The sequence below is a fragment of the Portunus trituberculatus genome, chromosome 41, assembly GCF_017591435.1.
Source record: "Portunus trituberculatus isolate SZX2019 chromosome 41, ASM1759143v1, whole genome shotgun sequence".
Lineage (NCBI taxonomy): Eukaryota > Metazoa > Arthropoda > Malacostraca > Decapoda > Portunidae > Portunus > Portunus trituberculatus.
Window position 1 is genome coordinate 18,444,198 of NC_059295.1, and position 72,089 is coordinate 18,516,286.

The 72,089-nt window shown below is 36.6% G+C and overlaps 7 protein-coding genes across 34 annotated transcripts in view; 4 read left to right on the top strand and 3 right to left on the bottom strand.

Moving 5' to 3' along the window:
* LOC123516568 overlaps nucleotides 1–912 on the bottom strand; it is a 23,141-nt gene extending 22,229 nt beyond the window's left edge. Inside the window, exon 1 of one of the 2 annotated variants that reach the window (XM_045276074.1) lies at nucleotides 518–912. The gene's annotated coding sequence lies outside the window, so the exon portion shown is untranslated. The remainder of the gene's footprint in view (nucleotides 1–517) is intronic. The other variant, XM_045276075.1, reaches the window with a different exon arrangement.
* The window catches only part of LOC123516683 (uncharacterized protein DDB_G0271670-like), a gene marked incomplete at its 5' end in the record, with an annotated part of 8,005 nt that extends 3,776 nt beyond the window's left edge, over nucleotides 1–4,229 (bottom strand). Inside the window, 2 exons of the mRNA XM_045276287.1 lie at nucleotides 3,804–3,889; nucleotides 3,982–4,229. Coding sequence (XP_045132222.1) covers nucleotides 3,804–3,889; nucleotides 3,982–4,229 — 334 coding nt within the window. The remainder of the gene's footprint in view (nucleotides 1–3,803; nucleotides 3,890–3,981) is intronic.
* A 63-nt stretch (nucleotides 4,230–4,292) lies between these two features.
* LOC123516570 (dolichol-phosphate mannosyltransferase subunit 1-like) lies at nucleotides 4,293–10,560 on the top strand. Of its 2 annotated transcripts, none has more exons than XM_045276077.1 (7): nucleotides 4,293–4,395; nucleotides 5,061–5,172; nucleotides 6,079–6,178; nucleotides 6,393–6,503; nucleotides 6,727–6,917; nucleotides 7,535–7,649; nucleotides 8,495–10,560. In XM_045276077.1, exons 2-7 carry the CDS (start codon nucleotides 5,075–5,077, stop codon nucleotides 8,597–8,599), a joined length of 720 nt encoding a protein of 239 aa, XP_045132012.1. In that variant the 5' UTR covers nucleotides 4,293–4,395; nucleotides 5,061–5,074; the 3' UTR covers nucleotides 8,600–10,560. The 2 variants fall into 2 exon arrangements, with proteins under 2 accessions (XP_045132012.1, XP_045132013.1); XM_045276078.1 differs by having other exon boundaries at nucleotides 4,294–4,395; nucleotides 5,070–5,172.
* Nucleotides 10,561–11,005: 445 nt separating this feature from the next.
* On the top strand, nucleotides 11,006–15,002 carry LOC123516569 (cyclin-Q-like). The gene is made up of 2 exons (XM_045276076.1): nucleotides 11,006–11,141; nucleotides 13,017–15,002. Exon 2 carries the CDS (start codon nucleotides 13,132–13,134, stop codon nucleotides 13,909–13,911), a length of 780 nt encoding a protein of 259 aa, XP_045132011.1. The 5' UTR covers nucleotides 11,006–11,141; nucleotides 13,017–13,131; the 3' UTR covers nucleotides 13,912–15,002.
* Nucleotides 11,075–23,403, top strand: LOC123516562 (B-cell lymphoma 6 protein homolog). Of its 2 annotated transcripts, none has more exons than XM_045276045.1 (2): nucleotides 11,075–11,146; nucleotides 16,403–23,403. In XM_045276045.1, the coding sequence occupies exon 2, from the start codon at nucleotides 16,415–16,417 to the stop codon at nucleotides 19,274–19,276; it is 2,862 nt and encodes a 953-aa protein (XP_045131980.1). In that variant the 5' UTR covers nucleotides 11,075–11,146; nucleotides 16,403–16,414; the 3' UTR covers nucleotides 19,277–23,403. The 2 variants fall into 2 exon arrangements, with proteins under 2 accessions (XP_045131980.1, XP_045131979.1); XM_045276044.1 differs by lacking the exon at nucleotides 11,075–11,146 and adding an exon at nucleotides 13,794–13,930.
* A 755-nt stretch (nucleotides 23,404–24,158) lies between these two features.
* LOC123516564 (cathepsin L-like) lies at nucleotides 24,159–58,414 on the bottom strand. Of its 24 annotated transcripts, none has more exons than XM_045276048.1 (23): nucleotides 58,217–58,414; nucleotides 55,124–55,165; nucleotides 44,959–45,003; nucleotides 44,702–44,746; nucleotides 44,558–44,602; nucleotides 44,398–44,442; nucleotides 44,241–44,285; nucleotides 44,073–44,117; nucleotides 43,858–43,902; nucleotides 43,698–43,742; nucleotides 43,553–43,597; nucleotides 38,700–38,741; nucleotides 37,594–37,629; nucleotides 32,497–32,538; nucleotides 32,215–32,256; nucleotides 31,714–31,918; nucleotides 30,131–30,279; nucleotides 29,733–29,829; nucleotides 29,252–29,403; nucleotides 28,488–28,601; nucleotides 27,881–27,974; nucleotides 26,705–26,778; nucleotides 24,159–26,048 (listed from the first exon to the last, which is right to left on the bottom strand). In XM_045276048.1, exons 1-23 carry the CDS (start codon nucleotides 58,289–58,291, stop codon nucleotides 25,974–25,976), a joined length of 1,644 nt encoding a protein of 547 aa, XP_045131983.1. In that variant the 5' UTR covers nucleotides 58,292–58,414; the 3' UTR covers nucleotides 24,159–25,973. The 24 variants fall into 24 exon arrangements, with proteins under 24 accessions (XP_045131983.1, XP_045131984.1, XP_045131982.1 ...); XM_045276049.1 differs by lacking the exon at nucleotides 26,705–26,778 and adding an exon at nucleotides 26,971–27,044 and having other exon boundaries at nucleotides 44,959–45,000; nucleotides 58,217–58,413; XM_045276047.1 differs by lacking the exon at nucleotides 26,705–26,778 and adding an exon at nucleotides 26,971–27,044 and having other exon boundaries at nucleotides 58,217–58,413.
* A 3,142-nt stretch (nucleotides 58,415–61,556) lies between these two features.
* Nucleotides 61,557–66,476, top strand: LOC123516571 (pleckstrin homology domain-containing family A member 3-like). Of its 2 annotated transcripts, XR_006678230.1 has the most exons (7): nucleotides 61,557–61,669; nucleotides 62,236–62,352; nucleotides 62,564–62,725; nucleotides 63,175–63,296; nucleotides 63,990–64,132; nucleotides 65,074–65,132; nucleotides 65,644–66,476. XR_006678230.1 is itself a non-coding variant. In XM_045276079.1 (5 exons), exons 1-5 carry the CDS (start codon nucleotides 61,630–61,632, stop codon nucleotides 64,128–64,130), a joined length of 582 nt encoding a protein of 193 aa, XP_045132014.1. In that variant the 5' UTR covers nucleotides 61,557–61,629; the 3' UTR covers nucleotides 64,131–64,137. The 2 variants fall into 2 exon arrangements, 1 of the variants encoding a protein (XP_045132014.1); XM_045276079.1 differs by lacking the exons at nucleotides 65,074–65,132; nucleotides 65,644–66,476 and having other exon boundaries at nucleotides 63,990–64,137.
* The last annotated feature ends 5,613 nt before the right edge of the window (nucleotides 66,477–72,089 follow it).

Here is a 72,089-nt window from a genome sequence, read left to right on the forward strand (position 1 = left end):
ATAATAATAATAATAATAATAATAATAATAATGATAGTAATAATAACAATGATAATAGTAATAATAATAATAATAATAATAATAATAATAATAATAATAATAATAATAATATTAATAAATGCGCTGCTATTGTACTAATAATAATAATAATAATAATAATAATAATAATAATAATAATAATAATAATAATAATAATAATAATAATAATAATAATAATAATAATAATAATAATAATAATAATAATAATAAAACTAATAATAATAATAATAATAATAATAATAATAATAATAATAATAATAATAATAATAATAATAATAATAATAATGATACTACTACTACTACTACTACTAATAATAATAATAATAATAATAAAGGCGCTGCTATTGTACTAGTTCTTACAAAATAAACAGTAGTGACAATGGCGAAAAAGATTACAAAGACAAGGACAATAACGACAGCAACAATAGCAATAATGATAATGATAACAACAACAATGATAACCACTATAATTCCTCACCATGCACTACTGCCAGTGAAGAGCAAGCACCAGGTGTGTCGAGGGCTGGGCAGGTGTCGCGGCGCCACCAGAGGAGGTGTCCCTCGAGCCCCAGCCAGGAGCTCCTTTCCCCGAACACGCCTCCTCCTCTCCTGCCCGCACCGCACGCCGCCGCTCCTCCAGAATACTAACACCACACGCACTCACTTTCACTCTCTGCCCAAACGCGACTCCTCTTGGGTCTATTCCTTGCAACGCTCGATCCCGTCAGTTGTGCATGATAAAAGAGACGCCTTTAGTCACTTGTCTAAATGGATCGACTAGTATACGACGCCCAATTACGTCATGCACACCCTCACCGCCTCACTCCCCAACAGACACTGAGCAGTGAACACTGAGCAAGGTGACTGTGGCATTGAAGTTACTATGTTTGGGTCTTTCGAAGGACCTCGCCGCCACTCCTACAGCCTTTTCTTCTTAGCCAATGAAAAGCACGGAGTAAGGAGAGGTGTGTTCTTACTGGTTTCTCGAGGTCTCCCTTCCGCTGCAACATGGAAGAGACGTGTAGTATTACCGAGTCTAGCGTCACTCTAGAAGCTTGAGCAGAAAATAGGGGTGGTTTGGATGACGGCGAAGTAGGAATGGGCATGTGTGCGAGCGGTGAAGTATTAAAAGCTAGTTGTAGTATGAAGGAGCAGATGGCGAGAGGTGGTAGCTACGGAGGGCGGGGTTAAGAATGCCAAAGGGCGTAATCCACGATGATGGTGATGGTGATGGTGACGTAGGTGGTAGTGATGATGGTGGATGATGGTTTGAAAGTGACGTAGTAGCTGTTGGTGGTAATGGTGAAGATGGTAATGGTGGTGTAGGTAGAGGTAGAGAAGAAAGAAGGATGGTCATGGTGATGATGGTGATAATGAACAGGGATGGTTGAGTGATGTAGTAGGAATGAGTAGTAGTGATGATAATGGCAGTGGTGAAATGGTATAAAAGGAGAGAAGGGTGATAATGCTGATGATAATGATAATAAGCGGTGAGGGTGGTGAATGCTGGTCATCGTGAATGCTACAGTGATGAGCTTGGTGATGGTGAGTGAGTGGTGATGGTGGTGGTAGTGTTCCCGTTCCCACGTTAATTCACACCTGTACTCATGATATGCATTAACCTGTTAACCTTTCTTGCCTCACTCACACGTCTACCATTAACGTACATCATCATTATACGTAATGTTCAGTGACTCAGTAATCACCGATTTTGCATAATAATGTGAAAAAAACTATAATTTGAATATGTTTACAAAATGAGCATTCAGTAATGTGCGAAAAATTACCACTTCGTCCTTTTGTTAATTATTGTTCTTAAACCTTTGTCTGCGCTGACTGCTTTCTCTCTCTCTCTCTCTCTCTCTCTCTCTCTCTCTCTCTCTCTCTCTCTCTCTCTCTCTCTCTCTCTGTTGTCCATCGCTGGCTCGTGTGAGAGGAGAATCCCCGCCATCCCTCCTCACTCACACCAACATGAGGAAGGTCAAATTCTCGCCTCACCTTTCTCCCATCCTTCCCTTCTCTCCTACATACCTGTTACTGCGCTTCGTGTCTCTCTCTCTCTCTCTCTCTCTCTCTCTCTCTCTCTGGAGGAGGACGGTGCTATGTAACGATTCTCTTTATGCCCAAGGACCTCCTCCACCACCCACCATCGCGCTGCGGTGATACATTTAAACAAGCTATGGAATGTCTTCATATCTGTTGCGGACATCAGGAAAATGTCCACTCAACAGACAAATATTGCTGTCCAAAGGTGGCTGTAGCAGCATCCACCTTGACGTCGTGGTTTATAATATAGCGAGAATTGTATATGCCTACTACGAATCAATTATATATCATCCTCTGTCACTCGATAGTGCAAAGTTTAGCTAAAGAAAAAAAAAGATGGCTTCTTTACAGTGTGTATACATTCTGTATACACACTGTAAAGAGAGAGAGAGAGAGAGAGAGAGAGAGAGAGAGAGAGAGAGAGAGAGAGAATATCAAGTGTAATTTGTTAACTACAGGAATTTATCTGCATTTTACTTTTTAATTATAATCGTTCAAATAAAGCGGCGTAAGAACTAAGAGGAGTATTGCCTCAAGAACTCAATTCCTCCATCTATCAACTCGACATATCCTTCTAGACAACTGTAGCCTCTTCTTCATTGACATTCAATTAACTATATCCCTCTCTTCTTCACTGAATATGCTCGGCCTATCCTTTACTTGTAATCTAAACTGGAAACTTCACATTTCTTGTATAGCTAAAACAGCTTTATGAATTAGGCGTTCTGAGTCGTCTCCACCAGTTTTTCTCATTCGGCTTACTGCTGACTCTGCACAATAACCTTATCCGTCCTTGCACTGAGTACTCTCTTGACATGGGGGATTCCACTCACACAATTTTATTAGAAATGGTGGGATAAAAACTTTTCGTCTCATCTATGTTCCTCTCCTCTGACTGACTGCATGTCTTCAGCCTCTTTCAGGAACTGGCGTAGTGGATAAGGTGGAAAGCGTGGGAACTGGCAGACATCCATGCTTATGGTTCGAATCCCACCACGTACCGCCTTGAAACTTTGCCATTTTGTCGAGTGGTTTAAAGTTACCTACATGCCACCAGGATACCCAGGTTCTAGGTGTATGGTTACACTAAAGATGCGCTTGGGTGATGATATGGGCCCTAATATGGCTACCACTATGAATAAAATTGCCTGCGCCTCTAATGGGTGGAAGCTGAACGGCGCTTCCCATACTCCTCAAGTATACCTACAGGCGATATAGGCCATAACATAAACAAAAGAAAAAAGAAATGCCCTGATGCCCCGCTCTCACACTGAGAATTAAGAACTAAAACATGTTTGCTCAATGTATAGGGGATGCCGGCATGACCCGACCTCCTCCTTTGTTGTATACATTTTACAACAATAAAGTCAACAACCAGTCAATCACCAACCCAATTTTGCATCTCTTGCTATTTTCTACAGCTGTTTTCATGCCAACTGCTCTTCTAATCTTGCTAACTCATGCCTCCTCTTCCTCCTGCCGCCTCGCTGCACATGATTTACTTATTTATCTCCGGCTTCATCTACCTCTCTAGTAGAAGAGTTATCGGTATTCTCATTCATCCCTTTCTCTGATAAACTCTAAAAGTCCCTGTCTGTTTGCTGAGAGGAAGATGTGAAGACAAGACACCATTACTACCACCATCATTATCAACTAGCACCACCAACAACTAAAATAGCAACAACAACAACAACAACAACAACAACAACAACTACTACTACTACTACTACTACTACTACTACTACTACTACTACTACTACTACTACTACTACTACTACTACTACTACTACTACTACTACTACTACTATTACTAACAACAACAACAACAACAACAACAACAACAACTACTACTACTACTACTACTACTACTACTACTACTACTACTACTACTACTACTAGCAACAACAACAACAACAACTACTACTACTACTACTACTACTACTACTACTACTACTACTACTACTACTACTACTACTACTACTACTACTACTACTACTACTACTACTACTACTACTACTACTACTACTACTACTACTACTACAACAACAACAACAACAACAACAACAACAACAACAACAACAACAACTACTACTACTACTACTACTACTACTACTACTACTACTACTACTACTACTACTACTACTACTACTACTACTAAAACAATAGAATAAGCAAGAAGAAAATATTAGGCCCGTAGCCTCTATGATCGTGACGTCACTTGACAACACGACAAACTCAGGCTCACGTCGCCCCAAGCTCTGACAGAAAGACACCACGGCTCTAATATCTGTTAGCTACTCGTACTGCAAGGTAAGGTCACCACATATGCATTGTTCTTGTGTAATCTATGTATATTTTGAGGCTAATATTTCAGTCATAAGCAAAGATAGTTAGTAATAAACGCCCATATTGTTGGAAGTCTAGGAGGATCGTCTGTGGTCAAGTGTTTGTGTTTACTCTTGGTGATGTTTCTTTTTCTGGTTAGAATAGAAAGGGAGTTATTTGCAGCCAGTAGAGGTGTGATCTATGTGGTTGTGTGTAGCAAATCAGGGTCATTATTTAGCTATAGTATTATTCTTTTATTTCATTATTACCGGCATGTTCTGTCAGTACGTGGCGTTCAGCAATGCGTCCATTTAGTGTTTATTTGAAAGTTATTACATTCAAAACTGAAAATTTTTGTGATGAATAGTATATATGATAATGTCAGTAAGTGGCCAGTTTACAATGTAGTATAATGTTGTATTATACACTTTTTTTTTCTTATCGTAGCAATTATCATACTTGAATAACATGTTATTCTTTTTTAAATCATTACATTATGACTAAGTTTCACATATATCAGCAGTCAGTCTCATTGACACCATAAAGGAGTGCTCCATTGGAAAATACGCCAATATAAACATTTACCCCAATCAGAAATAAATGACACATGGTATCGGTAATAACTTTCTACCTGTCATGATGGTTGACAGATTTGACAGTGAGGATGGCTGGCGACAAGTACACAGTGCTGCTGCCCACCTACAACGAGAAGGACAACCTGCCGATCATTGTCTGGCTGCTCTGCAAATACTTTGATGAGAGGTGTGGCTAATGATGTGTTCTTGTGCAACGATATTTGTACTTCTTCAAAAAATAACTAGGATGAATTGAATATATATACTGATTGTTCCTTGGCCAGACTTCAGATATGAGGTTGTTATTTTATAGTTAATCTTAAAGCTTTTGTTTTATCCTTAGTAGTAATTACTTATCAGTGCAAGATTCAGTTTTCAATGATATTCTGTGTCAGCCACAAAAACATACTAGTTATTTCGGATAAATTTTTAGTAGATTTTTTTTTGGATACTTGTATTATACAAAATTTATTCCACTGCACTCACTTATCCTTAATTTCACAGCATCACACTCATTCAGGGACTTACAGACAATGGAACAATAGTTGGAGCTAATCTATTTGGCATAATCTTTCAGAGAAACACTCCTGATTTGAGGCATTAGTCAGTGTAATGAATTATTCATTATTCGTACTATGAAATATAAACTTTTATATCAAACTCCTCTTGAATATTTAGAATTGATTTGTACCTTTATTGTTAATCTTTAGATCCTTTGAATTATTGTATTTGTCAGCTATTTTCATATATTGGATAACCTTAATATTACTGCAACTATATATGTAATATCCTTAACAATTATTTAATGTAGTCTTTTGCAGCCTGTGAAGTTATTGTTCATCATCTTTTAAGAGTAAATCTATCACATGCCTATTCATTTTGAAATACTTCCGCTGTCTTTGTTATTTTAATTTCACTTAATTTCTAGCATGGAGTTTATATGTGCTAATGACTAAAATGATGTGCAATCAGTACTAATTATCTTTAAAAAAATTAAAAGAAGTTTAACAAAATAATAAATAAATAAGCAATATTTTGAAATAGTTTTAAAAGTGCAGTACAAAGATGTCTTATTCTTGGCATTATTTTGCAGTGGCTATGTATATGAGATTATTGTCATAGATGATGGTTCACCTGATGGGACCCTGGAAGTGGCTAAGAAACTGCAAGACATATATGGAGAGGAGAAAATAGTAAGAATCAAACTATTATTACTCATGGCTATATTGTCTGAAGTGAGAGTCTCTGTGAATATTTAAACAAGAAATATTTAAGTCTACTCTTTTTATTAAGATCTTTTCTATTTACCTTGATACTCTGGGGTTGTTTCTTTATGAGTTTATATACATTATCAAAGTTTTTGAAAGGGCTTGGCTTCCCTTCTCTTAATTGATATATTCTCTTTAGGTTCTGCGACCAAGAGCAAAGAAGCTGGGCCTTGGCACAGCTTACATCCATGGCATCAAGCATGCAACGGGCAACTTTGTTTTCATTATGGATGCAGACTTGTCCCACCATGTAAGTATTGCCAACTATGTAGGTCTTTCCTTCACACATCTTTATTTTTTCTAGTTTTCCCCTGTTATGTGTTCATTTAGGTATTTTTTTTTCACTCTTTCCCACTTCCATTATATGATAGTTTTTATTGATCTATTTCTTTGGTGCTTAATATCTTGAGACAGAGAGAAAAATTATGTCTGAAGCACTATTTTTACATACTACTCAAGAATCTTATTTTCAGCCCAAATTCATCCCAGATTTCATTAAGAAGCAGAAAGAAGGTGACTTTGATGTTGTGAGTGGGACACGCTATCGAGGTGATGGAGGGGTTTATGGCTGGGATCTGAAGCGCAAAATCATTAGCCGAGGAGCCAACTATGTTACACAGATCTTGCTCAGACCTGGTGCCTCAGACCTCACTGGATCCTTCAGGTAATTGAGGCTAAGCAGTTATGGATACACAGTGGATTGCAAGATCGTGGTTATGGAAAGATTAGGCAGTACATCTTCATATATGTGTGTGTGTGTGTGTGTGTAGTCTTTATGAAAATTATCCATATCCTTATAAAGTATAACTAATGGAATATTTGTAAGTGTTTGGAGAAAGAAAAAATAAAATTTTACATTTACACATAAATGGGCTGGCCTATTTAGTTTTAAATGCCACATACTTATTGTTTGAACTGCTATGCAGGCTAGAGGTGCTTCTTTTACCTCCATGTTCACTATTTTTCTTATTATACATCCTAAGGAGCATACTGCCTTCATTTCATGTAGATGTTTATGAAAGGTAGATTATACAGTGTTATCTCAAGGAGTCATATGCACATCAGACCAAAACTAGCATCAACTGTCTGATGCCTTGCAGTGATCGCAAGGAGTTATCTCTACCTGTTGTTTTCACCTTCAAACTAGTAGAATCACCATGCATTTGATACTTTCATGTAAATGGTTAGATATTCTTTTTAAAATTTTGTTAAAAACCTTATCCAATCCTTTTTCATTTTAAAAGATTTACATTGAATGTTTCCTTTTTTTTTTTTTTCTAGGCTGTACCGCAAAGAGGTGCTCCAAAAGCTGGTAGAGTCGTGTGTCAGCAAGGGATATGTCTTCCAGATGGAGATGATCATCCGAGCTCGCCAGTTCAATTACACCATTGGCGAGGTTAGTCGCTGTATAATCAGATATATGTACATACATATGTTGTAAAGTATTGTTGGATTCTGCAATCAGCTAAGAAGGTCAATTGTTGAATAGAAGAAAGATGTACATACAGTATTATACTAATGTAGCACTGATAAACCAGTTTTGTTGAGGAGCCCTGATATTAAAAGACACAGGCAAGCTGCACAACTACCACAGTATGCTTAGTGGGGATTAATTCTTTCCACATAGAAGCCTATGGATCACTATGGATCTTAATCAGTCACAGACATTGTTCATATGTAGCTTCCCTGCCTTTAGGAATTTCCGCTTGGTATGTCTGTAACCTGACATTTTTCCTTGTGAGTTTTGGTTAGAAATAAAAACTGTCAAGCCATCTTTTATAAGTTAGGAATGTTGATATCTGGTGTAGATAAAGCATAAGTTAGAAAATTATCAGTTTTGCATGTTGATAGGGGTTAGATTAGGATACGTATTTTTCTGTGGCTGCCCATCCAGGATAAGTTGTTGTTATAATAAGGAAAATTTGGAATTACAGTTCCTTTGTTTTGGTGTCTTTGTTGAGACAGAAAGGAGGTTCCCAGCCATTGCCCAGCTTCTTCATCATTTTCCACTTTATACTATTGATGATATTATTTGTGTGTTTGTATTTCAATATTCACAAATTGTGGGCAGTATTCAGAGAAAAAATACATTCAAACTTATGTGAACTTTAACAAACCATAACTCATTTTGTAAAAGATATAACAAAATGAGGTAGTGAATATCATGATTTCAAACATGTTTTGAGGCTATCATGATCCTGATTGTTTACTAGTCATTTTAAGATAAATTCATTATTGCAGGTTCCCATCAGCTTTGTAGATCGAGTATATGGAGAGAGCAAGCTTGGTGGTGCTGAGATTGTGGGCTTTGTGAAGGGCCTTCTCTACCTCTTTGCCACAACTTAGGGAAGGCAAGACAAATACTGCAGTCTTCCTTTTCACTTGAATGAACAATAGTGTGTTTGTCATTATTTATTGGTCAAGCTGTTGAGTCTCTTATACGTTATCTTATACAGCTTGTGGGCCAGTGCTAGGGGTGATTAATCTGGTGACTTATTGAGAGGAGAATGTATTGTTATTGCCATTATTTGCTTTGTAGCTTTGTATTTGTTTATCATTAGTGTAAGTGGAAGTACCAAGGGCAGTACAGGCTCAACATTCATTTGAACATCCAACCAAGTGTTAATATGTATATATTGATTAACTTTTGTCTTTATATACCTTCAAATGAGCAGGCAGTGTGAAAACAATATACCTGCTTCATGAGAGTGAGTAATGTTCTTTGTATGTGCTATTTATTCACTTACAGTATGAGGAAGAAGGGTTGTTATTGTCTTTTCTGTTGTAGTTGTGTGGATTTTATATTTATTGGTTGTTGGTTGCTTTGTGTTGTGAATGATTGGAATGGGTGATTTCTTCTGTATGGTGAGACTTGCTTGCATCATCTACTTAATGCAAATCTTGGGTATCAATTTCTTTTAATCTTCACCTTCACCCTGAGAAACCAAACCCTTTATATATGACCATTAAAGTGCCTTTGTGTGTGTGTATGTATGTGTGTGTGTGTGTGTGTGTGTGTGTGTGTGTGTGTGTGTGTGTGTACTGTCAATAGCTATTCAAGTGTTGAATACCATGTAAACCTGTCTGTATTCACTTCCTCTTGGCCATTGGAAGAAAGTGTTGGTTCTTTTTATTGACTTTAACATTGACCTTCATGTTATATGTCATTTTGTAGTAAAGTTCCATGTAAAACTAGTGATTTCTACCATCTCGACAAACACATATCATTGTGTTTACTGCTAAGTAGATTTTCTTCAGTGTACTCTTATGATGTGTCAGGGAATAGCAGATTATATTAGAATTGCATAGAAATGCATACGTGACTGTGATGCTGCAGGATGTTGTGTAGGTCTGCAGTGCTGGTGTATAAAGTGTTATGTGCAGTTGTTATATAGTTGATATTCCTCATTGTGATACTGACAACACAAATCTAATAATGTGCACATTGAACACATCAATATCAACTGTACATTGAACATACTGTTATCTCTTTGTTGCCTGTATTTGAAATTTAGAATTATAGAACTTACTTTTTGTTAAGCATGGGACAACACAATATAATTGATATTGAACATGCTTAGTGAACAAAGAAATGAATGTGAGAATTTGCAAAGATCTGAAATGCATCTGGAGCTGTGGGACAGACAAAGTGCTCTGTTCTCCATTTTGACCATGGCTATCATTTTGGGCTGATAAGTGAGATGAAGAGTGTCCTATTTGTAGGTGCTCTGTCATATGACCCAAGCAAGTAAAATTTTCCTTCTTCAAAAAATATTATGTATCATTATCAATGTCATTTAAGAAAGATCAATGAAAGTATGACTTATGTGGCATCCTTGTGTGTAACAACTGTATCCTTTCTCTTGGCTTTTGGTGATGTGTGTATGTGCTGGTTTAAGGTTCATTACCACAAACTATTGAGTGTCAGTAAAGTAAGGGAGTATGTTGAAACATTGATATATCAAACTAAAGATGCAAATGTCAGATATCATAAATGATAAACATTTTGAACACTTCTTATATTTTATGAACTCTTACGAGTTATAAGAGGCAACCTGAGTTCACTAAAAGATTAAAATTGTCACTCTAATGACCATTGAATAAAGGAAGTTTCCAGTTATAACAAGTTAGCATTCCCCAAACTTGATATGATGTGAAGGGTTTTCATCAAGAATCTTATTGCAGTCTGCCTTAGCAGCTGTAGGAAGGATTTGTATTCCACATAAAATCTGTTAAGTTTTATATGATATTTTTTGTACCAGTTTTGTAGCCAGAAAATTGGAGAATAAATTATTCTTAATCATGAACAGTATATATTACTATGCCTGAAGGGAAATCTAGTCTCTCTCTCTCTCTCTCTCTCTCTCTCTCTCATACTAGAACCAATATCAAATTACTATTGGGATGGATTATCAAATATGGTGGAATCTACATGTACAATACTTAAGACCTCGAAGTTTATTATATGGTTGATAAGGTTTATGTGAGATAGAATAAGATATACTTTGAACCGATATTCTGACATGTTATTGTTTCATGTATTGATGGTGTAAATGTGCCTTATTGCATATCTCCATCAAAGACTGGTCTCCATCCCCTCCTCTCTTCTTAAAAATAAGAGCGGCAAACCTTTGTATAAAAATGATTTCAGTAGCTAAAATTAAAATCTCTATCTTACAGCATAAAGAATGGAATTAATACTAGATAGCTATTTGGAATTACCCTCACAGATAAAAGAAGGATTTTAAGGCAGCAATCTATAATCTAGACACGGTGGCTGTACAATATACTCATGGTCCCTTCTCTTTACTTGGCTCAGGCTGTGGATTGTATACACACGACACAGCAACAAACGCAGCTGATTCCTTTAACTTGTCAGCCGTGCAAGGTGTGGTAAGGCAGATAACTATCAATTCATATTAATTAGCTTCACCTAATCAAGCTGTAAAGGTCTAGGACACGTTTGGGATAGGTTTATACGGTGAAGACACGTTAGGACACATCACTTATCAGTTATTTGTTGGCCGTACCTGTGTGGCCTTCATTTGACAGTCTTCTTGTTACAGCCGCCTCTTGAAACGTTGACAGCATTTATGTGGATGTTCACTTGACAGCTTTAATGTGCCAGCTTTAAAGAATGTGGCTTTGCAGCTTTGTATTTCTGACTTACACTCCAAGATGTGTCCAGAGAGTAGGAAAATCTCCATAGAGACGGTGTTGCAGCATTACAGAACTGACTGGTTCGTCTTGTTTTAGCCTAATGAAGCGTTTTGTTTAGTGTGGTAGTATAGTATGACAGATCGTGTTGGGGTGGTAAGTTTTGTGTACTTTTCCTGGCTGTTAAAGTAACGTGTGTAATATTTGGCACTGTCCTAATATAGTGGTCCCTCCAGTTCTCCTCATTTCCCGGCTCCCCCTTCGTAGCTCTTTCACTCGGCAGACATAACATGGGAATGAAAATATGATTACCCAAACTAACCAATCCTAACTTTAACTTACCGTAACAGTAAACTAAACTAGTTAGCATAGCCGAAGCACGCTATTGGTCGAAAGGGTTCTGAGGAAGACATATCAGCGGTGTGTGTTGCTTTAACTAGATTATGTTAGTTAAGTTTGGGTTGTGATAGGTTAGTTTTGGTTATCATATTTTCATTCCCACGTCATGTCAACCAAGTGAAAGAGCTGCGAAGGGGGAGCCAGGAAACGAGGCAAGCTGGAGGGACTACTATATTAGGACAGTGCCTAATATTCATCTTAACATTTTTTGTATACATTGTATATACTCATCTTTCAGGTATTATTAATGTAAATATTGTCTTGTAGACACTAATGACTTTGATACCTGTTTGACTGTGAAGAACATATATATTCTGAATATTTGATTGTAGATAATTGAACTTGGTTGCCAAATTAAAAAATAACTGAACCCTGGCTAGGAAGTTTGTTAAGTTAGACATTTTGATATTGGTCATAGATATATTTGGAGCTTTTAATTATTAAATGGTGAAATTGCAGTTCAACACAATGCATGCTATCTTTTCTCTTTTTCTATCTCCAACAAGCTTGGGAACCTGGTGGGAAACCAGGGTTAAGGATGGGGGAAGCCAATTTAGGGGAAATTGGATATTTGCTTGAAGTTGAAGGATGCTATACCATACTTTGAACCCATGTAGGATACTTACATTACCTAACCTAACCTAACATTATGAGGAGCACTTGAGAACACTAGCACAACTTAACCTTAATAGAAAGTAGAAGGTCCAAGGTGTGGTTGGTCAGCCACCTCTTCTTCATCCTCAAAGGATGCTCTGAGAATAAGGATTTATGTGGCTATCATATGTTCACTAGATGTGGCCGTGGTATTAACCTGCCTTACAGTAATCCATAAAGACCAGTATCAGTCTCATAAAGTTAATCTCAAAGGACAGACCAAGAGATTGATGATAGAGCTTGCAATTGAAAGTTGTTGATTTTGTACCTAGCTATGTGAAGGTGTTGTCTAGGATGGAAGGATGTCTGCAATTGAAAGTGTTTATTTTGTATCTATGTGAAGAGTTGTCTAGGATGGAAGAATGCCTGCCTTTAGCCTTTCCTGGAAATGCCCTTGGGAATGGGATCAGTGGGTAGGTAAGGACAATTGTCTCCCAGCATATAGCCTTCTGATATATGTACTGTATTTCAGTGGAAGGGAGAATGAAGTTGATTATTAGAAGTAAGTGGAAATCATTGTAGAGATCAGAGTGATTCTTATTTCTTGTTACAGATCAGAAGAGAGAGAGAGAGAGAGAGAGAGATAGAGAGAAAAAAAAAAAAAGAAAGAAAGAAAAAAAAAAAAAGAAAACCACTCACCACAAAGTGCTCAAATAGATATATGAAATATGAATGCCCAAGGTACCCAGCTGCTGCAAATTAAACTCCTTCAAAAGGAAAGAGTCAACCCTCCCGTAGATTACACAAAGAATTACAATCACTTTGCAGGTGCTCGATATATTATTGAATGTGGCATGAAGCTGAAAGCCAATGTGTTGACCATTGCCACAGCTGCAACATATTACCACAAGTTTTTCTCTGTCACTACATTGGAGGAGTATGATCCATACCTCATTGGATCCACATGCATCTATTTGGCCTCAAAGGTGGAAGATGATGACATCAAGATTCGCGACATTATCAATGTAGGGATCAGCTGTGTGCGACGCGGTGAACCTCCACTGGCCCTGGACCCTTACTTTTCCATGAGAGACTCATTGATTCAGGCAGAGCTGCTGCTGATGCGAGTGCTGGGTTTCAAAATGAAGGTGGATCTCCCTCATAAGTATTTACTACATTACCTGCTGTCTCTAAAGGAGTGGCTTGGCCCAGACACCTTTGATTCCTTTCCAGTGGTCCACTTGGTTTGGACGCTGCTGCAGGATATCTATCACTCCTCCCTCGTCCTCACCTACTCCCCACAGCTGATAGCAGCCACCATCATCAACATAGCGCTTCAGGTGTATGGCGTGGTGGTGCCTGGAGATGATGAGATCAATGACAGGTCATGGTTCACTGTGCTACACCCAGACTGTACCGTTAGAAGTGTGTGGGACCTCACCACCAAGATCCTGCAAGTGTATAAAGAGGAGCAGGACCTTGTGATGGTGACAGTCCCTGGCCAGTGAGATCGTTTTTTGTGTCTTGGTGAGTGATGGGATAGGTGCAAATAAAGTATGCCAGCCAATATTAGATAGAATCTTTTTCACTATGAGTGGAATAACTTTTTATAGAATCTTTTTATCATGGGTAGAATCACTTTTTCACAACTAAACTACTAATTTACTTGTCTCTTACGTGTAACAATTGATTAAAAGACTCATCTTATGAGATGGCTGCCACATGCTCAAATTAGAATCTGAAATTGATTCACATTTATTGTTTGTAGCTATGGTAATCATATCATTTATTATAGTTTTGTCTTTACCATCTATGATACAGGCAATTACCAGTGAGGTATGAGATGAGAGTGTGCTACAACACATTCCCTGTATCAGAGGATGTTATAATGGACTTAGCAGTTATTAAAGTTCATCTCCATAATGAACATACCTGTTCCAATGAACAGACAAGGTATTGAAGGAGTGAAAAGCAAAATTTCCTTTCCATACCTTGATGAATTATATCAGAACTGTTTCTCTTTAAGAAGGATGTTAGCTAGAGAGAGAGAGAGAGAGATTCTGCTACTAGTTACCATGTATCATCACTATATTGGACTCAGTGTAGAAGTTTATATTAGATCAATGGGGTGAATGTGATCATTGTATCTTCTGATCCACCATCTTATTTTTCTTTTGATGGTTTTCTCCTAGAACTTGGCTATGGTAGAACAGTCTCTCCAGTTACATTAATTTACCATGTCTTTGATTTTCCTAACTTTCTATTTAGTATTTGTACAATTTAAACAGACACCATGCTTGTGTCAAGCATTTATTTTTTTGTATATTTTTAGAGCAATGTTCACTAAGAGCAACACCAGCTCTGGTTATGGCTTTTTATGCTCCTTCACACTTTGTTCCTAGCTGGCTCATCCTTTACTTCAGCTACTTCCTAAGTGTTTGATGTTTCTCATAAACACTTTTTCCGATGTTATCCAGTAGTGAGATGGTTTCTTTCTACCACTTCCATATTTGGACACTAGTATGTCAGTTACTTTGGGCACACTGGCATTTACTTTGTGTAATGTGTCTGTTATGAATAAAAAAGCAGTATATGTTCATTTGTTGATTTTTTTTATCAAACTATTTCTTTTATACAGTCTCTGTTTAGGGCAAAACATGAGATGTAGATGAAAGTTAGATATAGATGTGAAGTGTGGAAATAAGAGAGATATGGAAATGAATAATGTAGTTTTTTTTTACACAGGTTGGCTGAAATGCACATAAAAGGATTGTATGGAGTGATGGAAATAACTTATTTGAGCCTATACCACACGAAAACACGTACCCTACAGACATAGATGATTGGCAAGGCCTGTGGTTAAGGAGATGGGATATTTTTATTGTTGCTTGTAGAGGTTAATGCCATTGTGTTTCTCGATGTACTTGCAATGGATCATGCTTGATAGGAGTGTGTGAATTAAATTTAGTGATTCAATGAGGAGCTAGCAGGATGTGGACTCACCCCTTGAGCTCACTACTTAAGAGTGTTGGTTGTCTCACCTACCTTGGCTTGAAACAGAACATAACAGTAGTAAAAGAGAAGAGGATACCCTATATAATGTAGACAAGTTTGATTGGAAGCAAATATGGAATAACACTGTTAATGGAGTTAGAAATAGTGGAGTCCAAAGACCTTATGATTTATGCACATGAAACAGAGGATATTGTCATGATAGCTTGTGCTTGTAGAGAAAGTACTGAAACAAGATTAGTAAAGATAATACAATTTGGTGTTGAATGTGTAAAGCTAATGGAAAGAAAGCAAATCGAATGAATAGATAATGTTGAGAGGTTAATTTAGCCAGCTTCCCTATGAACCAGCTGATAGTGAAGCTGTGCCTCTATGTTGGCCTTCATGGTGTGGAAGCTGATTGCTGTTTGTCATGCTTTTGCTTCTCTCAATATATATATATATATATATATATATATATATATATATATATATATATATATATATATATATATATATATATATATATATATATATTGATATGAAAACTATGGTTGCAGCAAAAATATTGATCTTTTAGGAAAAATGTGAAAATGAAAAATTGTTATTTGCTCAGTCATCACTATAACCATTATCATGTACCAATGGAGGTGTGATGCATATCACCAGTAATATAGATCTTTTCATTTCCCCAAGAATCAAGGGTTGCATCATGTATGAGTTTCCTCCTATTGTTTCTGTCACTTGCATTGTCCTTTGTGACTTCCATACTTTACTGTTCTACTGCAATTCCATCCCTCTCTCAGGGAATGGAAACTTTGTTCTTTCTAGGTTCGTCATTTAGTATGGAAGTGTTTACTTGCTTAAGTTGATTAGAATATTATATATTGTTAAGATTTTAGTCAGATATAGTTTTCAGGGTAGTATAAAGACTGCAGTATGGACACACACATTATCAAGTGCTTAGAATGATACATGTTATTAGTATTGATTTAGTTTTATTCACAGGTAGGAGGCTCAATGGGGTCACTTGGATGCCCACTGTGCTGCCGGCAACATTTTGAGTCTGTGGGGACCCTGCGAGATCATCTTATTTACTACATCTACCGACCACTACAATGTGGAGTGTGCTGCCTTCACTTGGCAGGTGTGCAAGAGTTCACGCACCACCTGACATGTCACATGGGCGATGAACTGCCAGCTGCTGCCAAACTGTCTTCCTCTAAGCCATCATTGCCTGTAGGTGAGTCTAATTGCCAGGACTCCCCATTATCTGCAGCTACAGGTGGTCAGGATGGTGTTGGGACTGACTATGATGCTGGGATTGGCACAACTCATCTCTCAGATGACTATAATTACATGAAGGGAAGTGATGCTGCAAACCAACTGCTGAAGCTACGGGAATGGAGGCTAGAAAAATTAGGGAAAACCTTCAGTAGACATCGAGCCTCCTTTGGCAAATCGCCTGGACTTTTGGAGCTAAGCCCATCCAGTGGAAGACTACACAGAAGCAGCCCACCAGCATCTGTGAGGGACTTAAACCATGATAGAAGACCATCCAGTCAGAACAGCTCTTATGTGGCACGATCTGATGTTCTCTTACTCAACAAAGATATTGACTCTGTGGAGAGGTGTGACTCATCTGCCACACCATTGTCTATTTATGGTAATGTTGGCTCTGCAGAAATTTCTGATCATAGTGTGTGTCCTGAATCTGTGGGGAAGGAAATGACAGAGGAAGCTGGGTTCTGCTCACCAGCACAACCAGTCAGTGCCTCCCATGAAGTGCATTCCCATCCACTGGAAAACACAACCCATTGCACAATGAAACAAATGGACTTTGCAGCCTCTCTTATAGAGGAAATGCCAAATCCTTCTATTATATCAGAAGGTGATAATTTACCAAGTAACAAGAATATTCAGGGTTATGGTCTATCAGAATCCAACATGTTTTGTGATGTAGATGTGAGCCACCAAAGTAGAAGTGCTTTATCCCCTTCACTTTATGTTCCCACGTCTCAAGAAATTACCTCCAGTAACCTTCAATCTTCAGGAAATGAATTTGAAACAATTCAGGGTTATGATATATGTGGGACTAATTTTACTGAGCCACTTGATCAAGCCAATGATATTGATAATGATATGGCAAATGCTGACCAGTATGAGGGCAATAGATTCCCAGTGCTTGAAACTATGAATTCTCCTGATTTAAGGGGAGGTGCTTGTCCTCAGTATCATGAGCTCCAACCTGTTTCTCATAGTAGGCAACAGAAGTATTCAGAGACTGCTTCTGGCTTGTCTGACATATGGACACCTTGTCCCGATAGTGGCAATTCTGCAGTCTGTAATCCTTCAGAAACTTTGAACATATCTCAGTTAAAAACAAAAGATAGCTGCTCATTAACTAATTCCCAATTAAGCAGCCTTGAAGACAATTTTAACAATAAAACTACTATTTGTAGTTACTTGCCCACAAGCATTGATGAAGGGCATATTCATCCAGAAGTAATGAACACAGGAAAGGAAATGACAAAAACTATTAACTCAGATGATACAAAGTTATCTCAGAGTGATTCAATGAAAGGAGCAAGCAGCCATTTTTCTGGTGTTGAATGTAACACTGCACTTAGTAGTTCAGCCTATGAGGCTCAGGGCATCTTAGAAAGTGAATGTGAAGAACCTTACTCTTCATTGGTTAACACAAAACCTTACCTCCACAAGAAGTTTCACCATGATCAGGAGAGAAAGGTGTTGCCAAGTGCAGGTGTTGATCCAGTTGCTGATGTAAGCCAATACATTAACAGTCTTCAGTCAGTGCTAGTGAGGAAGCTCAATGGCACACTAAGTACTAGTATTCCTATGACTTCAAGTATCTGCTCAACATCTGTGATTAAACCTGAGAAAGAACTTAATCAAGTAAATCTAGAAGAACATTCACCACAGGCCAAGGAACACATATGTGAGGTGTGTCATAAGGTGTTAAAAAACCAATCATCACTCCAGCTACACTCTAAAGAACATGAAAAGGAAGAAGACCAATGTGGTAAAGGTCTTTATAGGAAATGTCCCAAAGATCCATGTGAGAGCAAACAGGGAAAGAAAGAGAAGTTTCAGTGTGATATTTGTTCCAAAGTCTTCCCAAAGGCATTCAGTATATCAAGGCACATGAAGGAAGTGCATGCTGTCAAGAAATCTTTCTCATGTGTCCAGTGCAGTAAAGCATTCAGTAGCAAAAGACATCTGGAAGAGCACAGTAGAATTCACAAAGGTGAAAAAACACACAAGTGCTCCCAGTGTGACCATCAATGTCACACTGCCAGTGGTCTGCGAACACACATTCAAGAGATTCACTCATCAGCTTCAGAACAGCGTTCTCATTGCTGTAAAGTCTGTGGAGAAAAATTTGCCAAAATATATGGACTTAAACGTCACACACAGAGGAAACACGCCGAGCAGCAGTTGGCATGTAATGTTTGCTCAAAAATGTTTGCATGCAAGGAGGATTTGAACAAACATACCAAGTCTCATTTAAGTGCTGGTACACTGAAATGTGATAGCTGTCAGAAAACCTTTACCACATCTTGGGCACTACAGAGGCACTCAACAAAACACCAGTCTCTACATTTCAAGTGCAATTTATGTAATTTTAAATTCACCAGAAAAGATTCTCTGGTCTCTCACCTAAAAGTACATTCACAAAAAAAGTCTTTTGTGTGCTATTGTGGGAAACGTTTTGTCAAAAAGAGTCAACTGAAGGCACACCAAGTTAAACATAGTGATATTTCAAGGTACACATGTACTGTTTGCAAACACTCATTTAAGTTCAAAGTATCACTTAAGAATCATAGTTGTAAGACAAAAACTGTACAGACAAATAAATGAACTTTGGCCGCTAATCTAGCCTAGATCTCAAAGTGGAGTAAATGCTACCTTTGGTTATACTGGTCAACATTCCACATTTATACTAACATCAGCAGCCGTGTTTGTGCCTGTTATTGTGCTGCCTTGTCTTTTAATAGTTAAATTATCGTTTTCTTCAATGATGCTTAATGTTATATAACAATGATTTTGATTTGTCTCCTTTGTTCAATTTAGCATTTTAATTTTGGTTTTCTTTTTGTTGAACATTTATAACCCCTGATAGTTTTCTTTCACTGCTTTCATTTCTGCTTTTTTTTTCGAATTCTGTTTATTGGTTTTTAAAAGCACTGGACTGTCTTGCAAAAATTGTATTTTTTCAATTCTATGTTTCATTTTGACTATATCAACATCATTTGATCATCTTGACTTAGTAAAAACTATTAAAATGACCTGTTGTATCAAATATTATTCCTGATAAGTCTAGCAAAAAGATGTAACTTTTATCATGGTAATAGACTAACATATACGAGTATGTTGTCTAATAGATTTTGTTAATACCAATCTTGAATTAATGATTTGCATTTACTTCATTTGATTCCTAAAACTGTGTCCACATCATCAGGCAGTGCATGATGGGCAAACACTGTTACCATATCCCATTCTGATACACAAGCTGAGAATGGTAAGTAGCAACTTAGCAAGAATGGAGGTGAAATCAGAAATTAGGAAAAGACAGGCAAACATGATTGCAGATGAGTGGAACACCAGAAACTGTCATATTTCGTAGGTGGTACAAAGCACTAAAAGTTTCCTCTGATCTATGTAGTTGTCAGTCTCTCATTTAAAATGTTTTGTGTATACCATCATCATGTACAGCAGGAAACATGCTTCTGCTGTCATAAGGATCCACACTGCCTGTGCCTTTGGCCACCTTAAAGGCCCTTCCACACGACTGGGAAATGATTGGTGGGCACTCTGATTTGCCTGTAATTCTCTCGTTTTGAAACAAAGTGTACCAGATCAAACAGTCCAAATAAGGCAGGCAGTAGGCACAGGCAGGTGAACATATGACTTGGGCCAGACACCGGACAGAGGGCAGTCAGAGCTGTGGCAGGCAACGTTGGCCAGTTGGGTGTTCAGTACGACATCATGGGACGTAAGAATCATCGCCAGACAGTTAAAGCTAAATGTATAGCTTTGTGTACAATGATTATTGCCAGGTTGCTTCCCTTGTCCACTTATCCAGTCTGGATAGATATGATTTCACTTCATCTAGTCTACAATTGATACACATATCCACGATGTTGAACTGTAACATCGATGTCTGGCAACGTGGTTCCTAGTCAAGCGCCCATCCAGTGCTTCAACAATGGGCACGGGCACTTTGATGGTTTGCCCATGGTTTCCTCATCTATACTTGTGATCACCACCTATACCACAGACAATTGGTAACAGCATCTGCCTGCCGTGCATTTGCCCGTTATGTGGAAGGGTCTATATAGTGACACTGTGTGATGCCTGTCTGTATTCTGTGTACAGGTGTGCCTGGCAGATCATAGTTATCTTGGTGTGTGGTTAAATGGTGGCTTCGTCTGCCATGGCAGAGTCACCAACCTTGTCTGGGAGCAATGCTTATCCAATTTGGACTTGAAGATTGATGAGTTTCCTCCCCTCACAGCTGCCAAATGTGGGCCTCCATTACCAATCCAGGAACCCACAACGACAATCTGCCCTTGTCCCAAGGATCAGTTTGCCACCTGAGAGCCATCAAAGGAAGATGAAAGTGTTGTGGTGTCCTTTCTTATTAGCTCCAGTACCAATACCAGATTCTTTTTGAACACGTTAGGTCACCCAGGCCCTTAATGCCTCCCTTCTGTGGAAGTATGTTCTGGTGGGCCATACCTGCATCCTAAGCAGTGGGACTTCTTGTCATTGCAGTTTGGGAATACAATATTTGAAAAGTAGCCCCACTTTCTCTATATACCCAATTCAGAGAGGAGTACCATAGGGTTCCACCCTAAGCTTTACCTTGTTCAATGTCCTTCTGTTGGACCTCCACATCCCTCTGCACTCTTACCTAATTTATGCAGAGGACATCAATTAACAGAGGATCATAGAGTCTAAGAACAACTGTACCTCCAAGAAGCAGCAATAGAATTGACAGAGTGAATTAGAACATGAAGTTTCTCAATAAGTACAGCAAAGAGATCCCTAATTTACCTCATGATGAAACATTCCTGTTCCTCCAGCTGTTCACATCTGTGGTTCTCCTGTCCCTTACCCTTACACACTTTTTGAGTGCAGCTCAATGCAGCCTGCCTCACCTGGTCTGCCATGTAACAAGTGAATAGACAGCATAAAGAGAACAGCCAGTATCCAGTAGAGGCTGCTAACAGACATCTACTACTGCTGTGCTACTGGGGAGCCATCATGACTGATGCCCTCACTACCATTCATAAGTTTGACATCCCTCAAAAATGCAGCGCAGCAAATCTCCATAGGAGCACAATGAAATTCTCACCTGTTGTGGCCCTCCATGGAAAAAGTGGTAATATTCCACTTACATGCCCACAGAAAAGAAGTCCTATGCTGTCAATTCCATGCCATACAATCAAAATCACCATCCCACCTTTCCAAACTGTAATCCATCTCTGACATCAACCCACACACTCTAATCTGGCTCTTAGTATATATGCCACGAAGTCTGGGAGTTGTAAGACCTGTCTATGTTGCAGCTACCACTATAACTGTTCCATCCAGTCAGGTACATTTCAGACAGGATAGCCCTCAACATTCAAAACCTTCCTCCAAAGCAGTCTGCAAGCATATTGGCCCCACATATTTTCAAACACCTAGATCTGATCACATAACAGGACCACATCAAGATCTACTCTGATATCTCCCATTTTTTTTTGTCATTTACTACTCCTGGGATGTTTCTTTCCACAACTACTCTATAATCATGGGTTCGACAGTCATCCCATATCACAAACATTGCCAGTTTGTGACTCGATCACACCACACCACTGTCCACCTGCATCACCTACATTTTTTCCTTCCTTCCCATCCTGCCCCTGGTTCCAGAATATGGAAGAGATCATGGAATAGTTTCTCCTTCACTGCTCATATTTCTATTCCCACCACCAAACCCTTTGCACTTAGCTACTTGCCATAGACCACTATTTTTCATCTACCACTTACTGTCTACTGTCTACTTAACTGCCTGACTGAACCACTTAGGTGTGTGGAATAGATATTACAGGCAGACACTTCCCAGAGGTTGACTGGCTTTGTCCAAAAGTGAAAGGTTTTACATCATCTGGTAAGACTACTTTGGAAGCAAGAGTAACCCACTCAGCAACCAGTGCTTGTCAGAGTAGGTGGTGAGCATGGGATCGGGCAGACGTCCACGTGTAGGGCCGAATCCCACATGTACCGTCTTGAAATTATGCCATCTGTCAAGTAGTTTAAAGTTACCTCCATGTCACCATGACACCCAGGTTCTAGGTGGTTAAGATGTGCTTGGGTTGTGATATGGGCTCTAATATGGGAACCATTATAAATAAAATTGCCTGCACCACTAATGGATGGAAGCTTAACAGCACTTCCTATACATATTCTTCAAGTATACCTACAGATGCTATAGGCCATAGCGTGGGGGGGAAAAAAAAAGAAACAATAATATGGAAGTGGCATATTGAATTGCAGGAAGAAAATGTAAAAATCAAACACCATTTGGAATTTTTTTTACTGGTAATAAACATAAGATTATGATCCAAACTATTGAAATATTATACCTGCTTTTACAAATAGTGCAATACACTAACCATTATAGAATGCATACATCTAGATATTTAAGAAAATCTAGTACACAAACCATTATAGAATGCATACATCTAAATGTTTGAGAACAATTTATTTAAAATAAATCATATTAAACTTGCAATTAGTAACATTCTCATTCAAGTGGTTAGTGTAAACCTAAAGTCCTAAATAACAATTTTCCATGATATTTGTCTGCTGACTGGTTAATCACTGTTTGTTAATACTGTGGGTCTGAGAGAGAGAGAGAGAGAGAGAGAGAGAGAGAGAGAGAGAGAGAGAGAGAGAGAGAGAGAGAGAGAGAGAGAGAGAGAGAGAGAGAGAAATGTGTATGTGATGAGAATGGTCAGAAGTATATCAATCATACTAATCAAACCCACAAGAGATCTAAAGGCAGAGCAAAATTTAAAGTGTGTGAGAGAGAGTTGTAAGTGTTACAGCCACTCATTAGTTCCAACACATCATGAACATCTGAAGCACAAAGAAAAAAACATCACATTCCATCATGGTAAGTGTGCCTTACATTACAGAACATACAAGACTATAGCAGTATTGGGAAGCAATAATTTTGCATAATTATATATATATATATATATATATATATATATATATATATATATATATATATATATATATATATATATATATATATATATATATATATATATATATATATATATATATATATATATATATATATATATATATATATATATATATATATATATATATATAATATATATATATATATATATATATATATATATATATATATATATATATATATATATATATATATATATATATATATATACACACAAGTAAATGAGTATAAATCTTCAACTGGCATAATTAGAAAGTAATTGGATCTGTTTATATATTAGGCTTAAAAGACAAACAAACCTTTTCTGATGTCCATCTTGAAAATAAGTTGTAATCAACACTAAACCTCTCAATCTAACTCCTGTATAAAAATTTGTTTCATAAAGTGCTGCCCTTACATTATAAAAGCTTAGAGTAAATTGCTGCCCTCCATCCCAGGATTTGATATGTTTCATGTAACAAAGACCTTTGTTCTTCCTTGTGTGTCATGCTTAAAAGAGCCACACCTGTTAATACATTTCATTTATAGTTCAATTCACTTATGCATACTGCTCAATCACAAATTATACAAAACATCATATTTTAAGGGTTGTCCAGAAGAGTGGACCTGATCACTAGACATGCACATTTCATGGACAAACTGTCAAATTGTCAAAATGCCTAATTAGCAAATTACCTCGTCATACCCAGTAGCTCAAGTTTCGCCCTTGCCAGACGCAAGTTAATGTAGTGTACCCATGGTATGGTTTTTCCCACTTCCCATGTCACTGCAACACTATTCAGATCAATAGCTTGTGATGGCTACTGGAGACTTTCATTTAGCTCTACCAACTTTTTATAGGTCAAAACCACTAACAAAGCACACTGATCCAACTTGATCATATTGCACTTCACACACTAGTGACATTGTTGGGCAAGCCTGCCTATTCATCAAATTGACAGCACGGGCAACATTTATTGGCAGGCCCAGCAGTATTTGCCAGCCAACTGTGCTGCCTGGTACATACGCCCACCAGTCTGGACAGGCCTTTACAATTCCTGCTTTGAGGCAAATTCACATATAAATATTCATAAATAATGTGACAGCAGCAACACAACTATGTGTCCAGGTTATTAAACTTAGGGACTGGTAACTGTGTGAACAGCTTCCACTTTATAGGATTTCACATTCTTCAAACACTGCAACTTACATTGGCCATATAAAAAACATTTACTATAAATACTGTATATTACGGATTCTGAATTTTTTTCATGATTCAATTCGTTGTCTAGAAATTATCTTCTAAATAAAAATGTTTCCAGGTACTTTATCAAACAATAAACTGTAAAAGCATCAAAATATGAATAAATAAGTTCAGCCCTGAGTAAATAAAAGTGCTGTAACTTACCATATGACTCAGTTACATTCAAGCCTTGCTGAGCCCACCAGTAGTACCATGCAGTTCCATGTCATTTCAAATGAGGAAATATTTTTTTATAAAATCTAATAATCATAAATTATGTATCAAATGACAGCAAAGAGAAAAACAGTAATTGAGGGTCAGCGAATATTTATGAAAATTTAATTAAAAAGCACACCAAGTATATGAAGTTTTCCATGTTAACACAAGTATTATAGAAGCCTACCACAATATTTAATATCTTTATAAACACTTACAAGATGTTTATACCTTGACATCCATTTGTTACAATTGAGATCTGTGAAGTTTTCATATTAAGTAGTTTTGGGACTACAAGCAAAGCACCAGTGAAGAACCTTGAACCTCTTATGCTAAACACTGACAATTCATATTTCATGGTTCAGGGTGCCACAAAAGTAAGATAGGCTGAGTATTATTTTAAGTGAAGTATATTCTCATCATAATATGGAGAGTTAAACTGCATTTTATACTTAATACTGCCATCAGAGCAGGATGTGAGCCTTCTTCCACTCACATAATAAAAAAATGTGAAATGGAAAGTTCATGACATGTATATTCTAATCAGTTTTTAATAATCCACCATTAAGTGAAACACTAAAAGGTAACACAACCAAATAATACCCATAAATGTGACACACAATAAGAACACCTATATACTACATACTTAAAATAAAAGTTAACATATTACTTCCTGGACTACAAAATTAATACTTTCTCTATAAATTTAATAGTTGTTGTATATAACAAAATTTTAAGTATGAATATGTGACCAGATGTTATACAGAATAAACTAGTCGGGTTTTAAACTTTCTAAAATCAAAACTTTTTTGACAATGTTCCCCTTATGTGAATGGCAAGTGTTGGCTGATGACTTAGGGCACAATGGCACTGGTGGCCATCTGGTCCACACCACAAGTCCCATCGCCACGATACACGCGGTAGTAACCCTGTGGAAAAGTAGTACACATGAAATGATTAATTGATGTGTACATATAAAAGGTTAAAATGAACTGTGTGTGTGTGTGTGTGTGTGTGTGTTAGAAGTAAGTTTTTGATTTAAAATCTTTATTTCCTCAATGTGAGAACTTTTATCCTCTTTTAGGAGAAAAGAATGTTACTGACAGTACAATTATCAGTGGAAAAAGTAAGTAAATAAATAGAAAAAACACTTACCTTGTAACATCACAATCAAAGAATAATGTTTTATGAGTATGAATATACAGACAAAATTATGTGGTGGCTGGGAATACTGCTGACTCTTACAAGGTGCATATTCACTCATCACAGAATCTCACTGCATAAAAAAAAAATAAATAAATAAATAAAAAAAAGAAACAAACAATTGTAAGATATGTTGTTACTGGATCCTCACTATTCAAAATCACTCCTCTCTAGAACACACATGACGGCATATCAGTTCAAAGCCCATCAACAGGGAAGTCACTGGAAAAAATCATAGTGCAAAATTTAAGCTAAAGTGGAAAAGCAGATGAGTACACACATCATTTGTTATTTCTGGAATGTGTAACAAGGCACATGGACATATTTTATACTTCCTCCACAGTATACGGGTTGGAAGCTCAGTTCAAGACTTAGTACTTGCCTGTTCACCCCAGTCCTGTCCCCATGAGTTCTTAATGATCCAAAAAGGCAGTGTCTTCTTGAATACTGGATATGCTGAAAGGAAGCCCAATGTTAGACCTACAGTGATATGATAGGCCTGCCAGGAAAACTGCTTTGACTACCACCCTCAAGAACCCCGTAGATGAGAACTGTTTGTTTACTGCCGTCTGAAGGTGATAAATTAAAGACAATATTAGTCAAAGCACTTTTCTCTGGCAGACCTCACAGAAAAATATTTGTACATACCTGCTCCCCCCAGTCATCCCCCCATGAGTTCTTCACAATCCAGAAGGGTTGTTTTCTGTGCAGGTATTTGGTGGCTGAGGAAAAGGGAGGCAGTTTTGTATGAGAATCTTTACAGCATATTATTGGTTTCTCTTACATGATCCAATTTTAGGACATCTTAACATATTATTTACATAAACGGATACAGTGATGCAGCACATCTCCAGTAACGAAAGTTTATGTGATCATATGCCTGTGTTTGTGTAAATGATATTCTTTATTTCTACAATTTCTTCAAAGGGTTAATGATCTAATGTTGTTGTTTTTGTATTGATTTTTTTTTTGTGAGTATCAATTTAGGATATCATTAATAGATAACATGATTGAAAATATCTAGCATTATAGAAAAAAAAAAAAAAAAGCCATTTGTATATAAAAATAATAGATAAGAATGGAAAGAGCATTACAAGTACAACAGTTTGCCTCCACACTCTGAGGTGACACAAGGCAGAAAGTGTGGTTTGTAGGGCTTAGCGTGCAGTATCATAAATTGGTCTACATATCAGATCATTCTAAAATTCCCTCTAAAATCAAGTAATTTTTTTAATTAATCATTTGCATTTCCTCATTTCTCACTCTATCCACAGGTTTTTACATTTTGCACTTAAGGAAAAAAAATTATGTTCAATGCCTTCCTCTGCCCTGCTTCCAGATTTCAGCACTATACAATGCAGTCACATTTATGATATACCATTATTAAATCTCTACAAAGTACAAAATGGACACTTGTTATATCCTCTGACAAAATTCTTGCTTCACTAATTGTAAACTTTCCCTAAACATTCCTTCCTTCCAACTCTCTCTCTCTCTCTCTTTCTGATCATATTAATGCTATACAGAACAAAACCCCAGAGAGGGCAGAACTACTTACTGTGGACTCCATAGCCTACAATAAGCATACCATGGTCCAGACTCTCGGGGTTACACAGGAATTTCAATGGATGAGACACTCCTCCCACATAGAACTGTAAAACATATGTTCATGAGTTAAACTGGAAAGAATTGTTGCATCAGTTTCTCAATACAGTAATCATGATCATGCCAATAGGATAGTTTTGTTTTCTTTTGTTTGACAATGTAAAAATTTCAAAAGAAACCAACACACTCATACACACATACTAGATATTTGCCTTTAATCCATGAAAAAAAAAAAAAAAACAGATAAAATGTGATGTTATGATTGTTTTTATTCAACTGTATATGAGGCTTACACATCCACACAGAATGTGGAAAACACACACACACACACACACACACACGTGCATCTATTAATCCTCATACATTAATGTAATCATAAACCTCTGGACCTGTATGGATGAAATGTACAAACTGTTATGCACAACTTGATTCTACAAACAATACAAATTAAATCAATGATATGCTTAATTCTGCTTTTTGAGTTGTTATATACCCATTCCTGAATGTCACTTGAATGAGATGAGAAGGCAATACTTGGCCACCAGAAATGACAGTCTTACCTGGAGGGCATTAGCATTGATTCCAATAGAAATGGGTCCATTTTGGGTGAGCCATTTGGCCATAGCCACTTCATCAGCTGGCAGCTCCACAGATCCATTGACTGTCACCTTGGCCTGAAAATTATTTAATCATAATAAGTAATAGACAGAGTAAAAATCAATAATGAATAGAACCTATCCATAAAATGATCTACTTTTTCTTTTTCTCACTTTGCATATGACATTAACTATCTTTTAAATTCATTCAAACACAGCTTCTCCACAGTGCAGTGGCTAATATGCCTGGCTATCAAAGTCCCACTTCAAATCTACACAGGGCTTGTCAGCACACAGGTCATCAAGCGGCTCATCTTAACTTTAGATAGTTCAATATTTGGATAACTAGGAAAACTAGAAAAGGCAAACAACGGAAATCATGTGACAGTGGCTACATCTCAGAAAATCATCCACCAGTTTCAAAGTCCATGAACAAGTAGCAATGCAACAAGAAATCTGAAATATAAGTAACCATTAGGAATTGAATTAAGAATAGCCACAAAGGAATAATTAGATAACCAAACACAGTGCAGGAGGGAGAAGTGCCTAGAGACTAATGCAGATTGCAATTTTTCTAATAATAAAAAAAAAAAAAAAAAAAAAAAACAGAAGTCAATGTGATCCCTCCACATTATCCTCCTAAAATTGTCACATTACCCATGAGTAAGATGTTTTAGATGACACAGATGACATGATGTTCACAAGAAACTTTACAACTTGGTACTCACAAGAGACCTGTTAAAGTGGCATTGTTCATCCTCCCCATCATATGGATAGTCATCTTCCAACTCTAGGCCGCCCAACTTGGCTATGGCCTCATAAGCATTCTCAGGCAAACCTCCATTACAACCATCATCTGTTGCATCACAGTCAACCAGTTCTGAAATCAACAGAATTAGTCAGCTATTCATATTCATTCACAGCACAAGACCATAATGAAGCACTCTGGCATGGCTGCAGTACACCACTAACACTGGGGCACATTTATGAATGAGTATTGTGACATCACATTTCAACTGAAAAATGTTTTAATTGTTTCAGATAAACCCCATTGTATAAACATCATACTTTTCATAGAAAAGAAATAATTACCTATCCAAGAACTTTACATTTTTTGAGTAAGCTGTGTGTCAGGTATCGATCACATTATAAAGAAACATAGACAAAAAGAGGGAGTGGTAGAAAAAAAGTAGCTATGCTCCATCTCACCTTGTTCAGAAAGGGAATACAGTTGCTTGTGCTTGATGGCCCATTGACCTTCAACATTGCCAGTAGTAGAGAAAGCCCAACATGAGCCACACATGCCCTACAAATGAAAATTGTTATGCATTAGTTCCAGACCTAATGCTTGCTATCTATCAATCACAATGACCTGACTCCTATTTGATGTCTTCATAGCTCTCAAATAATGTTGCATGGCCTATCACCACAAAAAAGGGTAGAAATTTTAAGAATGATAATGTCTAAATTAATCAAATAAATGTTCTGAAACCACCATTCTAAGAACAGTCATGAACTAATTAAAGTAGTGCAACCCAGAGTTCTGCTCAATTTATAATAGAAGCACAGTAGTACCGTAGGTGTTTGGAAGAAAAATATTGTCTTACTTGGTTCTTAACGGGTGTGACAACACCATGCTTCCTCCAGTCAAAACTGACTGGTGCCTCCAAGTCTTCTGGGATAACAGCAGGTTCCATGGAGGATGTGGCAGGCTTCATATGAGGTTGAAAGCCCAGCATCTTTCGGAATTCACGCTCTGAAAATGTGAGTTACTAGTGGGAACTTTGAAGGATGAAAATTCATGAAACTAAGTTTCTTGCTTTATGTAAGTCAAATCATACAAATAAAATAAAATTTATACAATTACTATACAAATAGACATCATGTGCAATACTACACAATATACAATGAACAACACCAATCAAGTACAGGTAACTCGATTTATGCAATAGATGCGTTCCAATACGCATCATGTACACTTAACCCTGGGCTATCGCGCCCAATTGGGGCCGAAATAGTCGCGCCATAGCCGAATTGTACAACTCAGAGACTGTGTTTCATCTTGGCAGGAAGGTGGTTTTGGCCAATGAGCGCTCAGATATCCCATGACGTCATGGCTGGGTGCGCGATAGCAGGCATCTGAGGTCGCGATAATGAAATTTTAGTAGCTTTTCATGGGTGTGTGATAGCAATAAAGTCGCGATAGCTGAAGTCGCGATAGCCGAGGGTTGACTGTATATCAAAATTCGTGTAAAACAAACTTGTAATTCTCATAAGAAACAAAAGATAATAGGAGGGATGCAGGATGTGGTCCAAAAAAATTTGTACAAAATACTCTATTTATTTGGCTAAATTAACATGTTTTTATATTTACCATTCTAAATACTAGAAGTGTATCTAGAGTAAAGGGAAAAGCAAGAAATAATAAGAGAAAGCAAAAAATAATAAGAGAAAACAACAAAACAAAGAATACGTAAACACAACACTCACTGCGTCACTGCCTTCACCACTCACACCACAGTCAGTCACCATCTCCCTCTGAGCTTTTCCACTTTATCAAAAATAACCCCACAGTATAAAAGTAAACACAAGTAAAAAAAAAAAAAAAAAAAAAATGCAGGACGCCAATGTCTTAATTCACCCCTCACAAGCACATGCCATTGCTGTCCACCTCCAAGTCAAGGATATCATCATCCACCTGCACTTCCTCCGTTTCCTCCGCTTCCACGGGATCATCCACATCCTCTTTTGGTACTACATCTTCCATTGGTATTTTCTTGAAAAACTGCAGCATGGTGGTCTGGCATTTTTTCTTGGAAAATTCTTTTTGCATCACTGTGTAGCAGAAGAGTGCATGCATGGTAGAAGAGCTCCCACCTATCGGCCAGCTACAGAACTCTAGCACACAGTTTGAAATTGTGTCTGGCGCTCAGTTTGAAAATGCAGTTGGGCCAAATTGCGTATAAGCAAGCCGATCGCGTAAATTTAATTAATTATAATATTTTTTTTCGGTCGCGTATTAATAAAAACGTATAAATTAAACACGCGTAAATCAAGAGTTACCTGTACTATATATTACTGCAATATTCAGTAATTGGATTAACTGCCAAACTTTTCCTTCATATAGTCTCCCATCCTGTTCACTTTTACAGATGAAAAATTACAAGGACAAACTAATGAACTAGCTCACCTGTAAGATCAGCAAATTTCGTTGGTCCATACTTGGCAGTGCCTCGTTCATTCTGCTGCAAGATGTGCACTTTCTTCATGTTCTGGTGAAAAATCTTGAACCTCTTCTTGAATTCTGCTTTGTTCTTGTAGGATTTGTTGTGCTGCTTCATGAAGGACTTAAACATTCCCATGTGTCCCATATCATGGTCATCCCCACCAAAAACCTTATAATAGTAGAAAATAATAATAACTATCCAATACTTTTACAATTCATATATGTATATCCTATACACATCATAGTATAACTGAAATAATTATTCAAGAATTTTACGTTTTGCATCTTCAAAATTTAATTCACAGAAAAAAATATACATAGATGAATGATCTTATTAGATTGAAACTTAAAGAAAAAGCTACACAACCAAAGCATATTGTAGCACAGCTTTATTCAATGAGCTGATTGTTTAGATACATGACATGAAACAAATCAATTTCTATCATCTCAAGTTCATTAACTCACCTTAACATGTTTCTTGTAGTCATGGTTCCCTTGCCCAAAAAGCTATGAGAAGAAAAAGTGTGAGATTACAGTAATGTACCAGGCAGCTTCACCTTTTTGTTCAAGAATTTGATCAATTAGGCAATTCATTCTAAGACGACAAATCTTAACTATTTGCACTGCACTTATATAACATTCAATATCTGAATAGCAATATTGTTAATTTTTTGTTGTTGACTAGCTGCTTTACACAATATTAAAAGATTTTGTCTCTTTATTGACATGGAAGTTAGCAACAATTACCTTCTTGTGAGCTCTGCGATCATGGTTGTCACCTCCCAGCACCTGGGAAAGAGAAGATACTATCAATCTTGACCGACACAAGCACTTCAATCTACAATAACAAGGGAGGAATTGTTCACTCAATGCAGTGTGTGTGTGTGTGTGTGTGTATTTACCTAGTTGTAGTTTTACAGGGGCTGGGCTTTATGCTCGTGTGGCCCCGTCTCCATATCTACACTTATCCAATTTTTCTTTAAAGCTATGCACACCTTTGCTGACACCACTTCTTCACTCAAACCATTCCAAGTCTCAACACATCTTTGCAGGAAACTATATTTTTTAACATCTCTCAGACATCTTCCCTTCCTGTTTTTTACTATGCGATCTTGTGCTTCTAATGTCATATTCTTCTCTCAGGATCAGTTTCTCATTATCCACTTGATCCATTCCGTTAATCAATTTATAAACTTGTATCAGATCCCCTCTCTCCCTTCTCCTGTTCCAGGGTTGGTAGATCAATAGCCTTTAGTCTCTCCTCATATGTCATCCCTTCAAATTCTGGAACCATTCTTGTAGCCATTTTTTGTAGTCTGTTTCTCCAACTTCCTTATGTGTTTCTTTTTATGGGGGGTCCACACAACTCCTGCATATTCCAATCTGGGTCTTATTATAGTACTTATCAATTTCTTCATCATTTCTTTGTCCATGTAGTGAAATGCTAATCCAATATTTCTTAGCAAATTATATGTCACTCTGAAAATTCTAAAAATATGGCTTACCGGTTGATTGTTTTCTTCCATTGTCACTCCTAAGTCCTTTTTCTTTTTTACTATTTCTAGTTCTACTCCATCTCCCATCTTATAGATTCCCATGGGTCATCTTTCACTTTTTCCCATTTCCATGACATGGCTTTTGGCCACATTGAATGCCATCTCCCATTATTTACTCCATTTCCAGATCTTATTTAAGTCTTCCTGCAGTATTTCAGAATTCTTTTTTTGCTTTATAACTCTGCATAGTTTTGCATCATCCGCAAACAGATTTATGTAGCTGTTCACTCCCTCTGGCATGTTGTTTATATACATATATGAGAAAAAGTATTGGTGCCATACTGACCCCTGTGGCACTCCGCTTTCTACTGTTCTCCACTTGGACTTCATATCTTTAACTACCATCCTTATTTCTCTCCCCTTCACATAATTTTTCATCCATCTCAATGTGCTTCCTTTTAAGCCACCCTTCTCCTCTAACTTCCACACTAATCTTTCATGTGACACTTTATCAAACGCTTTTTTAAATCCAAATAAACACAGTCGATCCATCCCTCTCTCTCTTGTACTCTATCAACTATTCTAGAGTAGAAACTCGATAAATTTGTTACACACGACCGGTCTTTTCTAAAACCAAATTGGCTATTTGATAATAATTTGTTGTCTTAAAGAAACTCGATCCATTGTTTCTTTATTACTCTTTCACACATCTTGCATATTACACTAGTTAGTGATACCAGTCTGTAATTTAAAGGTTCTTCCTTCCTTCCTTTCTTATATATGGGAACCACCTCAGCTCTTTTCCATTCTACTGGTACTGTTCCATTTTCTATTGAGCATTTTATTATGTTGTATATAGGACTTGCTAGTTCTTCCCTACATTCTTTTAATATTCTGCCTGAGACTTCATCTGGTCCCATTGCCTTCTCTTCATCTAATTCCGTCATCAACTCTTTTATTTCAAGCTTGGTTACTTTAATCTCTTTCATATAGACAGTCTCTATTACCCTGTGGTCTTTTAAATTTCAATTCCTTAGTAAAGACCTCCTGAAATTTACTATTTAACATATCTGCCATACTTTTTGGGTCTTCCACCATCCCGTTCTCTCCTCTTGTGTGTGTGTGTGTGTGTGTGTATTTACCTAGTTGTAGTTTTACAGGGCCTGGGCTTTATGCTCGTGTGGCCCCGTCTCCATATCTACACTTATCCAATCTTACTTTAAAAGTGTGCACACTCGTTGCAGACACTACTTCTTCATCTAAACTGTTCCACGTCTCAATACATCTCTGCGGGAAACTATATTTTTTAATATCTCTCAGACACCTTCCTTTTCTCAGCTTTTTACTATGCGATCTTGTGCTTCGGATGTCATATTCTTCTCTCAGGATCAGTTTCTCATTATCCACTTGGTCCATTCCGTTGATCAATTTATAAACTTGTATCAGGTCTCTTCTCTCCCTTCTTTGTTCCAGGGTTGTTAGATCCATAGCCTTTAGTCTCTCCTTATATGTCATCCCTTCAAATTCTGGAACCATTCTTGTAGCTATTTTTGTAGCCTCTCCAATTTCCTTATGTGTTTCTTTTTATGAGGGGTCCACACTACTCCTGCATATTCCAATCTGGGTCTTATTATAGTACTTATCAATTTCTTCATCATTTCTTTGTCCATGTAGTGAAATGCTACTCCAATATTTCTTAGCAAATTATGTTTCTCTAAAAATTCTATCAATATGGCTTACTGGTTGATTGTTTTCTTCCATCGTCACTCCTAAGTCCTTTTCCTTTTTAACTTTCTCCAGTTCTACTCCATCCCCCATCTTATAGATTCCCACAGGTCGTCTTTCACTCTTTCCCATTTCCATGACATGGCTTTTGTTCACATTGAATTCCATTTCCCACTTCTTACACCATTCCCAGATCTTATTTAGGTCTCGTGTGTGTGTGTGTGTGTGTGTGTGTGTGTGTGTGTGTGTGTGTGTGTGTGTGTGTGTGTGTGTGTGTGTGTGTGTGTGTGTGTGTGTGTGTGTGTGTGTGTGTGTGTGTGTGTGTGTGTGTGTGTGTGTGTGTTGGGGAGGGGAATGCACAAGGATGCAGATGCACACTGAGACTTTAGATATTTAAAAGAGTTTTACTCAAGAAAGTTTGTAAAAAATTAGGCTACTATTTGCCTGATCCATTTCATTTCTTTATGTTGAATAGATTTACATCAAATGGGACTGGCAAGATTAAAAAGGATGGAAAAGGAAGTTTACAAGAAAAAACATCAGAGGGTGTTAGTAAAAGCAGGCAGCTTTCACAAGCAAAGAAATGTTTTGAAAAGGTAGTAAATACTGATTACCTCTTTCATCATATACTAAGGCAGACAATGCCTTGTTATGAATTCCTATTTTTTGTTCATTTTGGTCTGCCTTATATCTGGTGAATTCTTACAGTAGGCATTTATTCGTTGACCCCCAATAATGGCTATGAGGAGTAATTTACAAAAGGTTTATTGGGATTACTTATTTCAAGTCTGTCCAAATCATATTCCTTAGGCTTAAAGGCACTATTCAAAGGTGAATCATAGTTATAAGAATTACTTTCACAATTGAAAATTTATCAAAGTTTAGTTTAAAAAGGAAATAATGTAGCAATACAAATTTATTATAATGACTGTGATTCATCACACTTCGATGTGAAATTTAAATTTGTTTAATTTCAACTTGTCAACAAATTGGGGAATTAGGTACAGGTTGAACCTCCTTCATCCAGTATTCTTTCATCCGGCAACAGCTGTAATCTGGCAAAGTTTTGATTTGCCGGAATTTTTTAATTGGCCGGAGTAATTTGCTGGACCGCTGCTGTACTGTGTTTTGGAGCCTGGGCATTCTGGGTCAAATTTGGATCAGTACCATGCTGCTGCTCATTGCAAGCACCATCCCCCAGGTGCATAAACATTTTTTTCTGTAATATTTGCCCCTAAACATGGCTTCCAAGCGACCAGGAAGTGATAGTGTTGTGTGTGAACCAAAGAAAAAGTGCAAACACATGACAATATCAGTGCAACAGAAAGTGGACCTATTGAGGAAGCTAGATAAACTGCGGACCCTATGCCAACAGTACAACATTAGCTCATCAAGTAGTTTTCAATGCCTCAAAAACTCAATTCCTCCATCTATCAACTCGACACAACCTTACAGACAACTATCCCTTCTTCTTCAATGACACTCAACTGTCTCCCTCTTCTACAATGAATATCCTCGGTCTGTCCTTTGCTCATAATCTTAACTGGAAACTTCACATCTCATCTCTTAGATGTTCTGAGGCATCTCCGACAGTTTTTCTTGTCCCTCCAACTGCTTACTCTGTATAAGGGCATTATCCGTCCCTGTATGAGTACTCTTCACATGTTTGGGGGGATTCCAGTCACACAGCTTTGCTTGATAGAGTGGAATCGAAAGCTCTTCGTCTCAACTCCCCTCCTCTCACTAACTGTCTTCAGTCTCTTTCTCACCGCCAAAATGTTGCATCCCTTTCTATCTTTTATTGCTATTTTCATGGTAACTGTTCTACTGATCTTGCTAACTGCATGCCTCCCCTTCTCCTGCGGCCTTGCTGCACAAGGCTTTCTTCTTCCTCTCCTCCCTATTCTGTCCAACTCTCTAATGCAAGAGTTAACCAGTACTCTCAATCATTCATCCCTTTCACTGGTAAACTCTGGAACTCCCTCCCTGCTTTTGTATTTCCAAATTCCTACAACTTGTCTTCTTTTAAGAGGGAGGTATCAAGGCATTTGCTCCCACAATTCTGGTTGACAGTTTTGGCACTTTTTGCACTTTTTAGAGGGCCTGCACTCAAGTGGGGCTTTTTTAACTTTCTTCTTGTTGCCCTTGACTGGCCCTCTTCCCTACGTAAAAAAAAGTCTATTATATAAAAGAGCAGAAGAATCAACTTCTCAAGTTTTACAGTGAGTGTGAGAGCAAGAAGAACATTTAGGTTCGTAGAACACTTACGGAGGGTAAAAGCAGTGATTTAGACAGTGCTCTCATACAGTGGTTTAAGCTTCAGTGCACTGGTAAGTGTCCGGCGAGATGATAATGGCGCAGGCAAAAATTTTCCATGCTGAACTTAATTTACGTGTTTTTCTATATACTTCTGCATGTATATTTTCATGTACAACTATCATATATCAAAACAATGTTACAGCTACACTTGTATAATGCAGGGTAAGTAGTAAATAGAGGGTGTTTTGGGGACCACCTATAGTTCAGAATTTTCCATGGTCTGGCAAGTCTAAGGTCCGGTGGTTGCCGGATTTGGGAGGTTCAACCTGTAATACATTACCATCTACAAGAAAAAGCAACATACCTTTCTAGCTTTGTGCTTGTTATGCTTGTGGGACTTCTGAAAACAAAACACTGTGCTGGTGGGTGAGTGGTTGGGTAAGGTCTATACTATATGTGCCAGCACACAAGTGGACATTTCTAACAAATGTGTGAATACATGAACATTGTATTTCCAGCATCCATACTGACTCAACTAATTTGAAGTCTATTAAAATACAAAATTTACTGATAATTCATATTGTTTGTCTTATGTGTATAATTTGTGTTCACTTGTGTGATAGCACTTCAATGGTACAGTACAACAGTAATGTGAGTGATATATAAACAAGGGTGAACATAAGTTGGTAGTGTTAAAAGGGTACAAAAAGGTCAAATGGCACATTCTAGCTTAGGCAAAAGCATGCTGGTCCAGAAAAGATAACAATGAGTAGAGTTGTTAGCCATTTGAATATGAATGTAATAGCAGCAGCAAAAAGATAAATAAATAAAAAATAATAATTACTATTAATAAATAAATAAATAAATAAATAGATAAAAAATAAAATAAAATAAATAAAATATATAAATAAATAAATAAAATGTAAACAATCTTAACTGTTGTATGAGGGAGAAAAAATCATAGCCATCTCTTACATGGAGAAGGCATTATGTATGATCAAAACTGAATAAGCATATTGTAATTGAAGTGATGCTCTAAGTCAGTCTGTCTGTTGCAGCACCTCTGAACTGATGCATACACAAATGTACATCCAGTTTCTTATATTAACAGAGACCATATAATGAAAATCCTGCAATTTGCCTCCCTATAAACAGGAAATACCCATGCAAATTTACTCCACACTATGAGAACTAAGGAGATGTATAAATCATGAATAAAAAACATTTCTGCAAAAGCTATATTTGTAGCTTATGATATGACAGGTAACTTCTTTAATATATGCACCTGGATGTTCAAGTACAGCTACTCACTGCAATAATATTTCCTAAGTTAAAAAGGCTAATGCACCAAAACTAATCATGGGAATAATAGTAAGCATGTGCTAGAATAATGAAGAGTTGTCATTCCTACTTAACATAAGAAGAGAATTATGGGAAAAGGAAAAATCAATCCAAACTAAGGCTTAATACCTGCTTATGTGGCTGCTGGTCATGTCCATCTTGGCCAAGGATCTGTTGGTGAAAAAATAAATTAGTATGAACACACACAGACACACACACACACACACACACACACACACACACACACACTCGACTCACAATCGAGAGGGCCGGGTTCGAGTCCAGGTAAGCGGTAAGGCAAATGGGCAAGCCTTTTAATGTGTAGCCCCTGTTCACCTAGCAGTAAATAGGTACGGGATGTAACTCAAGGGGTTGTGGCCTTGCTGGCCCGGTGTGTGTTGTAAGTTGATGTGGTCTCAGTCCTACCTGAAGATCGGTCTATGAGCTCTGAGCTCGCTCCGTAATGGGGAAGACTGGCTGGGTGACCAGCAGGCGACCAAGGTGAATTACACACAAACACACACACACACACACACAAAGAAGACCTGGTGCTGTTGACGAAAGAAGATGGAAGGACAAGAGGACATGAAAAGATCAGGATAAGGCAGAGTGTGAAGGATATTGGAAAATAGTTTTCCACACAGAACGGTGGAAAAATGGAATGCATTGGATAATGGAATTGTTACAGCACATAGTGTGCATAACTTTCAAGAAAAACTAGATAAATGGAGATATGGAGACCGGACATTATGAGCCCAGCTCGAACCCTGTACAATACAACTAGGTAAATACAACTAGGTAAATACACACACACACACACACATCTCAGTAACAATTTCTAATAATAAACTGTTGTTTGAGAAGTATATAAACAAGATTATTAAAAAAACATACAAGCTGCTAAGAAACATCAAGATGGCATTCACTTTCATTAATGACGATATGATTAATGAAAAAAACAACAACAACAATGATACATCCAAGATTAGAGAGTGCAGCCTTTTTTTTTTTTTTCCCCATTTTATGGGATAAATGAAAATATATGAAAAAATACTACCTGGCCAGATCCTATCTCTGAGTACACACAACACTGAGCATGTTGAGAAAAGAAGTGGAATGTGGGACTTGATTACAACCATCATCCACCACCTAGTGTTTGTTGCTTCACTCAGGTAACAAACATGAGGTGTACCTTAAATAGTTTATAGTATATCTGTAAGCTATTTTCACGCTGGGTGGTAACCTTACAACCAACCCCACCCTGTGGGTGGTTGGCCCCTCCCAGGGTGTGAGGTCATAAAACTTTGCCCGAGCTATTCTCTACATTCCTCCTTCTTTTCTCTCTTTTCTATTTCATAGGAGTGGGTTTGCAGAGATTCCACAGTCGTGCATCCGACCTTCAGTCTCTGTGCCACTTCTCCTCCCTCTGGTTGATGCGACCCAGAACTTTTTTTTTTTTTTTTTTTTTTTTTCTTCTTCTTTCCCTTTCTTTCTCGCAATCCCACGTTGTGTAGGCAGGACAAAGGGATGAATGGTGGCAGCGATTTTTTCCTTCTTTTCTTTTGCCACTGCTACTGTCAGGTCCCCCATGTAATTGGCGACCTGGGGTATACCATAATAATTGCCTTGCCTGGTGTTGCGGCTCCTCCAGGTGGACCTTTTATTCCGCTGTGTTTTCTCTTTTTTATGGAGTTTCATTTTATTTAATTTTCCTCATTACCCTTAGTGGTGATGTTCACCCTAATCCCGGTCCTCGTAATAACTGTTGTAAGGCCTTATACATTAATATTCGGGGCCTAAAGGCCAACTTGCAAGACGTTGCAGTTGCGTCCTCCAAATATGATATAATTTTTGTTCAGAGACTCTTGTTTCGAGCTTCAGGCATGTTTCTGAGATTCTGATTCCTAATTTCAAGAGGCCTCTTCTTCTGAGGCGTGATTCTATCCCTAGAGCTCGGGGGATGTGTATATACTTACGTCCAGCATGCAGCGCTTCACGCATTACCAAATTTGAGTGTGGCTGTCATGAAATGATGCTGGTTAAAATTTGCAGTCGTTTTAATAACTACTATATCTTCTCTGTATATAGAAATCCCGATCTTGATGATTCTATTTATGACTGTTTGCTAAATTCTATGGCATCTATTCAAGAATCAGACCCTAAAGCTTCCTTTGTTTTTGTTGGTGATGTTAATGCACATCATCAGGATTGGTTGAACTCCGTTTCTCAAACAAATCAACATGGTCGGGCTGCTCTAGATTTTAGTAACCTCACCGGTTGTGAGCAGATCGTTCATAGCCCAACTCACGTCTCGGGTAATTGCCTTGATCTTCTTTTACAGACGCCCCTCTGCAGTAACTTTGCAGGTCGTCCCTCCCCTTGGTAGCACAGACCACTCTGGCTTGTCTTTCAATATTCAAACTTCATTTCCTATTCCGGACGAGCCAATATCGCGGAAAGTATTTCTAAAGTCACGAGCCAATTGGACTGGTGTCATTGCCGATTTTAACAACATTGTATGGCGGGAAATTTTACATTCTGATAGTCCAATTGATTCCCTTAACAGTGTTTTACTTAACATTAGTGAAAGAAGAATTCCTTCTAAAATAATTCGAAGTCGTCGCAAGGACAGTGCCTGGTTTAATGATGACTGCAGGCGTGCTCAGCGTGGAAAACAGGTTGCTTATTGTGAATGGTCCCGACTGCGTTCACCTGAATCATGGGAAAATTACGTTCGTCTGCGTTTATTTGCCCAACGTACATATTCTAGCGCACAGGATGAGTACAATGAACACCTTAAAAATGTTCTGATTGGCACCTCCCAACCACACTCATGGTGGTCAGCTTTAAAGCAATCACTCTTTGGTGTGGACTCAAGTTTACCTCCTCTGTCATGTACTGACGGTTCAATCTGCCATAATTCTAAGGACAAAGCCAATCTTTTAGCTTCCGTTTTAACTCGAAACAAAGTGATGAAGAGTTTGATCTGCCGTCTTGTCCCCAGGACATTAAATTACACTCCATTGCCTTTAAGTCCTCCGAAATCTTAAGATATCTTAATGAGTTAGACTCATTCGGGGGTTGTGATCCTTTGGGTTTTCTGCCTCTTTTTTACAAAAAGATTGCTTCTCCTCTCGCTCCAAAATTGGCAGTTATTTTTAGAGCTCTTTTTCGTAAGGGTTCTTTTCCGGTATGCTGGCGTACTGCAAATGTTACCCCTATTCCAAAGGGATCTTCATCCTCCATTCACCCCGGTGACTATAGACCCATTTCCATAACCCCGGTGTTATCTAAGATTTTTGAGCGCCTGCTGGCCAAGCGTCTCAATCGTTTTTTAGATATTAATAATTTGTTGCCATCTAGTCAGTTTGGTTTTAGAAAAGGTCTCAGTACTTCTGATGCTCTCGTTTGCATAACGCACGACATGCAAGCTGCCCTTGATGCTGGTCATGAATCTAGAGTAATTTCACTTGATTTTAGTTCTGCATTTGATCGTGTTAATCATAGAGCCCTTTTATCGAAAGTTAGATCTATTGGTATTGGTGGCCGCGTCCATCAAGTTCTGTCAGAGTTCCTAACGAGTCGAAGGCAGCGTGTGACTGTTGATGGCTGCCTTAGTTCTTTTAGTCCAGTTGTATCCGGTGTTCCGCAGGGAAGTGTTCTGGGACCTCTTCTTTTATTATTTATACATCTGACATGTGGTGTGGGATTGAATCTAATATGGTTGCTTATGCTGATGACACCACTATATATGCGACAATTCCTTCCCCACAGGATAGGCAGAGAGTCGCTAATGTACTCACTCAAGATGTTTCAAGGATTCTGTCATGGTGTGATCGGTGGGGTATGAAACTGAACCCGAGTAAATCCCATAGTATGGTTATTAGCAGATCAAGGACACCTTTCCCAGTTCACCCTGATATTGTTGTCAACGAAGTACCTATTCCTAATTGTTCGTCTCTGAAGTTACTCGGAGTCACCCTTGATCCCAAACTTACTTTTGAGTTGCACTTGCGTTCACTTGCATCATCAGTCTCATGTAAAGTTGGTTTGTTACGCAAATGTAGGCGGATATATTCCTCTGATGATATTGTAAGAAATTGCTTTTACTCTTTCATACTGCCTCATTTTGAATATTGTCACTCTGTGTGGATCTCTGCAGCAGAGTCTCACTTAAAGCTTTTAGATAGAGCATTCAACCAGATTAAATTTCTTCTTCCTAATCTTGAGATTAATCTTCGGCATCGTCGTTTGGTTGGATCATTGTCCTATTTCTTCAAAATCATGTCTAATTCCAACCACCCGTTGCATTGTCATTTGCCTGCCCCTTCACTACCAGCACGTGCTACAAGACAATCCTTGATCATGAATGACCGTTCCTTGTCTGTGAATCGATGTAATACTTCACAATTTTCCCGGTGTTTTATCCCAGTATCTGCTAGACTCTGGAATACAATTCCCAACGAGATTGTTAATTCTAGTAACATTGAAGCATTTAAAAACGTGTGAATACCTTTCTTCTCTCTGAACTCACTACCTCTTAGATCTCTACCAATCTTCCTATTCTGTTGTTCATTCCTGTTACTTCCTTTCACTTATCGGTGAGGTGCCGCCCACTGGGCCTTTGGGTTTATGCAGTTATGCTTTCCAGTGGGTCGCCTTCATTGACCTCATAATAATAAAAAAGTCTCTTCTGTTCAACTTGCTGTTTCTCCATAACTACTGAACATAGAGACATGTGAATAACATTTGCTAGAAAGAGAAAAGCTTGATGCTGACTAACTAGCCTAAGTTTACATTTTGCTCTTCTATTGCAGTTTAAGTTTAAATTTTGTGTGAATACTGACCATTTTCAATGTCTAGCGTGGGTCATATCAGGACAAAATTCACCACTACCACTGGTCCTTAAGGGATTAAACATTAAAAGGGCACCAGAGATGTAGAATAACAAGAATACCCAATGATACACAGTATGTACACACCTTTCCATGAGGCCTCTGGTCATGTCCATCCTGCCCTAGCAGAGCCTGCAAAGTAACAATCATTAGGAAGGTTTTCAACTTGATTTGCATCTATGTACAAAAGTCATACTACAGATAAAAATATCAAATGGCTCACAACACACACCTTTCCATGAGGTCTCTGGTCATGTCCATCCTGCCCAAGCAAAGGCTGCAGAGGAAAAATCATTATCAAGGTTTTCAATTTCACTTACAGGTATATACAAAACAGACAGGCACAACAGACAGAATATATACAAGAACACCATATGGCTCACAGTACCCACCTTTCCATGAGGTCTCTGGTCATGTCCATCTTGACCCAGCAAAGGCTACATCAAGAGAAACTGTATCAATAATGACTCCAAATTAAGGTAATGCATGAACAACACAATACACAAACATCATAAAAAAGAGGAGAGAGAGAGAGAGAGAGAGAGAGAGAGAGAGAGAGAGAGAGAGAGAGAGAGAGAGAGAGAGAGAGAGAGAGATGCACATTTACCTGTCCATGAGGTCTTAGGTCATGTTCATCCCCACCTAACAGTGCCTGCAACAAGATAATAACTGGCAAGTGCTCTACATTCAACTATCGCATGACTGTAGCATAAATAATCATCACATAACAATGAACAAATGAATAGAGACAAATACAATGACATAGTACAATTACCTGTCCATGTGGCCTCAGATCATGCCCATCCCCACCAAGCAATGTCTGCAACATGACAGTAATAAGGTCAGGGTTTAGATTCAAGCAGTGCATGTCATAATAAATATCAATCACATATCTATCTAAAAAAGTAATAAAACAAAAATATTATAATTACCTGTCCATGTGGCCTCAGGTCATGGTTATCCCCACCAAGCAGTGCCTAGAGTGCAACAATGATTGGCAATTGCTCTAGATTCAAACAATGCATGAATATCACTATAAATAAGTATAATATAACTTTGAAAATAAAGAGAGAAAAATACTATTGCAGTTACCTGTTCATGTGGCCTCTGGTCATGTCCATCCCCACCAAGCAGTGCCTGCAACAAGACAGTAATTCAGCCAATGTACAGATACTGAAAAAATGTCACTCACTGGGATGCGGCATAAAGCCTAACATGAAAAGATGCTACCCTCACCTGTTCATGTGGCTGCTGGTCATGTCCATCCTGGCCCAACAGTGCCTGAAACAAAATAGTAATTAATAAAGTACTAACAAACATGTGCTAGCTATATTTGTGATAGTCAATCCATGCACATATACAAAAGCATATCGATTGGTAGATCAAACAAATAACCTGTATTTAATGTATACAGGCATGAATATGCTATCTACAGACTAATACATATGTATATATAAAAGAACTCTAAAATGCAGGTTTGAAAAAAGGCTTACAGGTCTATGTGGCTGCTGATCATGTCCATCTTGGCCCAGAGTCTGCTGTGAAAGAACAACAAATTCAAGTTACTAACAATGATAATGTTAAACTATAAATTGTGATAAGTAAAGTTCAAAAATATTAATATGAATCCACAAAAGCATCTGCTTCAGTAGCAAGGGACATCATATGTCTACTACCAAAAATCAACAAGAGGTCTACAAATATTTGTTCTTTTCATCATGTAGTGGTGTCTTACATCTACACTACATACATATTCATTTGTGTCATAGGACTTAAAAGCTTAGTTTTAGAAAATTTTTCAGTAGAAATATTCACACTAGAACATAAAATTTTAAGAATAAATGGATAAATGAATAAATGAAATCAAAGTGGTAGAGTGTATGTGTGTATGTGTATAGGCTCATATCTTATTTAGGGCTACTTAAAAAGAACTTTCACCTATGTCCCAGTGATTAACTCAACAATGGTCTGTTGTTAGAACACTCTGAAAACCATCTATATTATTATTATTATTATGAGGTCAATGAAGGCGACCCACTGGAAAGCATAACTGCATAAACCCAAAGGCCCAGTGGGCGGCACCTCACCGATAAGTGAAAGGAAGTAACAGGAATGAACAACAGAATAGGAAGATTGGTAGAGATCTAAGAGGTAGTGAGTTCAGAGAGAAGAAAGGTATTCACACGTTTTTAAATGCTTCAATGTTACTAGAATTAACAATCTCGTTGGGAATTGTATTCCAGAGTCTAGCAGATACTGGGATAAAACACCGGGAAAATTGTGAAGTATTACATCGATTCACAGACAAGGAACGGTCATTCATGATCAAGGATTGTCTTGTAGCACGTGCTGGTAGTGAAGGGGCAGGCAAATGACAATGCAACGGGTGGTTGGAATTAGACATGATTTTGAAGAAATAGGACAATGATCCAACCAAACGACGATGCCGAAGATTAATCTCAAGATTAGGAAGAAGAAATTTAATCTGGTTGAATGCTCTATCTAAAAGCTTTAAGTGAGACTCTGCTGCAGAGATCCACACAGAGTGACAATATTCAAAATGAGGCAGTATGAAAGAGTAAAAGCAATTTCTTACAATATCATCAGAGGAATATATCCGCCTACATTTGCGTAACAAACCAACTTTACATGAGACTGATGATGCAAGTGAACGCAAGTGCAACTCAAAAGTAAGTTTGGGATCAAGGGTGACTCCGAGTAACTTCAGAGACGAACAATTAGGAATAGGTACTTCGTTGACAACAATATCAGGGTGAACTGGGAAAGGTGTCCTTGATCTGCTAATAACCATACTATGGGATTTACTCGGGTTCAGTTTCATACCCCACCGATCACACCATGACAGAATCCTTGAAACATCTTGAGTGAGTACATTAGCGACTCTCTGCCTATCCTGTGGGGAAGGAATTGTCGCATATATAGTGGTGTCATCAGCATAAGCAACCATATTAGATTCAATCCCACACCACATGTCAGATGTATAAATAATAAAAGAAGAGGTCCCAGAACACTTCCCTGCGGAACACCGGATACAACTGGACTAAAAGAACTAAGGCAGCCATCAACAGTCACACGCTGCCTTCGACTCGTTAGGAACTCTGACAGAACTTGATGGACGCGGCCACCAATACCAATAGATCTAACTTTCGATAAAAGGGCTCTATGATTAACACGATCAAATGCAGAACTAAAATCAAGTGAAATTACTCTAGATTCATGACCAGCATCAAGGGCAGCTTGCATGTCGTGCGTTATGCAAACGAGAGCATCAGAAGTACTGAGACCTTTTCTAAAACCAAACTGACTAGATGGCAACAAATTATTAATATCTAAAAAACGATTGAGACGCTTGGCCAGCAGGCGCTCAAAAATCTTAGATAACACCGGGGTTATGGAAATGGGTCTATAGTCACCGGGGTGAATGGAGGATGAAGATCCCTTTGGAATAGGGGTAACATTTGCAGTACGCCAGCATACCGGAAAAGAACCCTTACGAAAAAGAGCTCTAAAAATAACTGCCAATTTTGGAGCGAGAGGAGAAGCAATCTTTTTGTAAAAAAGAGGCAGAAAACCCAAAGGATCACAACCCCCGAATGAGTCTAACTCATTAAGATATCTTAAGATTTCGGAGGACTTAAAGGCAATGGAGTGTAATTTAATGTCCTGGGGACAAGACGGCGGCAGATCAAACTCTTCATCACTTTGTTTCGAGTTAAAACGGAAGCTAAAAGATTGGCTTTGTCCTTAGAATTATGGCAGATTGAACCGTCAGTACATGACAGAGGAGGTAAACTTGAGTCCACACCAAAGAGTGATTGCTTTAAAGCTGACCACCATGAGTGTGGTTGGGAGGTGCCAATCAGAACATTTTAAGGTGTTCATTGTACTCATCCTGTGCGCTAGAATATGTACGTTGGGCAAATAAACGCAGACGAACGTAATTTTCCCATGATTCAGGTGAACGCAGTCGGGACCATTCACAATAAGCAACCTGTTTTCCACGCTGAGCACGCCTGCAGTCATCATTAAACCAGGCACTGTCCTTGCGACGACTTCGAATTATTTTAGAAGGAATTCTTCTTTCACTAATGTTAAGTAAAACACTGTTAAGGGAATCAATTGGACTATCAGAATGTAAAATTTCCCGCCATACAATGTTGTTAAAATCGGCAATGACACCAGTCCAATTGGCTCGTGACTTTAGAAATACTTTCCGCGATATTGGCTCGTCCGGAATAGGAAATGAAGTTTGAATATTGAAAGACAAGCCAGAGTGGTCTGTGCTACCAAGGGGAGGGACGACCTGCAAAGTTACTGCAGAGGGGGCGTCTGTAAAAGAAGATCAAGGCAATTACCCGAGACGTGAGTTGGGCTATGAACGATCTGCTCACAACCGGTGAGGTTACTAAAATCTAGAGCAGCCCGACCATGTTGATTTGTTTGAGAAACGGAGTTCAACCAATCCTGATGATGTGCATTAACATCACCAACAAAAACAAAGGAAGCTTTAGGGTCTGATTCTTGAATAGATGCCATAGAATTTAGCAAACAGTCATAAATAGAATCATCAAGATCGGGATTTCTATATACAGAGAAGATATAGTAGTTATTAAAACGACTGCAAATTTTAACCAGCATCATTTCATGACAGCCACACTCAAATTTGGTAATGCGTGAAGCGCTGCATGCTGGACGTAAGTATATACACATCCCCCGAGCTCTAGGGATAGAATCACGCCTCAGAAGAAGAGGCCTCTTGAAATTAGGAATCAGAATCTCAGAAACATGCCTGAAGCTCGAAACAAGAGTCTCTGAACAAAAATTATATCATATTTGGAGGACGCAACTGCAACGTCTTGCAAGTTGGCCTTTAGGCCCCGAATATTAATGTATAAGGCCTTACAACAGTTATTACGAGGACCGGGATTAGGGTGAACATCACCACTAAGGGTAATGAGGAAAATTAAATAAAATGAAACTCCATAAAAAAGAAAACACAGCGGAATAAAAGGTCCACCTGGAGGAGCCGCAACACCAGGCAAGGCAATTATTATGGTATACCCCAGGTCGCCAATTACATGGGGACCTGACAGTAGCAGTGGCAAAAGAAAAGAAGGAAAAAATCGCTGCCACCATTCATCCCTTTGTCCTGCCTACACAACGTGGGATTGCGAGAAAGAAAGGGAAAGAAGAAAAAAAAAAAAAAAAGTTCTGGGTCGCATCAACCAGAGGGAGGAGAAGTGGCACAGAGACTGAAGGTCGGATGCACGACTGTGGAATCTCTGCAAACCCACTCCTATGAAATAGAAAATAGAGAAAAGAAGGAGGAATGTAGAGAATAGCTCGGGCAAAGTTTTATGACCTCACACCCTGGGAGAGGCCAACCACCCACAGGGTGCATATTCCAATCTGGGTCTTATTATAGTACTTATCAGTTTCTTCATCATTCTTTGTCCATGTAGTGAAATGCTATTCCAATATTCCTTAGCATATTATGTCTCTGAAAATTCTATCAATATGGTTTACCGGTTGATTGTTTTCTTCCATCGTCACTCCTAAGTCCTTTTACTTTTTTACTTTCTCCAGTTCTACTCCATCTCCCATCTTATAGATTCCCACGGGTCGTCTTTCACTCTTTCCTATTTCCATGACATGGCTTTTGTCCACATTGAATTCCATTTCCCACTTTTTACTCCATTCCCACATCTTATTTAGGTCTTCCTGCAGTATTTCACAATCCTCTTTTTGCTTTATAACTCTGCACAGTTTCGTATCGTGCGCAAATAGATTTATGTATTCAATACCCATTATAAGGCAGCACCTTCAAGTAAAACAGGGGGCATGATATGCTTTATGGAACAATTTTGAAAAGTATGCAACTTGTTTTAGTGGCATTAAGCTTGAATTTGTTTGACTTCATTCATTGAATTACTAGATTTAATTGAATAAATAAATTTGATTGTAGACTGTTTATACTGTCATCACACAAGAGCAGGCTTGTGTCATCAGCATATATAGTGAATTTAAGTTTAGAACTTGAATTAATGGTATCATTAATATAGATAAGAAAAAGTAAGGTCCCTAAATAGATCCCTATGAAACTCCCTTAGAAACTACTTTAAAGGAAGATTACAATGTGTTACAATATCTGGTTACATCTGTTAAAAATACAGATTTTCAACAGTTGAAGTTGGATTCCTCTAGCTTCAAAGTGCTTTAATTTGTTTATTAAGATAGCATGAGTTAAATAATCAAAAGCTTTAGATAAATCAATGAAAATGCCAGCTACAAATGATTTAATATGTCTAAATATTTGTATATATTACAAGCAAACTGAAACACTGCACATTCTGTTGAATATCATGATCTGAAGCCATGTCGATCAACAGAAAGATATTTTTTCAATATAAGTACGTAGTAAGGCAAGAGAAAAATTGCCATTTCAAATATCTTTCTAAATGCAGGTAATAAGGATATTTGTCGATAACAGTGTATGTCACTTCTGTCGCCAGATTTAAAGACAGGTTTAACCTTTGCCTTTTTTAATGCAGCTGGAAATAACATTCTTTAGGGAGAGATGATTATATGCATCAATAGCAATTATATCAGGTTAGAAACACATTCCAAAATAGTACAGTAATACCTCGAGATACGATCGCTTCAACATACAATTTTTTTGATATACGACGAAAAATTTCATATAATTTACGCCTTGAAATACAACGATATTTTAAAGATACGAACAGCCATCGGTAGGTGGCACAGCGATCGCTCGGCTACCCGCGTCCACCCGAACATTCAGCCCATGTTGTGTATCATTGTTCATCCTTTGTGCATGTATGTGTCTGTGCTCCTCGGCAGTGTGTATTTTTTCTTAAGTTTTGTGAACTCAAGATCATGGGTCCCAAAAGTAAAAGTTTGGCGAGAAACACACAAAATAGCCTGTATTCACATACTGATTACACTTAGAAATTCAATAAACGAGTGAGTACAAATGGTGTTCTGTCCATAAGCAACTCTTCCTCTTTGAAATGCAAAAAACCAGAAGTCTCTGGATGTCATGGTTACCAAAATATCACAGGTTGAATGAGGTAGTATCATCGGTTTACATGGCCTTGCGTCCGATTGGGTTCAGCAACCTTGGGTAGAGCAAGAGAAAACAGGCCCCTTGTATCCTTCTTTCCCCTCTCTCTCTCTCTCTCTCTCCTGTTGCCTGTTCTGATCCCACTCTCATTCAAAAGTCGTCTTCCTGTAACATGGCGAGAGACCCGAGGTATAGAAATAAGGTGCGTGGAAGAGGTGGCGGAATCAGACACAGTGAAATCACTGTCACTCCTACCATTCATCATTGGTGACACAGTGACGCAGATCATATGTTTACTCCTGATGAGTGTTGCCAGCTCACAAGCAAAGAAAACTGAAGAAAATGGCCAAAATATAGCCGTAAAAAGCCTAAACGTCTATCGACGTGCCCGAGTCTTGTGTGATGAACATCTATCGATATGTCCTGAGTTTTGCGGGTTAAGTTGTTATTTTGGGCTATATATTTAATTTACATCATGCATACAATAAACATCATATTTATCTTATATTAAATCTATATTTGGTTGGTATTTAAAGCATGGTAATTTCTTTTTAGGGGAAGGGGTAAATTCATATCACAAGAACGAATTAATTCTAATTCCATTAATTTCTATCGGAAAAATTGCTTTGATATACAATTTATTTGATATACAACGATCCTCACGGAATGAATTAAAATCATATGTCAAGGTATATACTATATATATATATATATATATATATATATATATATATATATATATATATATATATATATATATATATATATATATATATATATATATATATATATATATATATATATATATATATATATATATATATATATATATATATATATATATATATATATATATATATATATATATATATATATATATATATATATATATATATATATATATATATATATATATATATATATATATATATATATATATATATATATATATATATATATATATATATATATATATATATATATATATAGCCCATAGGGCTTCTTCTCTGAAGAAGCCCTATGGGCAAACGTTGGAGAAATAAAATACTCCTGCTACTCCTGAGTTTCTTTCCACCACCCACCAATATATATATATATATATATATATATATATATATATATATATATATATATATATATATATATATATATATATATATATATATATATATATATATATATATATATATATATATATATATATATATATATATATATATATATATATATATATATATATATATATGAATATATATAAATATATATATATATATATATATATATATATGATATATATAAATATATATATATATATATATATATATATATATATATATATATATATATATATATATATATATATATATATATATATATATATATATATATATATATATAAATATATATATATATATATATATATATATATATATATATATATATATATATATATATATATATATATATATATATATATATATATATATATATATATATATATATATATATATATATATATATATATATATATATATATATATATATATATATATATATATATATATATATATATATATATATATATATATATATATATATATATATATATATATATATATATATATATATATATATATATATATATATATATATATATATATATATATATATATATATATATATATATATATATATATATATATATATATATATATATATATATATATATATATATATATATATATATATATATATATATATATATATATATATATATATATATATATATATATATATATATATATATATATATATATATATATATATATATATATATATATATATATATATATATATATATATATATATATATATATATATATATATATATATATATATATATATAAAAGATTATCATGAGGAAAATCTATTACTTTAAACTGTAAAATAACATGGAAAATTATATGTGTGTGTGTTTCACTGTTTGATCTGCTGCAGTCTCTGACGAGACAGCCAGACGTTACCCTACGGAACGAGCCCAGAGCTCATTATTTCCGATCTTCGGATAGGCCTGAGACCAGGCACACAACACACACCGGGCAACAAGGTCACAACTCCTCGATTTACATCCCGTACCTACTCACTGCTAGGTGAACAGGGGTTACATGTGAAAGGAGACACACCCAAATATCTCCACCCGGCCGGGGAATCGAACCCCGGTCCTCTGGCTTGTGAAGCCAGCGCTCTAACCACTGAGCTACCGGGCGTGTGTGTGTGTGTGTGTGTGTGTGTGTGTGTGTGTATTTACCTAGTTGTATTGTACAGGGTTCGAGCGGGGGTCATAGTGTCCTGTCTCCATATCTCGATTTATCAAATTTTTTCCTTAAAGTTATGCACATTATGTGCTGTAACAATTTCATTATCCAATGCATTCCACTTTTACACCGTTCTGTGTCCAATATCCTTCACACACTGCCTCATCCTGATTTTTTTTTCATGTCTTCTTGTCCTTCCATCTTCTGTCAACAGCACCAGATCTTCTTTGTCTATCTTTTCAATGCCATTGACTATCTTGTACATTGTTATTAGGTCCACACATTCTCTTCTATCTTGTAAGTTGGCAGTCCCATTTCCTTCAGTCTTTCTTCATATGTTAGATCCTTTAATTCCAGTACCATCTTCATAGCGATCTTCTGTATCCTTTCCAATTTTCTTATATCCTTTTTAAAGCTCAGAGACCATACCACTGCTGCATATTCCAGCCTTGGACATATCATGTTTGTGATGACTTTTATCATCATATCTTTGTCCATGTATTGAAATGCCACTACTATATTAGTCAACATTTCATATGATAGTCCAAATATCTTGTTTACGTGTTTTTCGGAGCTCAGATTTTCTTGTATGATCGCTCCCAGATCTTTTTCCTCTTTAGTCTTCATTATTTCTTCCTCTCCCATCAAATAGTTCCATTTCGGTCCTCTCTTACTCTTTCTTAGTTCCATTATGTGACATTTCTTGGCATTAAACTCCAATTTCCATTTCTTGCTCCACTCATAGATCTTGTTTATATGTTCTTGCAACAGCAGACAGTTCTCTCTGGTTTTGATAACACTTAGCAGCTTTGCATCATCAGCAAATAAATCCATATAACTGTTTACCTCAATGTGAATGTCGTTCAAATAAATCTGAATCATAATGGGGGCTAACACTGAGCCTTGTGGCACTCCGCTAGTTACTTTACCCCAAGATGAGTATGTGTGTGTGTTTCACTGTTTGATCTGCTGCAGTCTCTGACGAGACAGCCAGACGTTACCCTACGGAACGAGCTCAGAGCTCATTATTTCCGATCTTCGGATAGGCCTGAGACCAGGCACACACCTCACTTATCCAATTTGTGTGTGTGTGTGTGTGTGTGTGTGTGTGTGTGTTATTCACCATGGTCACCTACTGGTCACTCAGCCAGTCTTTCCCCTACAGAAAGAGCTCAGAGGTCATACTGGCTGATCTTTCGGTAGGACTGAGACCACACCACACTCCACGCACCAGAAAAGCAAGGCCACAACCCCTCGAGTTACATCCCATACCTATTTACTGCTAGATGAACAGAGGCTATACATTAAGAGGCTTGTCCATTTGCCTTGCCGCACCCAGGACTCGTACCCCAGACCCTCTCAGTTGCATGCTGTGTGTGCAAACCACCATACTATGTGATGTGTGATGTGTGTGTGTGTGTGTGTGTGTGTGTGTGTGTGTGTGTGTTTACCTAGATGTAGTTTTACAGGGCCTGGGCTTTACGCTCGTGTGGCCCCGTCTCCATATCTACACTTATCCAATTTTTCTTTAAAACTATGCACACTCATTGCTGACACTACTTCACTCAAACTGTTCCAAGTCTCAACACATCTTTGTGGGAAACTATATTTTTTAACATATCTCAGACATCTTCCTTCCTCAGTTGTGTGCGTGTATGTGTGTGTATTTACCTAGTTGTTATTTATGGGAGGAGGAGTTCAAACTCGTGCTGTCCCATCTCTATATCTACTTTTATCTAACTTTTCCTTAAATCCGTGAATTGTTTTTGCTTCAACCACTTCTTTCTCCAGCGCATTCGAGATCCCCACAATTGTTTGTGGAAAACTGTATTTCTTTATGTCTTTTGTACACACACTCATCTTCACTTTTCTCCCATGCTTCCTCCCACTTCTCATATCTCTCACCACCAGATCATCACAGTCCAACTTCTCAATGCCAGACAGAATCCTATACATAGTGATAAGGTCTCCTCTCTCCCTTCTTTTTTCCAGTGTCGGCAGACTCAATTTTTCCAGTCTCTGTGTGTGTGTGTGTGTGTGTGTGTGTGTGTGTGTGTGTGTGTGTGTGTGTGTGTGTGTGTGTGTGTGTGTGTGCGTGTGCATGCACGCGTGCATGCGTGAGTGTGTGCGTGCATGTGTGCGTGTGTGATGCATGCGTGCGTGCTTGCTAATAAAGCTACAACAAAGTAATGCTACTAGTCTAACTGAAGTAAAATAAAACATAAGCAAAATTCATACCTTTTCATAATGTTTGGTGTCTGGATTATAAACTCCAAGTCTCTACAGAAAAGTACAAAAATAACAATGGTTAAGAAAGGTTAGTGCACCACAAGTACAGTAGCTATTGGTTAAATTTTCAAATACTACAGTGGAACCTCAATTTGCCCTATAGCCCTACTTACAATATCCAAGATGCAAGTGGTCACTATGTCCATTTTTTACCTAAATTCAAGTTGTGACCTAGCTCCACATACACCACTGGTAGCTGGCAAAGTGGATACCACATCCTCTCAGCATCTGATGTCTGACATATTCAACTCTGTCTATTTTTTTCTTTGGTGTGGAAGTATTTTGTGAGCTGTGTTAGTATTTAGTGTATCTTATGGAGTTATTTTGTTTAGTTTTTTGTTAGACCATGGGTTCTAAGCCTCCCTCCTTCACCCTTTACCTCTTCTAACACCTTTGGTTGTCCTAAGTCATCTGATTTCTAAGTTCAGTTTACAAAAACAGTTTATTTCCTTATATTCTCTTTTGTTACATTTGAATATATCTTTGTAAAATATTTGTTATTCCTAAATAAATTTTCTTATCTATAAACATAAAAAATAACATAAGTGAGGTTGGAACAGATGAATGGCAAATTTTTTTTTATATATATATATATATATATATATATATATATATATATATATATATATATATATAGAGAGAGAGAGAGAGAGAGAGAGAGAGAGAGAGAGAGAGAGAGAGAGAGAGAGAGAGAGAGAGAGAGAGAGAGAGAGAGAGAGAGAGAGAGAGAGAGAGAGAGAGAGAGATAAGCATAAGGTTGAGGTACCACTGTATAGTATTTCCTTTGTCATTTAGATTAGTAATATAGCATTTGCAAATTTGATTATTTCATATGCATATTTAGTTCATCCATGCACAATGAAAGAAAATGAAACTTGCTCAGAATATAGTTATCTAATCACATCAAACTAAAGTACACTTACAATAAATTCCAAATACTTAATGATAATGCATAGCAGATTAAAACTTGAAATAATATGCTATCAGCTTGAGTTATGGGATAGAAGTGAACATGTGCAAAGAACTACTTTACTAAATTTAAACTAGAACATAGATAATTTGTTCATATATTTCTTTTTAAAAATTTATATGTAAACTTAAGCAGGAAAAATTTACAAATCTCTCTAAAACCAATATCTAATGTTACTATAGACTCTGCTATCCTTACCACCACATCAACTACTACAAAGACTGATAAGAAAAAAGTGGAGCAGATAAGAGGCAGACTATAAGAGGCAATGAAGCATTACCATGTGGTAAACAAAACTATGTACACCAATCTTGTAAGTTTATCCAAGCTGATTTTAGTATCTAATTAAGTTTAAGACAACAATAACCAATTTTCTTTTATACAAGATGAGCTGATATGCATCTTCACTGATCCTAAACCTACTTCATTTTCCCATCTTCCTACAACTTGTCTTCTTTTAAGAGGGAGGTCTGAAGATATTTGTCCCTTTCTTTTGGCTGATTCTTTTATCTGCAAGGGGACTGGCAATTAAGTGGATCTTTTAAAATTTTTTATTGCCCTTGACCAATTTCCCCTCTTACACAAAATAAAAAGAATTTATGACCAATCACTAAGAAGTCTGTTTCTATTATCCCATTTCATGTGTAAAACTATATTGTCTATTCATACATTGATCATATACCTGGTTTTTGTGATATCAATGATGTTAATTTAGTCTTAATATGAATGTAAATAGATCTACATTTTCATATAATGCTTCTATTTATATCTCAATGCACAAACAACTTTGGAAAAAAGTAATTTCTGATAAAGTAAATACATATTACCAAAGACTAAATGGGAGAGTTTGTCCCTTCCACTGGAATTTCCTAATGTTATGCTAACTGCTACTAGTCATTCCCTTAGCCAAATGACAGTGAGGACATTTCAAAACTACATAAAATTAATCAAATGTGTGAATAACTTTTAATCAGGTGCCAACCCAATCATAGATTTTCTCTTTACCAGGACCCTCAGACACCCAAATAAATATATATGTCTTGTATTTGTATTTGCTAACTTGTTATTCAAAGACCTCAATAGGAGAAATTAAACAAATCTGGCTAAATCTTCAAAAGCGTGTTACAAACCTTACTACTGACTCACAACAAATGATAAAGATTACTGAAAAAAATTCTTGAAATAATGTTATGTATTGTAAAATTGTCCAAGATATCAGCAGATATCATGCTGATGTAAAACAGAACAGACTTGGCCAACGCAGGACTGCCTACACTCTCTGCCTAACAAACAACAGAAACGTAGATGTAGTCATATATCAAGATGAGTGGATGGGTTGTGTGCCACTCCTGCAAACAATTTTTGATGGACTTATAATAGTGTGTGTGTGTGTGTATATATATATATATATATATATATATATATATATATATATATATATATATATATATATATATATATATATATATATATATATATATATATATATATATATATATATATATATATATATATATATATATATATATATATATATATATATATATATATATATATATATATATATATATACACTAATGTAGCCAGGGAGTAGATTTTCTTTTAGGCAGATGAGGTTAAAAGCTGTTGCAACTTTGCATTATTCTGCTTCTGCTGGACTTTCTCTATTTGTCTAATTAAATCTTTATTATGAGCAGTGAGTGTTCCTAAGAGCTGTCCAATATTTGGTTGAACTCTAGCAACGTTTCGATCCATTTCAGCCTGAAGATGATCCAAGAAATGGATGGAAACGTCGCCAGAGTCCATCCAAATATTGGCCAGCTCTAAAGAGCACTTGCTGTTCATAGTAAGGATTTGATATATATTATATAATATATATATATATATATATATATATATATATATATATATATATATATATATATATATATTAGTACCAGGGACAAGAGCAACAGGGCTTGGCTTCACTTCAACACGTGACTGTGCGATTGGCAACAAGGAAGGAATACAGTCACTCCAGTACTACAAGGCTTTCTTCTCTCCCTCCCCGTAACCTTTCATCACATCCTCACCATTTTGTCCGGTCGAACCAATTGCGCAGAGGCCAGACATGACACCACCACGCAGAATACAACAAGGGCCTTCATCTTGGCCCCGCAGCAACCACCACCCTTTTGTGACAACTGATTTAGAAACTAATGCCGCAGCAGCGTCACCTCTTCCGCCCTCTGTCTTGACGGAGATCAGCTGACTCTGACCGTCTGGCATCTATTCGTCACTTTCGGACCTTTACTTTTATTCGATCTCATTATCTTTTTGTAGTGTTGGTTAAAATTATATTAAAACCGCGTTTCCTATGCCTTATTGAATATAGATCTTGAAAATTACAACAAAAGACATATAAAGATGTATAATAGCCGAAAACGCTCCTAAAATTTCTACGCCGTAATCAGTGTACCCTTGAAGCATCTTTTATTACTTTGGCATGTCCTTTGTCCTCAATAAGATCACGTGTCGAATACTCTCATCACTGCGGGAGAGGAAAGAAAGCAAGATATGAGCTTACGTTGGAAAGTTAAGATCAATGAAATAAGAGTAGATATGATATGATTATTAGAAACACACAGGTTCATTCTCATTCAACAAGGCATAACCAAGAAATACATGTACCACAATGTAGAACAACTTTATTTCAAAATACTTTCAGATATAAAGGAGCAATTATATGGAACCATGTGTCCAAATCTATCCCTTATGATTGTAAATTATCAACTTTCAAGCATAAACTTAAGACTTTTCTATTGGACAGATATAACAGTGATTCTTAGTCAAATACAATCTGGATTGTTGTTGTTATAGTTATTACTATATCTAGTATTTTTCCTTATTATCATCATTAGTATTATTCTGTATTATTGCAATTATTATTATTATTATTACTATTCTTATTACCTTTATCATTAACTTTATTATTATTATTATTATTATTATTATTATTATTATCACTTCTTTTGTTATTATTATTATATACTATTATTATTATTATTATTATTATCATTGTAATTGTTACTATTATTCACTATTATTATCATTATTATTAATTATTTATTCATTCATTAATACCAATATGTTTCTTTTCCGTTTCTTCCCCCCTGTCTGTTTTGAGTCTGTTCTGAGATTATTTACAATCTCAGTAAGAGTATATTAGGACACATATACCTTCGGGTATCTAGTCCTCTTTGTCATATTATCGACGTGTTTGGGCAGTTGCCTAATTGTAACTGTTTTGTATGTGTATGTGTAATATGACAATAAACAAACAAACAAAAAAAAAAAAGATATAAAGTCGAGCTTTTTTTTTTTTTTTTTTTACATGACCTTGGTTCGATCATTGTCTAATGACAAGTTCCTCCATATGTTTCAAATTTCAACGAGTGCACATTAAGAAAAGATTAATACTATAAAAGAAAGAAAATGAATACTGATTCAGAAAAATACAAGGCAATATAAGGTCCTAATTAAACAAACGAATCCCATGGACACACAATGAAAAAAATGAATAATTAAATAAATAATAATAATAATGTCTTGGTTGACAACATGTAAAAAGTGTTGAGACGAAACTTTCTTAATTTACGACAGTTACTATAACTTGAAACAAAATATGGCTATCTACAGGAGTTCTTTGATTGATTAGAAATTGAAACATTACTTTTCACAGGTAAAATATGACTGATTATAACTGTTTGTTGTTGGTAGTTGCGGCATGGGTCCGAGGCTCCGAGTTGAGGCAGCTCAAAAGTCGAACCTTTGTTAGAGAGAGAGAGAGAGAGAGAGAGAGAGAGAGAGAGAGAGAGAGAGAGAGAGAGAGAGAGAGTGTACGTTATCATTAATAGGTTACTTGCTTCTTGTAATTATGAACATGGATGACGAACTGTAAGATAGCAAGTGCAATCATTACCGAATGATGAAAAGCAGTAGCCTATATATATATATATATATATATATATATATATATATATATATATATATATATATATATATATATATATATATATATATATATATATATATATATATATATATATATATTAATATGGACCACTTATGCGACCTAGTGTTTTAAGAATACGGGCCCTTGCTTACTTGTGAAAACAGTATACTATATATTCAGTTCAACTTAATTTCTGTAGTTGGTCACAAGAGTAGCTATCGACACTCCATGATATGACTCTTGTCTGTAAATCGGCTCGTTATATTTTTCTTCCACTGCTGCTCTCTCTTCCACATTTCAAGTCAAGCACATTTTAGTTTCCCTCCCTATCTTTTCTTTTCTTTTTAACATTGATAAGAGTTATCCAGTCACACCGTCTTCTGTATGTGGTCTTTGTAACTACACTGATTTTATTCTGATATCTGCATAAGGCATTCTACAGGGGCTCCATTCCTATCTATTCCTCATCGAGCGAGTCGTGTCAAGTCATTTCACGTTTCATTTTCATTCATGTATGCGTTAACCCGAGACAAGCCACAACCAGCAGGTGAGGAGACTGAGGACAGCTAGGCAGTGAGGGCTGATGGAGACGTACAATGCAACTGTAATATATTGCCAACTCTTCTCTCCGTCAGTAGAGAACAATGAACAGCGAAAAATCCCAGCCAGAATGAAGATTATACCTACATTATTAGTGTAGCGTTAATACAAGGGCGAACATAGGTGTGGCCAATAACAATAATTGAGGCTGGTCGGGAATATTGCCGCATTTTGTCAACTTTCACCAGCGTCAGTACCGATCAACAGCGAAAATATCCTGACTTTGCAATTGTTTTAATGTAGCGTTGATTTAAAGGCAAACGTAGGTATGACATATGACAAAGAGACATACCGACAGAGACAACATATCAGCATATTATCAATTCTTGTTCTCTTTACTACCAAAGAACAACGATAACCTTCAGGCTTCATGAAAATTATGAGTCTAGTGTTAATATAAGGTGAAACAGATATGGCTCTCTACCAGCATACCTTAGGCTGGCAGAGAGTCACATTAACTTTATTGTCATCACGTGGTGGGAGGACACACACACACACACACACACACACACACACACACACACACACACACACATTTAATAATCATGATCTAATCACCTGATGAAAAAACATAATCCTTGACAACTGATTGGATTCCTTGTTCCCGCGCCATGAGTCTGACCCGTCACCCAGCAGATGCCTCTACTCTCAACGTAAACATAGAGCCTCCACATAAGCTTATCTTCACCCTGGGACAAAAAATTTATAATGATACAAACAACAATCAAATTGTTAAACGCCAAATAAAAATGCATGGATGGTAATAATAGAAAATATTATGTCTTATTTAGAATAGAATCTCTTGTTAGATTTACGTAAAACAGACATTCGAGTTCCAAGACCGCCTAGGGAGGATGGCGGCGAGCGGCTGCCAGCTGGACCCCAGTAATCATGGAAGGAATTCTTTATAAGTGGACCAATTACTGGAACGGTGAGTGCCCAGATTAAAACAATCACGTCATGTATGTAGATCAGCTATGATGCCACCAATAAACTCAAACACAAATATGTTTGGTGTGTTTTACCCTTGAAGGGGTGACAGGTGGGGGTGATGATGTGGCAGAGACTTGATGTGATACTGGAAAGAGTTATGTGATTGAAGGAGCAGTAGTCTGCTCAAGTCCGGGAAGTTGTAGTGGAAGGAGTAAATATGTAGTGGAGATAGGATATATATGGTGCAAATTGTAATATGTGGCATTGACAAAATATAGAACTCAGGTGTCAAGATACAATTTTTTGTTAAAATGAAAGTCTGGAGTCACATTACTGTGACAAAAGGGAATATGGAGACAATTTTGACAACCAAGACGGATAGTATAGAGAAAGGCAACTATGATATAAGTAGGGAAAATTAAAAAAAAAGATTTTTTTCTATATAGCTAACATGCATTTTTATTTTATCCAAGATCATATTCAGAAATAAGAGTTTTAGTATGCTGGAGCCTTTCCAATCTGATGTTGCAGAATGAAAACCTATGTAATACTTTTGAATTTCAGGATGGCAACCTAGATGGTTTGTATTGGACAAGGGTGTGTTGGCATATTACAAGTCACAGGAGGAAGTTAACCAGGGCAGTAAAGGATCAGTAAAGCTTTCAGCATGTGAAATCTTGGGTGAGTTATTATCTTATGCAAAATATCAGTAGCAACTAGGTCATATTTTGACTCATTGTACTTAAATGTAGGTTGTAAATATTGGTATCTTTTGTATTTTAAATTAAGGGAATATGTGGAGGTGTTGAATGAGCAAATATTGATTTCTCTTCAAAAGTATAGCCAGCTAGCTTGAAAAAAAACATGTTTATGGAGCATTTTTTTTTTTCAGTTCATCCTACTGACACACTGAGAATTGACATTGTCATTCCGTATGAGCAGCGGTTTTACCTGAAGGCACCCTCATCCCACGAGCGCCATGCTTGGCTGGTGGCTCTTGGCAGTGCCAAAGCAGGAATTCCTCCAGCAATACCTCAGCCTAAAGTTGAAAAAGGTTTGTGAAAATTTACTACTGCTGTTACAATTACTGGCAGGGTAATCCTAATTTATACAGTATGATAACCTTGCTTACACATAACAGAGATGTCAAGTTAGCAATTACATATAACAAGACTGGACATCTTTTTAATATTTAAGTAAACATTACTTTTCATGTAAAATGAGTAATTATATAGTGTTTTAATCACTTGACTGGAATATAATATATATATATATATATATATATATATATATATATATATATATATATATATATATATATATATATATTAGAGGCTTATATTCTTTATTAATAGAACATATTAAATCAAAGTTACGATGAACTTATGAAATTTAAGACCTTTACTTAGGTTTGAAATATTTATATTATTTTCAATTACAGATTAAGTAGAGCTGTGTGTTAGCAAAATGTCTTTGCACTATCAAAACCAATGAGATTTTCAGAGCCAGAGGCAGATGTTGTGAAAGCAAAGAAGTCTGAGCTTCGTCTGACATGTGACCTTCTAATGAAACAAGTGTACAATGTCAAGACTGCAGCAAACAACCCAGATGGACCTGATCTAGAGGTAAATGAGTATTAATATTTGTCATTTGAAATTCCACATCCTGAATTTGATCTTGGCAACTTTATTTGTTTACTTATTTGTTTATTTACTTACTTATCTATTTATATATTAATTTGCTTATTTATTTTCTTAGAATAAGGACCATTTCATTAGGATCTTGGTTTTGCAGTTATAGCATAATTAATTAATTCAAATGTTTATCATGCTATTCTGAAAATTAATGTGACAGTGTAGCATGATGATTACACTTACAAAGCCATAGTGAACAAGTATGGGAGAAACTAAAACCACATTTGCCCCTTTCTTTTGGATGACTGACCTGTAAGGGGACTGTTAATTAAGTGGGGTCTCTCTCTCTCTCTCTCTCTCTCTCTCTCTCTCTCTCTCTCTCTCTCTCTCTCTCTCTCTCTCTCTCTCTCTCTCTCTCTCTCTCTCTCTCTCTCTCTCTCTCGGCCAGTTGCTCCTCTTAATAAGAAAAATGCCAAAATTCTAACTCTTGTATTTTTGGTAGACACACATATAATTTTCCATAGTATGTATGTTTTTATAATGTAGTATATTGGCAGTAGAGTTATTGGCAACAATTATTGTTATTATCTACATTGTTAGTGTCAAGACTGTAATTGTATAATGGATGATACCTCTGCATCGGCTTTATGAATAGTATGTTTTTAGAATTTATCTGTTCTTCAGAAATTAGATGAATCCACAACACTGCTGTCAGCAACCTGTGATACCTTCATCCAGACTCTGGAGGAGTGTATGAAGCTGTCCAACACTTCTCCAACCCCACAGCTCTCTGGAGAGACCCTGATTGCCCCATCACTCTCCTAAAGGTAAGTTGTGGTCTGGTCAGAGTGATTTCCTTTTCTATGAGGTTAAGATTTATAAATAGAATTCAGACCAACTAACTATTAAGCACCAGCTGTTGTATTCTTTCCTTTTCATATAAAACCATGGCATGAATCTGTGATATTACTGCTGGGTATGGTCACAATAGTTATCTCAATAGTCAATATCATTATAGTAGTCTTACTTTGAGGTGGTCATATGCTGCCTTGTAAAAGTGTGTCATGGCCATTCCTCTTTGCAGAGAGTTCTTAGGAACAGGCAGCAGACAATTTTAAATGGGGAATGAAGTTATAATAACTATATCAACAATATGAGAAATAATGATAATGCTTGCACCAAGTTCACTTTGAATGTTCACAATGTCAGATTTAGATTCACATAAATAATAATTGCTTCCTGGATGTAATGCTGTCTTGTGATACTTTGGTATATGTCCACTTTGGAATAAGTTCAATTTAGTACATGTCCTGTTTGGATAGAAAAAAAAAATTTCTTGGTTTATATGTGATCTTTGTTTGAAATACCACTTGCACACTAGAACTTGTAGGGATCCAAATCATTCATAATATTGTATTGTCCATGTGCTACTCTTGTTTACCTCCCTTGAGACGAAGTCATGAGTGTCCACAAGCAGTGTGCCTGGTTTTTCCATACACTTCATCTAATTGCTTTTGTATTTACTGTATGAATTTTATGATACACTTTTTTTCATAAGACTGTCCAGAAATATCATCATGTGTCTTACATCATTACATGTGAATGTGGTACCAATGTACGTAATTCTAGAGTAAAGTGTTATCATTATTATGTTAATATTGTTCAATTGATAATAATTCTTTTGAATTTGCTAGTATTGTGATAGTCATTATGCTCTTACTTTGATGTGCATTCAAAACATTAATTGATTTCTTTTCTTTACTTTTAGGAAAGAAAAACCTCCAGCAGCTCCACACCAATTGTAACAAGACAAAATTCTACTGAAAGGTATGAATTTTATTGTTCAATTTGAGACTTTTAGTAGCTAATTGACCCTTGGTGAAAAAGAACTATCTCCTGCTTAATATTTAATTAATCTCTTTAGAGAAACTATTTGCAATCTTAAGGAGAGACTAATAAACAGTTGGGTTTACATATGAGTTACACATGGGCATTCTGCTTATAAATCAGCCATCAGGTTACAAGCACTGACTCATTATGTGAGTGTAAGATTTGACTTTAAAAAACATAATGGTGATGATGATAATAATATTAGATCAATTGGATTTTCATGTCTGACCAAAGTATCTGTAAATAACTATCAGATAATTATGCTGCTTCTAGGTGAATAAGGCAATGGAAGCAGCAACACTTTTACAGTTCATTATGATTAGTTGAAGGTGTGTATGTCATGAAGGGAGCTATCAATATATGAACATTATATCATTATTATTGTTGCAAAATCAAGAAAATTTTTGCCACTAATGATTAATGAAGCAGCCTTTCACTTTATTTGCAGGAGGACTGAATAGTTGATCATGTGAGTGCCACCTTCAGGTAGAGTATGATCTATTTGTATCGCTATAAAGTTTTTGCGTTGCAACTTAGTACTGATTAAAGAAAGATATTTATTTGTTACTTAATACAAAATTAACGAGATTAATGTATGATTACACATAGTATGCTCTAATGATAATGATTAAGATGTAATGACTTAATAATCTGTCTCTAAAAAATGTCTTAATTACAGTATCTATGTATTTACAAGATATGAATCAAATGAGACTAATGTTTGTAGTGGTGAAGTCTTGAACTAGTCTTGGAATACTTAGGGATGGTTAAATGTATGTTGGCGTTTGTCTTGTGTAATACCATAGAAAGTATCTGTGCAGTATTTCATATGTATGTAGTTTCAAAATGTATATTTGTTTGAATATGTTTTATAAATCTTTAACATTTATATATTAAACCATACAATACTGTATAACTGTATATGAAAGCAGGGATATGTATATTTTCTTCCAAGAGTTGTTACAATAAATTTAAGTAAGAATGAGTGTGCAGATAAGAAATGATACACATGAAATTTCCCAGAAAGATCTGCCAAGCTGATGTATTTATTTGCAACTCAGTTAACTACCATTCCTGGGCTAGGAAGTGTTAATCATTGTTCTTGATATTACTCTATTGAAATGAAAAATAACATCTATTTTTAACCTGTGTTTTGAAGCTTTAAATGGTGTAAAGTATTTGTTATATGCTTAAATGTGATAATTTCTGTTTCATGAAAATTTAATGTAAATCTTTGCATTCTGTACATAATATAATATATATATATATATATTTGCATGATATTTTATATCATTAAGGTCTTCCCAGTTATAGAAAATAAGAATCACTTAATGAGTAAAAAAGTAGGGATATAATTTATAAGTAATAATTTTTAAGCATTATTGGTTTTATGAAGGTGAAGTATATTTTGTTGATTACATCATAGTAGTGATCATACACATTGCCAGTAAGTTATCACACTTTTGTGCAAAATGAAATTAACTCCTCTACATTTAGTATCTGATAGTTACTAAATGGTTTATAGGAGTCCTGTTAATCAATTCCTGCAACTTATCTGGCTTCATTCCTTTACTTTCTCAGGCTTGCATTAACATCATTAGGTTTGTTATCTGCAACAAGCTTATCCAATTTCCACATCTAATTATTATCAATGCTGACCCGTCATACTTTAGTGTGATTCTCAAGTACTTAATTTCCAGTATGTACCTATCTCCTTCCTCAATCTTGTAGTCAGAATGTATCAGGCTAGGAGCAGTGGGATAAACAGTGTTAGTTTTTTAGTTTATTATTAACAGCACAGTAACCATAGCTTGCCCTTGGCTTAACTCCTTGATCTGGTCAATAGTATTCTTTCAAAATGTACATTTTGCATGCTAGCCATTAATATCACATGACATAAAGCTATCATTCTACTTTTGGTTGACCTGAGCTGACTGCATTGTAGAATATTAAGACTACAGTCTCAGATCCTCAGACATTTCCTCACCTAATAATATGTATGTATGTGCCAAGGATTTAGATTCTAGACAGTATGAGGAGGATTTGTCATCTTTGTTTCAAGGGATTCTCTCTCTGCCTCCTACTAAGTCTGGATATTTTAAGTTTATATCAGAATCCAATCAACCTTGAAACTTTTACTGACATCTCAGTCATGCCACTTATTGGGAGATAAAAACTTGACAAGGTATGAGTATACTTATTATAACGTGGAAAAATTAATAAGGTCTCAGTATACTAACTATGTATGATATGCTCAAAGACTACCATACACTAATATGTTTTAATATACAAGTAGGAACAATTTCCAGTTTTTGTAAATATGTGGATGGGTAAATGTGCTGCAAACTTATATCAACAAATAAAAAAAATCTAGGTATTCACTCCTTAATAAAAGGATAACATGTGTCCAGTTAGCAGGTAATTTAGAAGCTCCAGTAAATCACACTGTTAGGGTCTCACTGTAAAATAAAATGGAGCACACTACTCCAGAAAATATGTACACTAGCTTGCAGGCATGTAAGATGCTGTCCCAACCTGTGCAGTGCTGGCCATTTTAACCTGGCGTCAGTGCACAGTTCCACTTTTAGTTTGTGCAAAGAATCTTAAATGATAAAAAAAAGTTGAAAACTTATAAAGTGAAAATCTGCATAGTTAAGTATTTTTGAAATTTAGCTTAGAGGTAACAATACATAAAAGAGTGATGCAACCAATAGAGGTGTGAGGGATGTTAATAGTGGCCATTATTATACTGATGATTGATGCTGCATCTTTTTTTTTTTTCTTTTCTATTTAAGTACAACCACTTGGCTATTCATATAGGAACAAGACAAGTTGTACATTTTCATCACATTACAGATATGCAAGACTGATAAGCTCTCTGAGGAGTGAGAGTTGACACATCTTTTTGTATATCAGGTGTGCAAATAAGATTCTTTAATTAATATTATTTTTCTACTGTTTATATATATATTCATTATTAAGCTCATTTTCTGGCATAGGCACTGATGTGTTTGTCTCCCTTGCTCAGTACTTACAGGGATCGCACCAATAAATTTTACGCATTCGCTGAATTGGGTAGAATTTGGAGCACAACCAGACATTTTATACAGAGTCTCATGTATTAACAAACATGAAATGTTCAAAGTTGCTGCCATATAAATACAGTGATGGCAATGAGTGTAAGCATGCAAAGTGCCATATATATATATATATATATATATATATATATATATATATATATATATATATATATATATATATATATATATCAGATTAAGATTTGAGGGAATATTTGTACATAACTGTGAAAATGTCTATGTCTTTAACTGTTGTCTGTGCTCTGCTATATCTTTACATGGAATGTCTGCCTGGCATATACAGATAGATTAATATACATTTCTTTGGTATGGCAAAAGGCCTGTTGGTAAAGTTCTGCAACTGATTTCTAATCAGGAGCCAATCAACATAATTTGAAATGACCTTATAAAAATGGTGGAAGATAAGAAGTCAGCAAGTTCATTTTTTTGGTTGGTGGGTGGGAGGGTCACCTTAATGGAGATGTGAATGTTGCAGTCCAAGGACTTGGTGGCACACACAGGACAAGCAAAATCAAATCAAGGACTGGTAGAAAATGTGACCATATTTTTTGTAGATAAGAATTTGTTTAAGGCAAATAACATGTTATCTAAAAGCTGAAAGTAAGACTAAGGGAAAAAACTGTGCCATTAAAATACTACAGTATAGAACACTAAATCATTTGTCACACTCAATGTGGTTGCACAAGGCATCTATAAAAATAAGAGTAGCTTGCCACAGAAGTGTATAAGTTTTTTTTTTTTAATGAAAAAAGTAGCACAGAGTATTTAGAAACTCAACATGAAACTAAAACAAAAGTTTCTTGAGCTAAGATTTTATCTGAGAAACATTTGTTGAGTATGATATGTGAATGAAAAGGTAGGAATTCATTTTTCAGAATTGCCAGACATGAAAATAGTCATTTGTTAAAATTATTGAAGATTAATCAACAAGAAAAAGGTAATAATAAAAAAAATAATTAATAAAAAGGAGAAGTTGGCTGTGCAGGCTTGGAAGAACAATTTACAAAAGCCCATTAAATTTATAGGTAGTTTGATTGAAACATTAGGTCCTTGAAATAACAGAACCAGTCACTGACTGCCTTTAATTGTCTTAAGCTTGTGGTTAAGAGCCAGAAGGAAATCAGGCATCAGTGCAGTTATGTCAGCAATAGATATACAAGGTTGAGGTTACTGTCTGATGAAAGTGCTGAAGAACAATGTGTACAGGAATAACATTTTAGAGAAATTAAATGCAATATATTTCATATAAATAACTGAAATAGATAAATTTGGTATTGTATGGCTATTTCTTTCTGCATTACATTTAGATGATGTAGTATTTACATAAAGTACTTTAATGTAATGCCAGTGAGTTTTTGTAATTGTTTAACAAAGCATTTAACCATGACTTGTTGAGACAAGTTTGGTTGTTGTTGTCTTGAGTTACAAATGCTATAATTCCTTCACCAAGTAAACAATGTCCTTCTTTTCTTTAATCTCTACTGATTTATTTATTTTCTAATTAATTACCAGATATGACATATAGTACATTATTTATCAGTACAGGGTGATAGTCATAAGTATTTGTATTGAAAAGATGCTCTAAACAGCATCATATAATTGTGCTAATGTCTGAACTTTACAATGTTAAGAAAAAGTAGGATTTAGACAATGCCACCATGTTTCATGCCCCTTAAGCCAATGGGTATAATATACTGTGTCCGATTTTGTTTGCTACATCACAAATTATTCCCAAGATCCCATCTTCCTCTGTCTCTCCCAAAGGCATAATAATAATCTTATAATAATATTATTTTTTTTTTATTTATTTATTTTATTTGTTTGTTTATTTATTTATTTAATTATTTCTACACACACACACACACACACACACACACACACACACACACACACACACACACACACACACACACGGTGAGGCAAATGGGCAAGCCTCTTAATGTGTGGCCCCTGTTCACCTAGCAGTAAATAGGTACGGGATGTAACTCGAGGGGTTGTGGCCTCGCTTTCGTGGTGTGTTGTGTGTTGATGTGATCTCAGTCCTACCCGAAGATCGGTCTATGAGCTCTGAGGTCGCTCCGTAATGGGGAAGACTGGCTGGGTGACCAACAGGCTACTGAGGTGAAATTACACACACAACGTATAATATAGTGGCTAGCACACACGGCTCACAACTGAGAGGGCTCAGGTTTGAGTCCCAAGAGCGGCAAGGCAAATGGGCAAGCCTCTTAATGTGTAACCTCTGTTCGCCTAGCAGCAAGTAGGTACGGGATGTAACTTGAGGGGTTGTGGCCTCGCTTTCCTAGTGTGTGTGGTGTGTGATGTGGTCTCATTTCTACCTGAAGATTGGTCAGTATGAGGTTTGAGGTCTTTCCGTGGGAGAAAGGCTGGCTGGGTGAATAACACACACACACACACACACACACACACACACTGCATAGTGTAGTGGTTAGCACGCTCAACTCACAATCGAGAGGGCTGGGTTCGAGTCCCGGTAAGCGGCGAGGCAAATGGGCAAGCCTCTTAATGTGTGGCCCCTGTTCACCTAGCAGTAAATAGGTACGGGATGTAACTCGAGGGATTGTGGCCTCGCTGTCTTGGTGTGTGTTGTGTGTTGATGTGGTCTCAGTCCTACCCGAAGATCGGTCTATGAGCTCTGAACTCGCTCCGTAATGGGGAAAGACTGGCTGGGTGACTAGCAGGCGACCGAGATGAATTACACACACACACACACACACACCGCGTAGTGTAGTGGTTAGCACGCTCGACTCATAATCGAGAGGGCCAGGTTCGAGTCCCGGTAAGCAGCGAGGCAAATGGGCAAGCCTCTTAATGTGTGGCCCCTGTTCACCTAGTAGTAGATAGGTACAGTATGTAACTCGAGGGGCTGTGGCCTCGCTTTCCTGGTGTGTGTTGTGTTTTGATGTGGTCTCAGTCCTACCCGAAGATTGGTCTGTGAGCTCTGAGCTCGCTCCGTAATGGGGAAGACTGGCTGGGTGACCAGCAGGCGACCGAGGTGAATTACACACACACACACACACACACACACACACACACACACACACACACACACACACACACACACACACACACACACACACACAAATATCAATTCATCTTGTAAATTGTAGCAATAAGAAGGTATTATTTTGTTTATTTTTGAAAATATGGAAAGTATAACTAAATTATTGTAATATATAGAAAAAAAAGGGATGATTATGACTAGTTTAAAGAAAATTGCCAGGTGCTTTTAAATGGTAATTATGTCAGTTATATAAAATGCCCATTCTAAACTATGTATAACAAATTGAATCCTGTAGTTCAGAGAGCACTGGTGATGGTAACTGACAATTACGTTGGTAGTAGTGGACTTTGTGAATCCAACTTGGGCATCCACATGAAGCAGCACATCCAGGTACATGCCACTTTGACCTTTGCAAAAGATGTTATTTAAAAATTATGTATATATATCTGAAATGTTATTTCAATGTAGTACAATCTATTTCATCTGCATATATATCCATGTGATTTAAAGATGATGCCAAAGGAGTTTTTATATGATAAACATTGAATATATGTGTATGAAGTGATGACTAGATAGAAAGTGTTTATACACATAAATATATACTTCTTCACATTCTTTAGTTATGTTAGGATAAACTGTTCTACCTTTCAGAAAGGGATCAAATAGTTTTACTGAAATATATAAATATAACAGAAGTCAGTTATGTTATAGTGTGAGTGTATGTGTAGAATACATGGTACTTAGTTTACTGACAGTGAGACAGTATATCCT

Excerpts from the sequence above, each read along its gene's own strand:
- LOC123516570 (XM_045276077.1), top strand. The coding sequence starts at position 5,075 with ATGGCTGGCGACAAGTACACAGTGCTGCTGCCCACCTACAACGAGAAG. Across the intron at positions 6,179-6,392 it reads TATATGGAGAGGAGAAAATA|GTTCTGCGACCAAGAGCAAA; the intron begins GTAAGAATCAAA and ends TATTCTCTTTAG. Across the intron at positions 7,650-8,494 it reads TCAATTACACCATTGGCGAG|GTTCCCATCAGCTTTGTAGA; the intron begins GTTAGTCGCTGT and ends TCATTATTGCAG.
- LOC123516569 (XM_045276076.1), top strand. The coding sequence starts at position 13,132 with ATGAATGCCCAAGGTACCCAGCTGCTGCAAATTAAACTCCTTCAAAAG.
- LOC123516562 (XM_045276045.1), top strand. The coding sequence starts at position 16,415 with ATGGGGTCACTTGGATGCCCACTGTGCTGCCGGCAACATTTTGAGTCT.
- LOC123516564 (XM_045276048.1), bottom strand. The coding sequence starts at position 58,291 with ATGAAGGCCCTTGTTGTATTCTGCGTGGTGGTGTCATGTCTGGCCTCT. Across the intron at positions 44,603-44,701 it reads ACCAGCAGCCACATGAACAG|GCACTGCTTGGTGGGGATGG; the intron begins GTGAGGGTAGCA and ends GTCTTGTTGCAG. Across the intron at positions 44,443-44,557 it reads ACCAGAGGCCACATGAACAG|GCACTGCTTGGTGGGGATAA; the intron begins GTAACTGCAATA and ends GTTGCACTCTAG.
- LOC123516571 (XM_045276079.1), top strand. The coding sequence starts at position 61,630 with ATGGAAGGAATTCTTTATAAGTGGACCAATTACTGGAACG. Across the intron at positions 62,353-62,563 it reads TTCAGCATGTGAAATCTTGG|TTCATCCTACTGACACACTG; the intron begins GTGAGTTATTAT and ends TTTTTTTTTCAG. Across the intron at positions 63,297-63,989 it reads CAGATGGACCTGATCTAGAG|AAATTAGATGAATCCACAAC; the intron begins GTAAATGAGTAT and ends TCTGTTCTTCAG.